Here is a 72,089-nt window from a genome sequence, read left to right as displayed (position 1 = left end):
AGAGCTTTGGAGTTGAAGATGACTTATGCATGTGAAAGACCTATGTCCATGGTTGTGGTTGAGCCATTAGCTCCCCCTAACCAAGATGTACAGGAGTTGGAAGAGGCGCTCGCCAAGATGAAGCAAGAAAAGGATATGTGGGAAGAGCATTTCCATGCTTTGAGTAGAAAGCATAAGGAGTTGCAGCTTGCGTCTAAGGACAAAGATGCACTTATTTGTAAGTTAGGGATGAGCCTAAGAGGTGGGGGGGATGAATTAGGACTTTAGAAAATTTATTCTGATCTGGTGGATAAAGGTTCTTTTCTTTTATGGATGGATAAGATAATGAAAGCGGTCAAGAGTGGAAAGTAAAGAACACCGGGAATAATACGGGTTCCCCTCACAACATGAGAGTACTCCAGTCCCCTTACAATGTGTAAGAGATTTTATTATTGTTAGATCTCATAAAGCAATCCTCTAACTAAGTGATCAAGAACAATCCTCTTGAAAACTTAACTCACAAGAAAAGAAAACAAGCATTCCTTTTCTTGACACTTATATCCAACAATCCTGGATAATAAGCAACACACCTAAAACCAAACAATCCTTGGTACTTAGGATTTTAAAAAGTAATTTTGAATGAATATGAATAATTGTATTGGACAAGATTATAATCAATTGATTAGAATCTTCTTCTCTTTCAATATGAAGGTTCAAAATGAAATTCTAGTTAACAGACTTTCGATGTCACATGGGATGTTATGATATCCAATTCTGCTCAGACAAGAATTATGCAGAACTTAAAAGTAAGTGCAGTAAATAACACAAGGAATTGTTTACCCAGTTCGGTGTCACACACACCTACCTCTGGGGGCCACCAAGCCAGGGAGGAAATCCACTATTAGTAGTATTAATTCAGACCTTAAACCAACTGTTTAATCCTATCACTTAATACCTACCCAATGCAATTTCAATCTTACACTAAGATTAGAGTTCCTACTCATTCCCCCTCAATCACCTCAGTGATTACAACCTTTAATTAAGTTTAAAGATAATAGTGAAGTCACACTTCAAACAACTCTTGATTGTGCTTAACAGCTTTAATCAAGATACACAGCACTCACGCTTAAAAGCTTAGAGTGAGACAACACTTACAACTCAATGAACACCCTAGTCCAATGCAATCATCTAGGTGATAATTGCTTGGCTCACAAGATACACCTAATACAAGACACACAAAAAAATACAGCAGTGAAGTATGATGGAACAATAAAATCTTCACGCCTAAAATCCCCGAGTTCTGAATGAAGGACTGCCATCCTTTTATATTGCAGCACTTGGGCCTTGTACTTGTATTTCCTGAAATTAAGGTCAAGTAAGTTAACCTAATTTCCACATATTAGGGTACTAACAAATAGGCTATTTGTTAGGTTCATTAATTGTAGCTTAGTTGTCAGTTTCCTGGATTTTAGCTCAGCTGTTGAATTCCTGAAGAATAGCCTGAGAAAAATGCTGAAGCAGAAAAACTAACCAACCTACAATTTAGCATATGCTGTCAGGAATGAATGTCACAACATTCAGTTTGACGTCCAAATCCTAGACCATATGCTAAGTCTGTTATTTTTCTGAAAACAGACAGTACAAAATTGTTGTACTGTAGAGGACCAACCCGTTCATACTTCAGTATCAGCTTACATTAATAAATGTCAAAACATCCAATTTGACATTTACACATAGAGACTTATGCCATGGTCTGTTGTTCTCCTGAAGAACAGACTGAGATACATACTGAAATGTAGCAGAAAACCAACCTGCCTATTATTCAGTATATGCTGTCAATGATGAATGTCATAACATCCAGTTTGACATTCAGACAGTAGGCCTTGTGCCAGGTCTGTTATTCCCTTGATAAACAGACTGAAAATAAATACTGAGTTATAACAGAACACCAACTATTCTATTCCTCAGTATCTGCTGTCAAGGATAAATGTCATAATATCTAGTTTGACATTCAGTAGATCCTGTATTAGCTAAACTTGTAGCATACTACTCAAGTATGTCATGACATGAGTCAAGACTTCAAAGTACAGTTAGATGATCTAACACAAAAAGCAGCTAATCAAACATCTCCAAAGCAGGTCATGACATCAGTCAAGACATTAGAATCCAGCTAGTGTTTTAACATAAAATGCAGCCAATCAAACATCTACAAACTCCCCCTTTGGCAAATTTTTAGCTAAATCACTTTGGCATCACAATAGAGTACACAGCAGCGGAAAACACACATCTAGCAGGAAAAAAACTAGCTAATACACTCAGAGCAGCATCACACTCAACACACTCACACTCATAGAAGTGGAACATCAGCTGCAGCATAACCTCTGGATTAGAGGATCTTCAATTAAACAGCCTTTGGATTAGAGGATCTTCAATATCTGTTTAATTAATCTGTTGTCCTGGGGCATCACAGGTGTTACTCCCCCTTTTTGTCAAAAATGTTGCCAAAGCAACACTATAAATTATAGACCAAAATAAACAGAATTACACACAACCTTGTCAGAAGCACAATCTTGATTTTACTTCACAGTTTCAATCAAGAATACCCCCTCTTGATCTTGCTTTACAACTTTGATCAAGACACCACCCACTTGATCTTGCTTCACAGCTTTGATCAAGTAGTCACACACTCTTGCTTTACAGAAGGTACACCCATATCAGATGCAATGACTTTGAGTCTGACATCTTGAACCACTCCTGCATGAACACTTTCTTGAAGTCCAGCAGGCACATAGGCTATCTTATGTTAGGATATCCCCTTAACATCTTGTTACCACACTTGCAGCAAGTAACATAGCTGTGATCTGTTGTACAGTCATAGCACACTTTCAATTGTTTAATAGGTTGAGATATTAAACAATACATCCCAAACATTATTGGTTGCTATAAATCCTCAGAGAGGCATATTCCTAATTTGCCCCTTAAATTTTCAAACTGAGTAGCATCCAGAGCCTTTATGAATATGTCAGCAAGTTGTAGTTCAGTGGCTACATGTTCTAAGGTAATCACTTTGTCTTCCACCAGATCTCTGATGAAGTGATGTCTAATGTCAATATGTTTGGTCCTGCTGTGTTGGATGGGATTCTTGGAAATATTGATGGCACTGAGATTGTCACAGAATAATGTCATGGCCTTCTGAGGGACATTGTACTCAGTAAGCATCTGTTTCATCCACACCAGTTGGGAACAACTGCTTCCAGCTGCTACGTACTCAGCCTCTACAGTGGACAGTGATACACAGTTCTGTTTCTTGTTGAACCATGATATGAGATTGTTTCCCAAGAAGAAACATCCTCCTGAGGTGCTTTTTCCTTTAGCACCAATCAGCATCACAATACCCAGATAAGACACGCTCAGAGCCATGAGAGTATAGCATACCATAGTCACAAGTCCCATTGACATACTTGAGAATCCTCTTGACTTGATTTAAGTGGCTCACTTTGGGTTCTGCTTGGTATCTAGCACACACACTAACTGCATAGGAAATATCAGGTCTACTAGCAGTTAGGTATAGTAGACTACCTATCATGCTTCTATACAAGCATTGATCAACACTGGGACCTCCATCATCTTTGGTTAACTTTAAATGAGTAGGTGCAGGAGTTCTTTTGTGCCTAGCATTATCCATACCAAACTTCTTAACTATGTTTTTGGCATATTTCCTTTGGGAGAGAAACATAGAATCCTCCATTTGGTTAACTTGCATTCCAAGAAAATAAGTCAATTCCCCAACCAGACTCATTTCAAACTCAGATTGCATCTGGTGAACAAAATGTTTCACCATTTGCTCTGACATTCCACCAAAGACAATATCATCCACATAAATCTGGGCAATCATGATTTTGCCATCTTCATCCTTCACAAACAAGGTCTTATCTATCCCTCCTTTTCTGTACCCATGAGAGGTCAGAAATTCAGTCAACCGTTCATACCACGCTTTAGGTGCTTGCTTCAGCCCATACAAGGCTTTCCTCAACTTGTACACATGTTTAGGCAATTTAGGATCACAGAACCCTTTAGGTTGTTCCACATAGACTTCTTCATTCAAGTAGCCATTTAAAAAAGCACTCTTTACATCCATTTGGAACAATTTGAACTTCAGAATGCAGGCCACACCTAACAGCAATCTGATTGACTCAAGTCTAGCAACAGGTGCAAACGTCTCATCAAAATCAACCCCTTCAACTTGAGTATATCCTTGTGCCACTAGTCTTGCTTTATTCCTAGTGATTACTCCTTTCTCATCAGACTTGTTCTTGTAAATCCACTTGGTACCAATGATGTTAGTCCCTTTAGGTCGTGGAACTAACTCCCATACTTCATTTCATTTAAACTGCTCCAGTTCATCTTGCATGGCATTGATCCAATATTCATCAGTCAGGGCTTCTTTCACATTTTTTGGTTCAACCTTGGATACAAAACAGGAATTTGAGATATTCTCCCTTGATCTGGTAGTCACACCACTATTGGGATCCCCTATGATAAGATCCTTGGGGTGGTCCTTCTGAATTCTGATAGAAGGCACTTTTTTGAATGCATCTACCTCACCTTTAGGAGGAGTCTCCTGTACCTCTTCGGACTTGACTGGAATGTCTGTTGACGTATCAAGGAATGTTCTGACATCCTCTATGACATTGATTCCTTCCTCTTTATCATCCACAATAACATTTATGGATTCCATCAGGACATTGGTCCTGTAGTTGAACACTCTGTAAGCTCTGCTGTTAGTTGAGTATCCTAGGAATATACCCTCATCACTTTTGGGATCCATTTTCCTTCTCTGTTCACGATCTGCAAGAATGTAACACTTGCTTCCAAAGATATGAAAGTACTTCACAGTGGGTTTTCTGCCTTTCCATATTTCATACAGAGTGGAAGAGGTTGCTTTTCTCAAGGTAACTCTATTGTAAACATAGCAAGATGTATTCATAGCTTCGACCCAAAAGTGCATAGGAAGCTTCTTTGCATAAATCATTGCCCTGGCAGATTCTTGAATAGTTCTGTTTTTCCTTTCAACTATCCCATTTTGCTGAGGAGTTATAGGAGAGGAAAACTCATGACTTATCCCTTCAGACGAGCAAAATTCATCAAACTTGGAATTCTTAAACTCCGTCCCATGGTCACTCCTAATTCGGACAACACAACTGTCCTTTTCCCTTTGAAGTCTGATGCACAGTTCTTTGAAGACATCAAATGCATCTGACTCTTCTCTGATGAAGTTTATCCAAGTGTATCTGGAATGGTCATCAACAACTACATAGGCATACCTCTTTCCACCCAGACTTTCAACCTGCATAGGTCCCATTAAGTCCATGTGCAAAAGTTCTAGAGATTTGGATGTTGTAGGATGTCCCAGCTTAGGATGTGACATCTTGGTTTGCTTGCCAACCTGGCATTCTCCACAGACTCTTCCTTCATCAATAAGCAGCTTCGGGATTCCTCTAACTGCTTCCTTGGATATGATCTTTTTCATTCCCCTTAGATGGAGATGACCAAGACGTCTATGCCACAACTTCACTTCCTGGTCTTCCTTGGCTGAGGAGCAAATTGTGGAGTAGTTTGAGACTTTAGGTTCCCACAGATAACAATTATCTTTGGATCTGGATCCTCTCATAACTTCCTGATTATCTCCAGTCGTCACAACACATAGCTCCTTAGTGAACTGAACATAGAACCCTTGATCACACAGCTGGCTTATGCTGATGAGATTAGCAGTTAGTCCTTTTACTAACAGCACATTATTCAGTTCTGGAACTCCAAAGGTGTCCAGCTTACCCACACCTTTGATTTTTCCTTTAGCACCATCACCAAAGGTCACATAACTGGTAGTGTGAGGTTGTATATCCACCAATAAATTCTCCATACCAGTCATATGTCTTGAGCAACCACTATCAAAGTACCAATCTTCTCTGGTAGATGCCCTTAGAGCTGTGTGAGCTAACCTAGCAAACCATTGTCGTTTCTTGCTGGGGGCATTATGCTTATATGCCTTATGCTTAGGTCTGACATGAGGGGTTTGGTTAGGATAACCATGCAGCCTGTAGCAGAAGGCTTTTATATGACCAAACCTACCACAGTAGTGACATATCCATCTCTGAAATTTCTTCTTCTGATGGTTACTCATCCGGGTTCCCTGATGTTGCGACATTGGGTGTGACTTCTGCTTAAATTTCTGAACTTCATCCTTTGAGCGTTTGAGTTCAGCTGAGGATTTCTTCAAAAAGCCTAAACCAGACATGGTTCCTGACTTCTGTCCCACCTTTAGGATCTCTTCCAAAGTGTCCGTTCCTTTATTTAGCATTCTGATGGATTTTTTCATTTGACCTAGCTTGGAGGTCAGCAAGGTTATCTCACCATTTAGACCATCTATGACTGTCAGATGCTTCTGTTTCTCATCCTCCAGCTCCTTGATGAGTTTCTTCTGCTTTTCTCCTTGTACACGCACTTCTGCACTTTTGACACATAGCTCTTTATATGATGCAGCAAGTTCATCAAAGGTCAGTTCATCTCCACTTGAGTCATCATCAGTGGCACAAACACTAGTTAGTGCAGTGACATGTTTAGCAGATTCTCCTTCAGATTCACTCTCAGAATCTCCTTCAGACCATGTGATAGATAGCCCCTTCTTCTGCATCTTGAGGTAAGTAGGACATTCAACTCTAACGTGTCCAAAACCTTCACATCCATGACACTGGAATCCCTTGCATTGGTTGAACTTTTCTTCAGAAGTTGATCTTTTCTTGATGTCAGACGAGATGTTCTTGACATTTGGTCTACCTTTTTGATCAATCTTCTTTACGAAATTGTTGAACTGTCTCCCAAGCATGGCTATGGCTTCTGATATACTTTCATAACCTCTAGTACTTCCTGCTTCTGAATCCTCTTCAGTATTTGATACAAAAGCTACGCTTTTGTTCTTCTTTTCAACATTCTCACACAAGCCCATTTCAAAATTTGGAGAGAACCAATAAGCTCATCCACCTTCATATTGCAGATATCCTGAGCCTCTTCTATAGCAGTGACCTTCATGGCAAATCTCTTAGGTAATGACCTGAGAATCTTTCTTACGAGTTTCTCTTCAGCCATTTTCTCACCTAAGCCACCAGAAGTGTTGGCAATTTCAAGAATATTCATGTGGAAGTCATGAATAGTCTCATCCTCTTTCATCCTCAGATTTTCAAACTTGGTGGTCAGCATCTGAAGTTTAGACATCCTCACCTTGGAGGTACCTTCATGAGTTATCTTGAGGGTATCCCAAACTTCTTTAGCCAGCTCACAGTGATGCACCAGTCTGAAGATGTTCTTACTTATTCCATTGAACAGTGCATTCAAGGCCTTAGAGTTTCCAAGGGCTAAAGCCTCTTGCTCCTTGTCCCATTCTTCTTCTGGAATTTACATAGTGATTCCATCTTTCCCTGTCTTCGTTGGATATTCCCATCCTTTATTGACAGCTCTCCAGACTTTGCTATCTAGAGACTCAAGAAGGCTATCATACGAGGCTTCCAGTCATCATAGTTAGAACCATCCAGCATGGGTGGTCTATTTGAGTATCCTACATCCTTGTCCATGGTACTAGAAAGTAACTCCCCTAGATCTCACCCAGAAATAAACAGGCAGGGTGCCTGCTCTGATGCCAATTGAAATTCTAGTTAACAGACTTTCGATGTCACACGGGATGTTATGACATCCAATTCTGCGCAAACAAGAATTATGCAGAACTTAAAAGTAAGTGCAGTAAATAACACAAGGAATTGTTTACCCAGTTCGGTGTCACACACACCTACGTCTGGGGGCTACAAAGCCAGGGAGGAAATCCACTATTAGTAGTATTAATTCAGACCTTAAACCAACTGTTTAATCCTATCACTTAATACCTACCCAATGCAATTTCAATCTTACACTAAGATCAGAGTTCCTACTCACTCCCCCTCAATCACCTCAGTGATTACAATCTTTAATTAAGTTTAAAGATAATAGTGAAGTCACACTTCAAACAACTCTTGATTGTGCTTAACAGCTTTAATCAAGATACACAGTACTCACGCTTAAAAGCTTAGAGTGACACAACACTTACAACTCAATGAACACCCTAGTCCAATGCAATCATCTAGGTGATAATTGCTTGGCTCACAAGATACACCTAATACAAGACACACAAAAAATACAGCAGTGAAGTATGATGGAACAATAAAATCTTCACGCCTAAAATCCCTGAGTTCTGAATGAAGAACTGCCATCCTTTTATATTGCAGCACTTGGGCCTTGTACTTGTATTTCCTGAAATTAAGGTCAAGTAAGTTAACCTAATTTCCACATATTAGGGTACTAACAAATAGGCTATTTTTTAGGTTCATTAATTGTAGCTTAGTTGTTAGTTTCCTGGATTTTAGCTCAGCTGTTGAATTCCTGAAGAATAGCCTGAGAAAAATGCTGAAACAGAAAAACTAACCAACCTACAATTTAGCATATGCTGTCAGGAATGAATGTCACAACATTCAGTTTGACGTCCAAATCATAGACCATATGCTAAGTCTGTTATTTTTCTGAAAACAGACTGTACAAAATTGTTGTACTGTAGAGGACCAACCCGTTCATACTTCAGTATCAGCTTACATTAATAAATGTCAAAACATCCAATTTGACATTTACACATAGAGCCTTATGCCATGGTCTGTTGTTCTCCTGAAGAATAGACTGAGATACATACTGAAATGTAGCAGAAAGCCAACCTGCCTATTATTCAGTATATGCTGTCAATGATGAATGTCATAACATCCAGTTTGACATTCAGACAGTAGGCCTTGTGCCAGGTCTGTTATTCCCTTGATAAATAGACTGAACATAAATACTGAGTTATAACAGAACACCAACTGTTCTATTCCTCAGTATCTGCTGTCAGGGATAAATGTCATAATATCTAGTTTGACATTCAGTAGATCCTATATTAGCTAAACCTGCAGCATACTACTCAAGTATGTCATGACATGAGTCAAGACATCAGAGTACAGTTAGATGATCTAACACAAAAAGCAGCTAATCAAACATCTCCAAAGCAGGTCATGACATCAGTCAAGACATTATAATCCATCTAGTGTTTTAACATAAAATGCAGCCAATCAAACATCTACACAAAACAAAATAATCTCTAAGTGCTCAAGAATACTTTTGAAGAAAATGATATGAAAATTTTATTTCAAAAGTATCTGAATATGAAAACATAGATGAAAATGAATGTATAGAGATTTTGTAAATTGATTTGAAAGAGGTGAATTTTAAATGAAAATATAAAGAGTATTTATACTATGAATGCATCCCTTCAATCATAACATGGCAATGGTTAAAAGAGAAATCTGAGAATTATTGATGAAAAGATGTAAGGTTTTGCCATGAAGAGTTATGATGAGTTGGTGCAAGGAATGGTGAAACAAAAATTCAGATTTTTCAAAAATTTCCCAGCATCAATTGATTGACTCTCATGACCAATCGATTGACATAAACCAAAAACTTAAAAATACACTAAGATCAATCGATTGACATACAACACCAATCGATTGGTCCAACTTTGAAAACGAAAAATGCTAAAACAGAAAGTTTGATCAATCGATTGCAATATAGGATCAATCGATTGATACAGGCAAAACTTTGAAAAATTTCTAAGTTAAAGAACTTTTGAATATGCAATGTTTTAAACATCATTTTAAAACCAAAAATTATGATAGAAAAAGTTTTATAATGATCATATAATGTATTATAAAAACTTTTGAGCACTAGGAGTATATTCTCAAGAATTTCATATACCTTTACTAGATCCATGAAAACTTGAGCAAAGTTGATGTAATCTTCTTTTTCCATTCTTTTGATATGGAGGGCTTGATATGTTGTCTTCATCAAAATCTTGTAGGAAGCTTCTCTTCACATTCTCCCCCTTTTTGATGACGACAACCAATATTGAAGCTTGAACTCATACTCCTCCTATCTCTTGAAAGTAATCAAATGAAAAACTCCCCCTGCATAAAATAACACAAGCAAAACACACATGCATACACCTTCTCCCCTTTGTCATGATCAAAAAGAAGGGAAAAGAACACAAGAAAATATAAGAGAAAAATAAACATTCAACCATACAAAGATGTCCAAATATTACAACACAGAGAAACAAATAAGTTATGCAGAACATAAAACAAGTACGACAAAAGACAGAATTAAAGAAGAACAAGTCATAAAAGCACCACAGGAGATCCAATCATTGATTATTCCCATCATTTGACCCACCACCTTGATAACCACCTTGTGAAAACTCTTAACGATCCTTCTTAGAAGATAAATGACCAATCTCGGTCATAACATCCGTTTAGAATCCCTTGAAGATATTCCATAATCATTTGGTTGGAGGGTTGATCTGGTTGAGCTTCCAAAGGAGGGTTAAATTCTTCATCACTGTGAACTTCAGGTTGAGGTTCTTCATCATCATTGTCTAGGTATTTTACCTTATGGGTCTGGTGATTGTAGATAACTCCCATCTTCCAATTGACCTGCTTGATACTAATCATGAAGGAGGGCTTTTCCATTGAGAAGCAAAGTTCATTCTCCATGTTGATGTTGAAATGACGGAAAATCTTTGTCAAGAAATGTGCATGTGGCAAACCCTCAGCATATTCATCATGGGACATCATATGAGAAAGAATTGTATGACCCCAATCAACACGAAAATTATTTTTGATGGCATATAGGAGCATCATTTCTGGATCTGTTATAGTGTAATGATTTGAGAATCTAGGCACAATAACACAAAATAGAAAATAGTGCAACATTCTATCATCAATAGAGAACTTAGCTAGGGACCAGTAAACACGTTCTGGGTGATCTCCTCCAAAAATCTTCTTCCTCTTATTGTAAAACTGATGCTCAGACAAACGATTCAAACTATAGTAGAAAGAATGTTTGTTATATTATTCCCACGGAGCCTTTGTGCCAACAAAATTGTGACCACCAGTAGGAATTTCAAAGAATAGCACTTCAATCAGCAGCCGTCATGGAGATTGGAACGCCCTTCACCACAGATGTTAGTTTCCCCTTCTTCTTCACCATCTTCGGGGTAAATATTTGTATTATAACCGATGAGGTCACTCAATCCCAATTCCTCAAAATCAGTAGGAAAACTAAAAACATCGTCAGGAAAAGAAACAAAAGAGCCATACTTTGGCTTCATGATTTTCTTTTGGAAGAAGTATGTCTCGTACCTTTCCTATTGACTCTTGGTGGTGAAAAGCCTTGACAAATCTAGAGGGCCTCTAGAACTAGAAGCCTTGCCCCTTCCTTTAGATTAAAGTTGAAAGTCCATGAAGGTTTCTTGGAGAAAACAAGTAATTGAAGGAGAAAGCAAAAGCCTTTGAGTGAAAGAGACAAATCATGTAGCAATGCTAAATATTTCTTGTAGAAAGATGTAGTTTTTATGGTGGTAAAGTGTAGTAATGTGAAGAATCAAGTGGTTGGACCAATAAAATAAAAAGAAATAAATAGAAATAAAGTCACATAAAGAGCTATTAACAAGAGTTTCTAAAAAACATTTACTAGGAAATAGGGAAAGGAGAAGGAATAGGAGAAAAAGTGGTAAAAGACAAAAACAAATAAATGATATATGGAAGAGTGTATCAGTAGATATAGCAGGAAGCACATGTGAAGAAATAAAATGAGAAAAAATAGGAAAGAAATCATGTGCATGCTGAACAAATAAAATTAAAAAATTTAAAGACCAATCAATTGACACTCATGGACCAATCGATTGGCATAGTGAAAAAGTTGAAAAAATAAGAGGACCAATCAATTGAAGGAAGGAATCCAATCGACTGGTTGATGAAATGAATTTTTTTAAAAAATAAAAAAATAAGGAACCAATCGATTGAAAGAATAATGTAATCGATTGAATGAACTTACTGTAAACCAAAAATTGAGAAATTAAGAGGGACCAATTGATTGACACAAGACCAACAATCGATTGACACCAAACAATTTTTTATAAAAGCTTAAAATTAACACATCAGCAAACATACTTATTAAAATAAAAACATTTTCAATAATATTAAACAATTAATTACTAAATATTATGAGAAAAAGTGCATGTACCTTTTGTGAACCATTTGAGGGTCTTGATTCGATTAAATGTCATTTTCGCTTAAAATACCAAGATCCCTTATGATTTTATAGAATGCATATATTGCCAATGGTTTAGTGAAGATATCTGCGAGTTGGTTTTGTGTATCAATGAAGGATATCTTGATGTCGCCTTTGAGAACGTGATCCCTTAGGAAGTGGTGACGAATGTCTATATGCTTGGTTCTTGAATGGATTATCGGATTCTTTGAAATATTGATGGCACTAGTTTTGTCACATTTGAGAGCAATGTTTACAAGGTTTATACCATAGTCACGAAGTTGTTGCTTTAACCAAAGAATTTGAGAACAACAGCTACCAGCAGCAAGGTATTCTTCTTCAGCGTTGTTGAGAGCCACACTCACTTGCTTTTTACATGACCACGAGACTAGAGCATTTCAAAAAATGTGACATGTTCCACTCGTGCTTTTTATGTCTATTTTACATCCTTCATAATCTGCATCAGAAAAACCAACAAGACTACATATACTACCTTAGGGGTACCATAAACCGACATTGGATGTTCCTTTGAGATACTTCATTACTCTCTTTACAACGGAGAGATAAGATTCCTTTGGAGATGCTTGAAATCGAGCACATAAACAAACACTAAACATAATATCAGGTTGACTAGCCGTTAGATATAACAAGGAACCAATCATACCTCGATACTTAGTTATGTCAGTTGGTTTTCCGGATTCATCTTGATCAAGATATGTCCCTGATCCCATCGGAGTGGCTATATCTTTGCAAGCATCCATGTCGAATATTTTGAGAAGTTATTTGCAGTATTTAGATTGATTGATGAATATCCCATCCTTTGTTTGTTTGATGTGCAATCCAAGGAAGTAGTTCAACTTACCCATCATGGACATTTCAAATTCTCCTTGCATGATTGTTGAGAATTCTTCACATAAGGATTCATTTGTGGATCCAAATATGATGTCATCTACATAAATTTGAACTAAGATAGTATGATGGTTAATTCTTTTGATAAATATAGTAGTATCAACTTTACCTTTTTCGAACCCATGTTCGCAAAGAAAATTGCTTAACCTATCACACCACGCCCTTGGTGCTTGCTTCAATCCGTACAAGGCCTTTTTGAGTTTGTACACATGATTGGGATGTTTGAAATCTTCAAATCCTGGAGGTTGACATACGTACACTTCTTAAGGTATGTATCCATTTAGGAATGCGCTTTTAACGTCCATTTGGTGCAACTGAAAATTCAAAGAACAAGCATATGCCAACAATAATCTAATTTCCTATAGTCTAGCAATCAGGGCAAAAGTTTCTTCAAAATCAATACCTTCTTCTTGATTATAGCCTTGGGCTACCAATCTTGCCTTGTTCCTTACAATGATACCATTTTCATCTAGCTTGTTTTTGAAGATCCATTTAGTACCGATAACATGCTTGCCTTTTGGTCTAGGAACTAGATCCCATACTTGATTTCTTTCAAACTGATTAAGTTCTTCTTGCATGGCTAGAATCCATTTATCATCATCTAAGGACTCTGTGATTTTGGAAGGTTCAATTTGAGAAACAAACTCCATGTTGAGACATGCATCTTTAAGATTCAATCTTGTTGCAACGCCTTGACTTATATCTCCAATGACTTTATCAATTGGATGATCCCAATGAGTTATCCATTCTTTAGGTAGATCATTATCATTTGATTTTGTTGATCTTTCTCATCTTGATGTTTTGGCTGATCATCATTGTTTCCACTTGAAGTATCATTTTTAGGAACTTCTACAAAATCATCATCATCATCGCATAAAACAATATCCTCCTTGGAGGGGTTAGATTCATCGAAAGTAACATGCATAGACTATTCAATTTTTAAAGTTCTTTTATTATATATTCTATAGGCTTTACTAGTAAGAGAATATCCAAGAAATATACCTTCGTCGGACTTCTCGTCGAACTTACCTAGATTGTCTTTGTCATTGTTGAGGACAAATCATTTGCATCCAAAAATGTGAAAGTAAGATATGTTTGGTTTCCTTCCTTTGAAGAGTTTATAAGGGGTCTTTTTCAAAATAGGTCTAATAATAATTCTATTACTTATATAGCATGTCGTGCTTACCGCATCTGCCCAAAAATACTTTGGAAGATTTGAGTCGCTCATCATCATTTGTGCAAGTTCCACAAGTGACCTATTCTTCCTCTCTACCACTCCATTCTTATGGAGGCAATAGTTAGCGATTTTTCATTTTGGATTTGCTTTGCATATTTCTTGAACGCCTTGAATGCATCATTTTTCTGCACTAAGAAGAAAGTCCAAGTGCATCTAGAGAAATCATCAACAATAACTAAAGTATATACATTACCTCCGAAGCTTCTTGTTCTTGATGGACCAAATAAGTCCATATGCAACAATTGTAGTGGCCTTGTAGTGGACACCAGATTCTTTGACATGAAGAGTTATGATGAATTGGTGCAAGGAATGGTGAAATAAAAATTCAGATTTTTCAAAAATTTCCCAGCATCAATCGATTGACTCTCATTACCAATCGATTGACATAAACCAAAAACTGAAAAAGTACACTAAGATCAATCGATTGACATATAACACCAGTCGATTGGTCCAACTTTGAAAACGAAAAATGCTAAAACAGAAAGTTTGATCAATATATTGCAATATAGCATCAATCGATTGATACAGGCAAAACTTTGAAAATTTTCTAAGTTAAAAAACTTTTGAATATGCAATGTTTTAAACATCACTTTAAAACAAAAAATCATGATAGAAAAAGTTTTATAATGATCATATAATGTATGATAAAAACTTTTGAGCATTAGGAGTATATTGTCAAGAATTCCATATACCTTTATTAGATCCATGAAAACTTGAGCAAAGTTGATGTAATCTTCTTTTTCCATTCTTTTGATATGGAGGGCTTAATATTTTGTCTTCATCAAAATCTTGTAGGAAGATTGTCTTTACATTATTGAGGTTCTTGAAGACCGAGTAACAAGAGACAAAGAGAGACAGAGGTTTCATCTTCCTCTAGTATGCCTCAGCCTTCCGTTTCTTGGAAGAAGATTGTTGATCAGCTTGTCCTCGAGAAGACTCAAATGAAGACTTCTTTTGAGTCTGAGATCCGACGCATCAGGAGGAAGTACGCGCCTGCAGCCAGATCTTCTGACATTGTTATTAGGGATCCTTAGGATGACTAGTCTCCTTTTCTCTTGTATTTTTGTATTTTTGGTTTCTGAAATTGTACTTAGTGTAATCCTTCCAATTATATAAATAAAAGAGATTTTATGATCAATCAAATTGTTACAATCATTTTTATCATATATATTTGCAAATAATATAGTATATTCCTTGGAAAATAAAAACAACCAAGCATTTCATTTCATGCATCATTTGCATAGCAGGTTTCTCTTTCGCCAGATGTCTTATTGGTATTTCTTTTGTGCTTCAGCCAATCTGACTCATCGATATAATATTCACGCCAATGACTCAAGAATCATGGAACATCTAGAGCAAGAGAACGGAGATTTGAAGGACGAGATCGCTCGTCTGACTGCCATGATGGAGTCAGTGCTAGTTGCTCAGAACCAGTCATCTTCAACGCCTGCAACTCCTCCTGCTCAGAGGACTGTTATTTCCGAGGTTGCTACCTCTACCATTCCTGCTACTGCTGCTCACTTTGTGCCTTCCATGCCTGCCGAATTCCCGTGGGGAATGCCGCCCGATTTTATACCTGAAAGTTTTGTGCCTATGTTTGCTTCCATGCCGGCATCTAGCCCAGTCATGTTTGTGCCGCCACCAGTTGTGCATACTTTACCCCGTGTTGAAGACACCATCTATCATTTTGAGTCGTCCGAGGGCCCTGATGTGTATGAGAAGATGGATGAAATGAAAGACCAATTCCTTGAGCTGTGAAAGGAGTTGAAAACTTTGAGGGGTAAAGATTTGTTTGGTAAGAAGGCTGCGGAACTTTGCTTGGTTCCAAATGTCAAAATCTAGGTGAAGTTCAAAGTTCCTGACTTTGAAAAGTACAAGGGAAATACTTGTCCGCTCAATCATCTCATCATGTATGCTAGAAAGATGTCGACGTAAACTGATAATGATCAGTTATTGATTCATTATTTTCAAGACAGTCTGACTGGTGCTGCATTGAAGTGGTACATGGGCTTGGATAGTGCGAGCATCTGCACGTTCAATGATTTAGGTGAAGCATTCGTGAAGCAGTACAAGTATAATATGGATATGGCACCGGATAGAGATTAGTTAAGGTCATTATCTCAGAAGGATAAGGAGACGTTTAAGGAGTATGCTCAGAGATTGATAGAGCTTGCTGCTCAAATTACCCCTTCTTTGGAAGAGAAGGTGATGACCAAGATCTTCCTCAAGACCCTGAGCTCATTCAACTATGAGCGGATAATTGCCAGTGCCCCCAGTGATTTTACCGAGATGGTAAATATTGGGATGAGGCTAGAAGAAGGTATCTGATAGGGATGGTTATCTAAGGAGGAAGCTTCGTCTAGCAAGAGGTATGGTAACAGTTTTTCTTAGAAGAAGGAGAACGAAGCTAATGCAGTATCTGTTGGGAGGCAAAGGAGGTCTCATGTCAGAAGAAGTCTGCAATCCTGTAAACATCATCATCAAGTATCATCTATTATTCTGATATTTTCTAATAATCAATCAACACCAATTCAACAACAACATCAACTACAACCACGGGAACAGACAAACACCTACAACAACAACAACAAAAGTACCAACAATTATCAATAACAAAACTTCGAGAGGAAGAAGGTCTCTTTTAACCCTATTCCTATGCAATATGATGAATTGTGCCCATCATTGGTTCTCAAGAACCTTTTGCAACCAAGGAGTCCTCCTCAAATTCCTGAACCACTTCCATAGTGGTACAAGCCGGAACTCCATTGTGCCTTTCACCAAGGAGCTTCCGGTCATGATATTGAGAATTGCTACCCCCTAAAGTATGAAGTCCAAAAGCTGGTTAAAATTCGAATGGTGTCCTTTGAGGATCGTGCGCCAAATGTCAAAGCTAACCCACTACCTACCCATGGAAATTCATCTGTTAATATGGTGGACGGCTGTCCCGGGGAGTTAAAAGTATTTGATGTCCGCTTCATTAGAAGGTCCTTGGTGACGATGCACAAGGATATCTATTTGGTAAGCGATTGTGAGCATGATCCTGATGGTTGTGCTACTTGTAGTGTCAATCCTAGAGGTTGTATGGTTGTGAAGAGAGACATCCAAAGGTTAATGGATGAGGGGATGATTCAGATTCTCCAGTCCCGTCACGTGGATGACGATGTGAATGTTATTGTTCTCGTTTTCAAAACTCCTGAAAGAGTAATGATCTAATACAAAAGCAACAGGAGTAACAGTGTCAGCAACAGATCGGTATCGCTGTTGGTTATACGGTTAGCGGGTCTCATCCCGTATACATCCGATAAGGCTGTCCCATATCAGTATAATGCTACCATGTTAGAGAATGGTCAAGAGGTTCCTTTGCCTACAACCAGTTCTGTTGTGAGTATAGCTGATGTTACTAAGGTGACCCGTAGTGGTTATTTCTTTGGGCCAGTGTTCCCAAAGAATGTGGAAGACTTATCTGTTAGTAAGAAGTTTGAAGTGATTGTGGTAGATTCTATTAGTGCTCCAAAGTGTTAGTCTGGTGAACCCAGTGATTTGAAGCCTAACGATGATGATGAGGTACTCAAATTAATCAAGAAGAGCGAGTTCAATATGGTGGAGCAGTTACTCCAAACTCCCTCCAAGATTTCAGTGTTGTCTCTGCTAATGAATTCAGAAGCGCACAGGGAAGCACTGCAAAAGGTTTTAGAGCAAGCGTATGTGGAACATGATGTTACGGTGGATCAGTTTGATCATATTATGGCTAACATCACTTCTTGCAACAATCTTAGCTTATGTGATGAAGAACTCCCCGAGGAGGGTAGAAATCATAACTTGGCTCTACATATTTCGATGAATTTCAAGGAGGACGCTCTGTCAAATGTATTGGTTGACACCGGTTCTTCATTGAACGTGATTCCAAAGTCAACTTTGTCAAGGCTGTCATTCCAAGGTGCTCCTATGGGATATAGTGGCGTGATCGTCAAAGCATTTGATGGTTCTCGCAAGACTGTGATCGGCGAAGTGGACCTTCCTATGAAGATAGGTCTAAGTGATTTCCAAATTACTTTCCAAGTAATGGACATCCACCTGGCCTGTAGCTGCTTGTTAGGAAGGCCATGGATACATGAGGCATGAGAAGTTACTTCAACATTGCATCAGAAGTTGAAGTTTGTCAAGAATGTTAAGTTGGTCATTGTTGGTGGGGAGAAGGCTTTGTTGGTAAGCCACATGTAATCTTTATCTTATGTAGAAGTTGAGGATGAGACTAGAACTCCATTCCAAGCCTTGTCTATTACTGAGGAAAAGAGAGTCGGGGCACCCATGTCCTTATTTAAAGATGCGTCGAGAATTGTTGAAGATGGTAAGTTTGGTCAGTGGGGACAGATGGTAGAGGTCTCCGACAACAAGAGCAGAGCCGGTTTGGGTTTCCAACGAGGGTAATATGTGACTAGAGCTGAAGATGTGCAACCCAGTTTCCGTAGCGGAGGGTTCATTCATGGTAATGAACAACACTTAGCTGCTGTGATTGAGGGTGATGAAGATGAAGACTGCACCAACTTTGTGACGTATGGAAAAGCTTGCAACAATTGGATTGTTGTTGATATTCCTATTATTGTGCATCGATCTAAGTAATTATTTTTATTTGTTTTTGAAGATCCTTCTCCTATTCCTAAGGGAGAAGTGAACATTGTTTAGGCATTTTAAAATTTGATCATCATTAAAATATAATTCTATTCATCCACATCTATGATATTTTATTTTTACTTTTTGCTTTATTCTGAAAATGGTAATCACAAAAAACATAAATAAATAAATATAATTTGTCCATCTACATAATATTTGGCCATAATTCACTTCCCTAAAATCAAAATATCAAATCATTATGCAGGTTGGTTTCTAAACCCATTGAATACAATGATCCTTCTCCTTCTCCAAATTTTGAATTCCCTGTGTTTGAGGCTGAGGAGGAAAGTGATGAAGATGTGTCTAATGAATTGTCTTGTCTTCTTGAGCATGAAAGAAAAGTCATTCAGCCATTTGAAAAGCAGATTGAGTTGGTCAACTTGGGTTCCGAAGATGATGTGAAGGAAGTCAAGATTGGGTCTTGACTGTGTCCTTAAGAGAAGAAGGATTTAATTGATCTTTTCTGAGAGTATTCAGATGTGTTTGCTTGGTCTTATCAAGACATGCCTGGGTTGGATTCTGAGATTGAGGAGCATAGATTGTCGTTGAAGCCAGAATGCCCGCCAATCAAGCAGAAATTGAGGAAGACTCGTCTTGATATGGCAATGAAGATCAAAGAAGGAGTGCAAAAACAGATTGATGTTGGTTTCCTTGTTATTGCTGAGTATCCGCAGTCGGTGGACAATATTATGCTTGTTCCTAAGAAAGATGGAAAAGTCCGTATGTGCGTTGATTATAGAGATTTGAATAAATTCAGTCTAAAAGATGATTTCCCTATGCCACACATTGATATGTTGGTAGACAATACATCTAAGTTCAAAGTCTTTTCGTTTATGGACGGATTTTCCGGATATAATCAGATCAAGATGGAACCCGAGGATATGGAGAAGACCACGTTCATTAGACCCTGGTGAATATTCTGTTATAGAGTGATGCCTTTCGGTTTAAAGAATGCTGGTGCAACTTACCAAAGAGCAATGACTACTCTTTTTCATGATATGATGCATAAAGAGATCGAGGTTTATGTTGATGATATGATTGCTAAATCCAGTGATGAAGAGGAACATGTCGAGCATTTGTTGAAGCTATTCCAGCATTTGAGGAAATATAAACTCTGCTTGAATCCTAATAAATGTACTTTTGGTTTTAGTTCCGGTAAGTTGTTGGGCTTTATTGTCAGTGAGAAAGGTATTGAAGTTGATCCTGCCAAGGTCAAAGAAATACAAGAGATGCATGCGCCCAAAACTGAGAAGCAAGTCAGAGGTTTTCTCGGCCGCTTGAATTATATCTCCAGATTCATTTCACACATGACTGCCACATGTGCGCCTATATTCAAGCTTCTTCGGAAAGACCAGTCTTGTGATTGGACCGAAGACTGCCAGAAAGCTTTTGACAATATCAAGGAATATCTGCTTCAGCCTCCGATTCTGTCTCCGCCTGTTGAAGAAAAACCATTGATCATGTATTTGACTTTGCTTGAAGAGAGTATGGGTTGTGTTCCAGGTCAGCAAGACGAGATTGGAAAGAAAGAGTATGTAATTTACTACCTCAGTAAGAAGTTCACCGATTGTGAGACTCGATATTCTACGCTTGAGAAGACTTGTTGTGCATTGGCTTGGGCTGCTAAACATCTGCTTCAATATATGTTGAATCATACCACTTGGTTGATATCCAAAATGGATCCAATAAAGTAAATTTTTGAGAAGCCTGCTTTAACTGGGAGGTTGTCCATCTTAGAAAGTGATCAAAGGTAGTGTCTTGGCTGACCATTTGGCTCACCAACCGATTGAAGATTATCAGTCAGTGCAATATGATTTTCCTAATGAAGAGATCTTGTACTTGAAAATGAAAGATTGTGATGAACCATTGCTTGAAGAAGGGCCAGAACCTGGTTCCCGTTGGGGCATGGTATTTGATGGAGCTGTTAATCAATATGGTAATGGCATTGGGGCAGTGATTATTACTCCTCAAGGAACGCATTTTCCATTTACAGCTAGATTGACTTTCAAATGTACAAATAATATGGCAGAGTATGAAGCTTGCATTATGGGGCTTGAAGAGGCCATTGATCTCAGAATCAAGTATTTGGACGTCTATGGTGATTCAAATTTGGTTGTGAATCAGATCAAAGGTGAATGGGAGACGAATCAACCCGGTTTAATACCATATAGAGATTATGCAAGGAGGATTTCAACTTTCTTTACAAAGGTTGAATTTTATCATATTCCTCGAGATGAAAACCGGATGGTAGATGCTCTCGCAACGTTGGCTTCTATGATCATGGTGAAGTATTGGAATGAGGTTCCCGGTTTGACTATGATGCATCTTGATAGGCCAGCTCATGTGTTTGATGTTGAAGAGATCAAAGATGAAAAGCCGTGGTATTTTGATATCTAATGTTTCCTCCAAAGTCAGATTTACCCGCCTGGGGCATCTTTGAAAGATAAGAAGACTTTGAGAAGATTAGCCAGCAATTTCTACCTGAATGAAGATGTTTTGTAGAAGAGAAACTTCGATATGGTTATGCTTAGATGCGTGGATAGACACGAAGCAGACTTATTTATGAGTGAAGTCCATGAAGGTTCCTTTGGTACTCATTCCAATGGACATGCGATGGCAAAGAAGATGTTGCGAGCAGGTTACTATTGGCTGACAATGGAATCTGACTGTTGCAAGTTTGGGAAGAAATGCTAAGTGTCAAATCTATGCAGATAAGATTCATGTTCCTCCGACACTGTTGAACGTTATTTCCTCTCCATGGCCATTATCCATGTGGGGAATTGATATGATTGGCATGATTGAGCCTAAAGCTTCGAATGGACATCGATTCATTTTAGTGGCAATCGACTACTTCACAAAGTGGGTTGAAGTGGCATCATATGCAAATGTGCCCAAGCAAGTTGTTGTAAGGTTTATCAACAATCATATTATATGCCGTTATGGTGTGCCAAGTAAGATCATCATCGATAATGGATCGAACTTGAATAATAACATTGTGAAGCTCTTTGCAAAGCCTTCAAGATTGCACATCATAATTCTTCTCCTTACAGACCTAAGATGAATGGGGTTGTTGAAGCTGCAAACAAGAACATCAAGAAGATCATTCAGAAGATGGTTGTAACGTACAAGGATTGGCATGAGATGCTCCCATTTGCTTTGCATGGGTACCATACATCCATCCGCACTTCAACTGGGGCAACCCCTTTCTCACTTTCTTATGGCATGGAAGTTACGCTCTCCGTAGAGGTTGAGATCCCATGATTGCGTGTCTTGATGGAAGCCAAGTCGACTGAGGCTGAATGGTGTCAGACTAGGTTTGACCAGCTAAATTTGATAGAAGAGAAGAGGTTAACTGCCATGTGTCATGGTCAGTTGTATCAACAGAGAATGAAAAAGGCATCTGATAAGAAGGTTAGACCTCGTGTGTTTAGAGAAGGTGACCTTGTGCTCAAAAAGATTTTATCTTTCAAACCAAAATCTAGGGGAAAATGGACTCCTAATTATGAAGGCCCGTATGTTGTTAAGAGAGCCTTTTCAGGCAGTGCTTTGATTCTTACAACTATGGATGGCGAAGAGTTCACTCGTCCTGTAAACGCAGATGCAGTCAAGAAATACTTCGCCTAAAAAGAAAAGAACAACTCACTAATTTGAAGACCCGAAAGGGCGACTTAGGTAAAAATGAGCGTCTCGGTGGATTGAAAACCTGAAAGGGCGATCCAGGAAAAAATTAGAGACATAAAACAGAAAGAATTATCGCGATAAATTGAATACCACCTTGGGGCAATTTATGCAGAAATTAGGGATTATGGCAAGTAACTACATCCTGTTGATCTTCAGTTTTAAAGACTTTCTTGAGCATATTGTAGGATTCTGATCCCCAGTAGCAGTTAAGAGCACAATGGATATCAATAGGCGGTAGAAGCATTAGTGATCATTGTATTCAATGTAGCCCTTTTCCATGAAAATTACCATTTTCAACTTTTGTAAAGATATATGGAGTCTTGTCATTTATAGACTACCATTCTATTAAATAAAGTTGAGTTTTTATCCAATTGTTTCTACTCTTGTTTAATTCATCCAAATAGATTTACATTTAATTATGATCATTTTTTAAATTAAAATTTTAATCAAAATCATATCTTTCTTAAACATATAAAAGCATTAATTTTAAGCAATCGATTTCATTAAAAGGATATCAACTGTGGTTTGAAAACGGTAAGCCCTAAACACAGAGCATTATTCGTTCTCCCCAAGCAGTTGGTGTGACTCCTCTTTCATCCCCGGCAGTATGTTAGCACCCGATGTTTGTTGATTTCCCCAACCAAGTTGTTCATCTTCTCCAGCTGAGTTTGTGATTGTCCTCCCTCGGGTTGTAGGCATTTCCTTGCAGCAGTTTGCATAGTTTCGGAAGAACTTTGGTTCCCCACCAAATCACCATCAAATTCATTCCCAGTCAGAATTTCCTCCTGGTTTCTGAACAGCTATTTGTGTTCATCCCCCGCAGGGTTGTCTCCCATTTAATATGGTGTTGACCTAAAATTCCCCGCAGAGTTGATATCAATTTCCTCAGCAGATCTCCTCCCTTCTTTCCCAGATAGGGTGGAACCTTCGAGATGTTTGATCTCTCTCCAGCAGTTGCTTCCCTCTTTCGTGGATTGGCTAGGAATTGTATCGATGATTCAAACTCGCGACATTTTTGTATCCTTTGTGATCGTTTTGTCAACATAATCATCATATATATACATATACACTCATATAACTTTCATTATTGCATTATTAAATTTTGTGATTTTATCCTCTACTATGGTGGTACTTTATCCCCATACAGGTTCGGTGTGTCTTTCCTCCTTCAATTGTAGAGTGTCGGCCCCTTAAGTAGAAAGACTTCAACCTTTATCCTTTTCCCCACTGAGTTATTTCCCCGTGGATGATTATTTCAGTTTCCTCCCAAGTTGATTATCTGGATGAAACCACTCCCCTTGAGTTATATCCTCATTGGGTCAAGTCTTGATTGACCGTTTCTTTCTAGATCTTACCTAGATAGATGCTTTTGGTTTCCTAAGAGTCTATTACCTAGTAACTAGTAGTATTCTTCTTAGTCTGCAGTTTGTTACTTCTTGCCCAAAACCCGACAAAGGTAACCCCCTTTATTTCCCAACGGATTCATTTTCACGTTTCCCAAGAAGTATATCCTTGATATGTTCATCCTAACCGGTGACGAATATTCTCTTCTTGGTATTCTACCTAGTAAAAAGGTAGTTGTAATCTCTATTTTGTCTCCTAGAGACTTAATCCTTGATATGTTCATCCTAATCGATGACGTGTTTCCTTATCTAAGCAGTCTTTTGCCCAGTAACTGGTAGTTGTAAATCCTTCTTTTCTCCCCTTTGTAGAGTTTATCCTTGATATGTTCATCCTAAGCGATGACAGATATTCTCTTTCTCGTATTCTATCCGGCATTTGATAGATGTAATTCCTACTTTTTGTTCAGGCAATTTATCCTTAATATGTTCATCTTAATCGGTGATGGATATCCTCCTTAACATCCCCAAGAGAGTTAATCCTTGATATGTTCATCCTAACCGATGATGGATTTTGTTTCCTTTAAGTCTATCCTTGATATGTTCACTTTAACCAGTGACAGATATTCTCTCTCTTTGATCTTCTACCCAGTAACTTGAAGTTGTAAATCCTATTTGGCTTTTCTCCAGCAGTTTATTCTTACCCAGTAAGTGGTAACGAATACACCTCCTAGTTGCCCTCAGCGAGTCATCCTTGATATGTTTACCCTAACCGGTAACGGATGTTCTCCTTGTCAGATTTTGTTATCCCCTTACCTAGTAACCGATAATTGATAATATATTTCTTCTCCTCCTGTGTTGAAGATCTTTTCTTCCCCAGTTGAGTTTGAGTGTGCATTTCCTTAGTGAAATCATTGTTTCCTGCTTAGATCGAATATTTCAGCTTTGTTCTCATCTACTCGTTTCCCCTACAAATGTCCTTTTGTTCCCCAACTGAGTTTTTCCATTGATCTATTTTCATGGAATACCTCGTGTCCCCCCAACAATTTTTAAAGTCGTAGCCTGGCCTACTCGCAACCATTTTTATCCCCTTAGAGTCTTTATCTCCCGAGTGAGTTTTCCTTGTGGAACGCATTATGCTTCTGCGAACCTTCGATCTCTCTGAATTCTTTTCCTTTGTGGCAACATTTTCCCCACAAAGATTATTTTAACATTCATATCTAATGCATCATGAGGTCTCTTATGGACCAAAATTTGTTTCTATATGTTGTTATTTAAGCCCATTCTATTGAGTCGATACGATGATTTTAACCTTCATCTCCTCAGCTAGAACGTCCTTAAATAGGGGCAGCTGTAAGACTCTAATTTTGACCCTAAGATCCCTCATGCTATTATCATCATATGCATTGGCATTGGGATCCCACCTTGGCATACTCCTTACCCCTCATCCATTGGGTTTGAATTGGGAGAGATCACCAAGCACCATTTGATTGTATCATACTTTGTATTTTTATCATCTTTACTAACCAAAATACCAAAAATATGTCTTTGCATTTTGTCCAACTCTTTTGTAGGTAGTGCACATGATCACCTTTGATCTATCAAGCTCATATATAGGGTTTAAGACCCTCATTGCTAAGAGCTCAACCAAGATTGGCTTATAATGGCTTTAGACATCATATATGGATCCCCATGGGCTTCACCTTTTATTTTGATCAAGAAATCATCAAGAGTTTGGAGTTGGTTTTCCTTGGAAACCCTAGTCCATCTGGGTGTCTTGTGTAACTTCTTCACCAAGCTTCTTCAACAATTGATAAGGATTTCAAGGGATACTTTCATCATTGTATGCATATATGATCCTCCATGAGTCCCAAAATTCAAGAGAATTGCAAGTCAGCAAGTTGGTTGATGGTAGTTGACCAGAGGAATTCATCTAATCAAAATAGGGGTTCCCTAGACCATATCTCCTAAAAAATTTATCATATGAAAATGGTTCTAAGAGAAACGTTACTCTAAATGACATTACAAACAACTTGCATGTTGAGGTCTAGAGCTAGTTTTGCTTGGAAAATCATTTTTTATGGTGAAAGATTATAGGTCATTTTGTCTAAACCCTAATTTGGAGGTCAATTTCCCAAGGCCATAACTTGCTCAATATTTATGAGATGAAAGATTTCCAAGTTGCACAATCCAATTCAAGGTGTCTACTTCAACTTTTATGTTTGTAGGAAGAGCTAATTCAACTTTTATGAGCATGTGATATGAGGATACATTATAGGTCATTTTGGACCTATACCATTAAACAAGTGATTTTCCTCAACTTCAAAAATGAATAACTCCTTCATAACAAATCCAAATGAGGTCAATTTTATGACCATTTTCAATTACTTTTAAAGATATACAACTTTGATAAAGTAACTTTTCTCATTTGAAGCTCACACAAAAAGTTAGGCAAGGTGGAATAAGTGAACATATGGCTTGACACTTAGAAAAAAATTTGATATGTTAAAATTCCCAAACTTCCACCTCAAAATTCATCATGATACAAGCTTCAAATAGAAACGTGTTCAACATGAAAGTTGTTCCTCTTGATCTAACCTTTCCAAAAAGACCAATTTCGTCCATTTTGGACAAGATTTAAATATGTTGCGCATGGCTTGAACATCGCATCATCATTTGGCAAAGATCAAACTTCAAAATTCCATATACAATTGCCTTGCATTCCAAGTTGATTTCAGACTTGCTCACACTCAATTGTGGACCTAAAAGAATGATCTCATGGGCATGTACATGCCCATGCACACATGTATCACTGATTGCCAATTTTGGAAACTCATTTGCCAGGTGCAAATAACACTTGATGCAACTATAAATAGAGGCCTCTAGGTTCAGAATTGAGGACTCCTTCGCGCCAGCTTTGATCCCAACCCCCAAACCCCTCCATTTGAGAGGATAATCCTGAGAATTTCCTTGTGAAATTGAGTTTGAATCTCACTGTTTTGAGATTCAAAACTCCAGGGATCCAAGATCTTTTGTGCATCCTAATATACTTCTGCAAGCTTCCTGAGTGAGATCAAGCACGAGCCAAGGCAAGAACAAGTGAATCCAGACCTGCATTAAAGGTATTTTCTAGAAAATTTCATCTCTTTGATTCTCACTCAATTCTCTATAGTTCTCTTGGATATTTGATTGTCTGAAGTCCTACCAATGTAGACAACAAGATTGAGTTGCTTTGAGGTCAAATCGAAGCAACTCAGATCATGCACCTCATATTTCAACTTCTTGTATCTCTTAATATACTTGGAGTTAGGATGAATTGTGGCCAGATTCGTGCTCAATGCCTTTTTTACTTTAAAATCATGTCCTCCTTTTTTATTTTAGTGATGGTTATGATTTGACCAGTCCAGCGAGGCTCGCCTGAGAAGGTGACCGGATATTTGCTTCGGCGGTGAGTTGGCAAGGTCCATAGCCACATGATCTTTTTAAAGTGTTTTAATCACGAGCGTTGGTTTTGATTACCTGGTTTGTGGCGCGCTGACTCAAGTCCACCATGGAATGCGCGCTTGTAGCCACTTGATATGCCACCTCAATTAATGAGGGAGATCAAGTGGTCCACGTTTTTTCTGATTATTTTATTTTTATTTTATTTTTGTTATTTTCATTAATTCATATTAATTTTAATATTGATCCAAAAAATATGAGAGTTTTACCAAAAAAAAATTAAATAAATTCCTCTTTCATTTTCTGAATTAAAATTATTTTTTGGATCATTATTAATACTTTTTATGATTTAATTAATTTTATGAATATTTTTATTTGTTTAAAAATAGTTTTAGGTTTCTAAAAATGATTAAATTCTCAAAGGTCCTTTGACCTTGTTTGACCTATGATAAATCTCATGGCCATTTCTTTGGTGTTTTGATGAGGTTTTAGGAATTTGACAAACCATAATTTAATTTAATGCATAATTGAATTATTTTTAATTGATTAATTGCTAAATAAATTGTGTTGAGCCATTTTAATTTACTTGTTGAGTTTGACTTGTGTTGTTGGGCCTTGGTCAAGGTTGATTTGACTTTGTTAAGTTAAGATCATTGGATTTAGGGGATTGATGAAATGTACATTTCATCTCCCAAAATGAATTAATGATCTTAATTTGGTAAAAGTCCTCATTTGACCAATTTGTGTTGATTCCATTTCCCCTCCCTCTTCATCTCATTCCCTTTCTTTATTCATTCATGTCATGGACCTATGATATCTATATATCCTAAGGTTAGTTGATTGTAAAATCAACATGAGTATGGATGAGATTAGGTCTACTACTTTGTATATTCTTTTTGTGTGTGGTATGTTTCATGAGCATAATCCATTATACTATGTCTCTAACATGCATTAACACAAAATTCTATTGCTCGGCCTCAAATAGTTGTGACTTCTACATAAGTCCAATTACGATTGCTTAACATAGCGCTAAATTTTGACACAAAAGGCATAACATTCTAATAAGTGAGATTGTGAGTCTCCCCTCTTTCATGGTATTACGTGGAAACTTGGCCTTTTTTCCTTCCTTTGGAAGATGTCTTGGTTCAAGGATCCATGCTTGTGATAAGTGGGTTGAGTGTTCTCTAAAGAATGACTTAAACAATACAAAAGCAAAAACAATACTAACTTCTAATCAACTAACAACTAACATTTAATTTCAAGTCATTTACTTTTATGCACTTTAAATTCAAGCTTTATTCATTTTCCATTATTCATACCATTAAATTTGTTTACTATTTTCACTTTGCCCACTTGGGCCATAATTTGTGATATATTGTGTTTGTATATACTTGTTTGTTTGTGTGGTCTTTTGACCTTAACGTACATAATAAGAACAAAAACCTAAAAAAATATTTTGTGTGGACTGTTTGATTTTATCTGAGACATTGGACTTAGAATTAGGCAACACTCCCTATGCAAAGGACTTGGCCAATTCCAACTTTCATGAAACCAATTGCTTGTGAAGTGAACATTCATCTGATACAACATTGAAGATCCCGCTTGAGCTCATTTGCTACATGATCATATTGAAGCTGTTATTTTGAACTTGTGTCTAATGCCATCTTTGAAGTCATCTGATACATGGGGAATTTATTTGATGCCTTGCTTTTCATCTTGCTATTTGTGTATTGATATTGCTTGATTCTAAGGTCTAAGGGAAATTTGGGTTTCTATATGACATTCTTGTCTATTGGGTTGCAGCCCATTGGTCAGATCTTTTCAACTCTTAACTTTTAAATTTGTGCTTAGGATTAGTCTCTTCAACTCCTCCCCACTTCTTTAATTTCAAGTCTCTCCCTCCTTTTAAAATATTTTTTGCTTGTGATTTCTAAACTTAGACTCTTTGCAAATTAGAAACTTTGGCCTCTTGCCATTGCATTTTCAGATTCATTTTTCTTAAACAAACTTGTAAATGAACTTAACTATACTTGACTTAAAATTTCAAAATCCAAAAAAGAACTAACACCCATCCAAACCATTTTTAGGCCCTTTGTGCCTTTGTTAAACTTAAAATTTTGTTAAAAGCAATCAACTCATTTTGAAATTGATACCACGAACTACGAGGTTTTGATCCCTCATTTTTATGTTGGTACGCAGGCACAAGTCTGAAGGTCTTGTCAAACACAAAAATATAATTAATGAATTCGTTCCTCATCCCCCCAGTCTATTTATTGCAGACATAATTTTGTATAAAAAAGCATATGCATACAAGAAAATGGCTCCCTAGGAGTACCTAGGACACTTTGAGTGCTAACACCTTCCCTCTGTGTAACCAACTCCCTTACCTGTAATCTCTGGCATTTTATTAGTTTTGATTTGAAAACTTCTTATCTTTTGGGCTTTGTTCGTACTTTTCCCCTTTCCCTTGGAAACAATAACAGTGCGGTGGCGACTCTAGTTTTATTGATGTCTTGCTTATCCATTGCTTGATGATCATGAATTTACCGCTACAAATATCTAGCAAGATCTCTAGTAGAGTGTCGACCTCAAGCTGAAAATGTTTATCCTTTCTATAGCGGTAAATTTTTGGAGATTAAGCTATTGATTAACTTAACTCGCAAAGCAAGAGTCACCACTGTGCTTTTATTATTTCCAAAGGAAAAGGGAAAAAGTACGAACAAAGCCCAAGGATGTTTTAAAACAAAACTAATAAAAAGAGAACAAGGGTCTAGGGGTTAGTTATGCAAAGGGAAGGTATTAACATCCTAAACATCCATAGTACTCCATTGGAACCTCCTTGAAAATATGCACATTTTAGCTTGAAAAAGGTGTTGTTTGTTAAAAGATTGGAGGGATGGGAAAAGAAGTATTTTTATTATGATTTGGTGTTTGCCAAAACTTTTAAAGTCTCATGCCTATGAACCAACAAAGTGCAATGGAGGATCAAAACCTCGTAGTTCATGGTAAAAATAACAAAAGGGGTTTGTTTTGATTCATTTTTATGGAAAAAGACATTTTATCATTTTAAGGAGAATACTTAACTAGTCACCCACAACTATGAGAACTTTGCATCATCATGAGAAAGGCTCCAACTTGGATAAGGATCAACAAGTATGCCACTAGCTCCCACAGATGGAAAAGAATTATCATCAATACTTTGGAGATAGGAGAATTATAACTCAACTATGGAAATTACTCATGTCTAATGCCTTGAGAAAAAGTTAAAAAAAGGTAAAGTGAACAAAGGGAACAAAATGGTTTGAATGAGTTAGGCATTTTTCATTCTTTTAAAATTGGTCTAAGTAGGCTTAAGATGGATTGGCATTTATTGGGAAAAAGGTTTTGAAAATCACTTAATAAAAGTCAAGGTTTATCGAGAAAGTGGTTCAAGTTAAGAAAAACAAGAAGGTTTTGAAAAAGAGAGAAGACTTTGAAAATTAAAAAAGGGGAATGAGAGGAAGAGATTATCCTAAAGTAGTAAAGTAAAAACTAAAGAAGAAACATCTAACCAAGAGATGGAAAGCTTTATGACATAAGTCAAGTAAGAATTTTCCTCCTTTGGATTAAGCCTCAAGCAAGCAAAATAAGCAAATAGTAATCCATGTGTCAGATGAAACCAAAGTAACCAATCCAAGTCCTCAAAAGGAAATCTCAAGTCAAAGGTATTAGATGGATTCCAGGTCTTAAGTCCTAAATCCCAAAGAAAAGGTCAAGATCCTAATTCTAAGTTCATAACTACATAATGATACCAAGGATAGTAACCAGAGGTCCATGAGTCAAGATAACCAAGTTCTTTTTAGGGGTCTATCCTTTATTAATGTATTTTAAAAGAAAATGAAAGTCCAAGTGGACAAAGGAAAAAAAGCATAAACATAAACAAAGGTCCAAATGGACAAAAAGAAAATATGATATGAGATGTTAAAATAAAAGTATAAAGTAAATAACAAGAAATAAAAGCATGAAGTAAATGACACTAAAATAAAGTTAATATAATAAGATGTTAGTAAATATTAGTAAATGTAAGTGAAAGATGAAAAGATGTTTCAGTCATTTTTTGGAGAACACTCAACTATCCACTCACAAACATAAAAATATGAACCTATACATCATTCGTGAGAAGGGCTCCAACTTGGATAAAATCAACAAGTATGCCACTAGCTCTCACAAATGGAAAAGGAGCAACATTTTCACACAATATCATGAGGAATAGGAGACTTACAATCTCACTTATAAAAATGTCGTTGCGTTTGGGACAAATTTAGTGCTATATTAAGCAATCGTAATTGGACTTATGTAGAAGTCACAACTATCTGTGGCTGGTCAATAATAATGTTTGTATTACTACATGCAAGAGAAATGATATGTAAATCCTCCTTCTAAATTTATGTTACACAAGAAAAGAAAAAGAAAGGGGATGATCAAGCACAATGGCTAGGAGGATGGTACATTACTTTAATCCACATTTCATGACACTTAGGACAAACTTATGCATCAATCCAAAGTACCTTAAATGATTCATGATCACTTAGGAGGTAGATTTGAAATGATGAAATTTCATCAAGCACCAACCCACATATCATGAACAAAATGGACACAAATTCATCCAATTGATCAAAGGGAAAAGAAAGGGATGAAGAAGAAAGGGGACAAGAGAGGTCACACCCAAATTGAATCACAAATTTGATCAAGTCATCATCAAAATCAATCATCCATTTTGGTGGATTAAGGCTTTCACCCCATCAACACCCAAGATCCATTGAGTTTGATGAGACTTGAAGTCAAAATAATCATGATCCAAGGCCAACAGAAGTCCACAAGGTCAAACAAATTTAAAATATAATTAAATAAAATAAAAATTCATTAAAGATATTTTTAAATGATTTTTAAAATGGAAATAAAATGGAAAATCCACAAAGTCCTTCAAAACATCAAACAAATGGCCAAGAAAATTATGGAAGGTTGGAAATAAAATGAGAAACATATAATAAAATTTTAAAATGCAAAAAGTATTTTTAAACCAATTAAAACAAAGGGAAAAAGAGAAAATTCATGAAAAATAGAATATCAGTGAAATAAAATATGGAAAAATAAAAATCAGATGAAGAAAAATAAAAGAGAATTTTAGAAATGATTTTGGGATTTTTTGGATAAAAAATGAAATTACTACGGATTTTTAAAGAAAAGGAAATTTATAATAATAAAAGAAAAATAATTAAAATAAAAAAAAACCATGAGCATTGGATCACACCTCACTAATTGACGTGACAGATCCAACACTCCGAATGATGAGAAACACGATGGGACATGTTGCAATTAGAACACATGATCTAGATTGAATTTAACCAATCAAAAAATATTAAAATTCCAATGTGTCTGGTCCAAACTCAGACCACCTGAGAAATACTCCGGTCATCTTCTCCAGTGAGCTCCCATCGGAGTTTCATCATTTGGTAACTTCAAGACATGAGACCACCACCATTGTGATCCTTTTCTCATCCTGAATTTAACCTTATGCCTCAAATTTATTTATGTGAACTGAGAAAAGGGAATTTCAAAGAAGTTTTAGAAACAAGCAAGCCACGAAAAATAAAATTAAATGATGAACACGGTCAATCAACACCAGATAAGTTAGGGGAAAGCATCAGAGAGTTAAGGACTACATTGTGGTAACTTGTTTAAGTTCAAATGATGCTCAGAACTACCTTGTCCAGATGGTGATCAAAAGTTGATGAAGCTTGATCTGGTTGGAGTAATTCAGTAGGTCTCAGAGCTTGGGAATTGTTGCAAAAGTTTCAGAGGATGCCGATGGAGCTAATAGAATAAAAGAAAATGTATTGAAACAGGCTGAAACTCAAAACACGATAGTTGAATTTTCTAGAAAAACTTCAAGTTGTAGCAGGGGTTTCTTGGATCTCCAAATATTGCAAATGAAGGCAATAACTTCCTCTATTTATAGAGAATGTGATTGGATCCAAATACATGTGGAATGATGATGAATTCGTGCAAAACGAATTTGATCCAAGTGTGTGAAAAATGTGACTTGAAACTTCTCAAAACTCATGAAAATAATGCATTTTAAGTGTCAATTAACTTCTGGAGGTTTGTTAAAACATGTTTAGGACCAAAAAACTTGCTAACTTGGCTTGGAATTGAGTTTAGTCATGATCAAATTTCGGGCAATGGTGATTTCTTCAGTTTTAAGTCACCATGTTCAACTCAATGGGGCATCCTACTTAAGAGGCTTTTTGATCTCATTCTTTTTGCAATGTGTTAACATCATGGCCAAGATTACAATGAGCCAGGAAAGGTTGCATTTGGATATTTGAGCACAAAGGTATGGTGTGTTGAAGTTGGCATAAAATACTGGTTCCATAACTTAGAAAAATTTGAGTGTTTCATGGCTGAAAATGACCTATAATGTCTCAATGAATTCTATGGCCTTCCAAGCATATTTTGACATTGGTCCTTGAAGAAAACTTGTAGAGAGAATCACCAATGGCATTGTACAAAACGAATCAGCTCCATATCTTGAAAATTGAAGAAGTTATGATATTTGAAAGTTGACAAAAAGTCACTTGAAAATAGGTCAAATTTCACTAAGTCCACAAATGACCTATAATGTCTCCAAACTTTTAATGATCCTCCAAGCATAATTGGATATTTTCATGTGAATAGAAGTTGTATAGTATGTTTAAAAGAGTAATATGAAAAATAAGCATTCAAAAATGTTGAGAATTGAAGGAGTTGCGATCCTTGTAACTTTGACCTTAAAATGTTGACTTTTAGGTCAAACCACTTGGAACAATCTTGTGCACTTGGACTTTTCTTGCATTTCAAAGCATATGGGTGATCATATGAACTCAAGATAAGGTATCCTCGATGTCCTATTGATTAAATTGCTCAAAACTTGAAGTTACTTGATGAAGAAGGCATAAAAATAAACACATGAACCTTTGACTTTTCTTGAGAAGTAAGCCACCAAACTTTGAGATGCTTTTGACTTGAGTGGCCCTTCCTAGCACAATAAACTTAACAGAAACAAGACACATTTTTGGTATTTTGATTAGTGGTTAGATAAGAAATGAATCAAACAAACACAAAGGTAAAACAAGGAGGTGCTTGGTGATTCCTACAAGAAGCAAATCCAAAGATGGATAAGGGGAAGGACCAAGATGTCACCTTGCTTGTATGAAAAAAATGCAAATGAGATGTGGGATATTATGGTTTATAATTAGGGTATGACAGATGCCCCGATTTAAGATTCTTCAATTTGGAGATATGAAGGTTGAAATCTTCATCTCGACAAGATTGAAGAGACTTAAATATCAAAGACCCAATTTTTGGCGGTAAGATACCAAAAGATGTTTATGATTTGATATGAGTGCAATCAAGAATCTCTGTGGGGAATATAGTATCACAAGAGACAAATAACTGTTAGAGACGAGAGAAGACTGAAATTCCGCAGGGGAAAGACAGATTCCAAAGGGGTACCCATATGGAAAGAAACAAAATTTTGCAACGAGAAAAGGAAAAGCTCGAAAATAACTGATGCATGGTTAGACAACGAACCAAAGACCTAACCGAGAAGAATTTAATAAAGTAAGACTTCGTCGTGGAAAAGCAATCATCAAAAGTGAAAAAACCAAACTCCAATAGGAGAAGAATTTTACCTATTATCAGTCGAGTGATAGCTTAACAAAGGTAATAAACTCAAACAAAATGATTACCAACTACCAGCCAAGTGATAGCTTAATAAAGGTAACCAATCAGATATAAAAGGAATATTACCTACTATCAGCCGAGTGATAGCTTAACAAAGGTGATAAGCTCAAACATAATGATTACCAACTACCAGCCAAGTGATAGCTTACCAAAGGTAACCAATCAGAGGTAAAAGGAATTATTACCTACTATCAGTCGACTGATAGCTTAACAAAGGTAACTAATCAGAGATAAACGGAATATTACATACTATCAACTGAGTGATGGCTTAATAAAGGTAATAAGCTCAAACATAATGATTACCAACTACCAGCCAAGTGATAACTTAACAAAGGCACCCAATCAGAGATAAAATGAATATTACCTACTATCAGCCGAGTGATAGCTTAACAAAGGTAATAAGCTCAAACAGAATGATTACCAACTACCATCCAAGTGTTAGCCTAACAAATGTAACCAATTAGAGGTAAAAGGAACTATTACCTACTATCAGTCGAGTGATAGCTTAACAAAGATAATAAGCTCAAATAGAATGATTACAAACTACCAGCCAAGTGATAGCTTAACAAAGGTAACCAGTCAGAAAGGGACCAAAGTTCAGACCAGGAATGAATTGGAGAGAAGCGGTCAGAGAGGACTCAACCCAATGAGGGCATGAACTCAATGAGGGATTGATCCCACCCAGATAATAAACTAAAGGGGAAAACTGAAGCACAATTTTCCATAAGGATCAGACTCAATGGGGAATTAGAAAGGATAAACTCTTTGTAAGACCCCAATTTTGACCCTAAGATCCCTCATGCCATCTTATCATATGCATTAGCTTTGGGATCACACCTTGGCATCCTCCTTACCCTTTATTCATTGGGTTTACATTTAGGGAGATCACCAAGTACATTTAATTATATCATGTTTTGTTTTTCATTATTTACTAACCAAAATTCCAAAAATATGTCTATGTGTAGCTTTGTTTCTGTTGTAGGTAGTGTGTGCATCCACCAATGCCTCATCAAGCTCATATATAGGGTTTAAGCCCCTTAGTGCAAGGAGGATAATCAAGAGATAGTTCACATTGGATCTAGCCATCATATATGGATACCCACAACCTTCACATATCATTTTGATCAAGAATTCATCAAGAGTTTGAAGTTTGTTTGCCTTGGAAGCCCTAATTCATCAGGGTATCTTGTGTGACTTCCTCAACAAGTTTATTCATACTTTGATAAAATATTTCAAGGGATACTTCATATTAAATCATATTACACATATATGATCCTCCATTAGTCCCAAATATCAAGAGAATGTCAAGTTTGCAAGATGGTTCATGGTGGTTGACCAGAGAAAGTCAACTGATCAAAATTGTGGTTCGCTAGACCCTACCTCCTACACTTTTTAAAATTTGAAAATGATTACAATAGAAATGTTACTCCTTATGATATTGTAAACAACTTTCATTTTGAAGTTAAGAGCTTGTTTTCCTTGGAAAGTCATTTTTTATGGTGAAAGATTATAGGTCATTTTGTCTGAACCCTAGTTAGGAGGTCAACTTCCAAAGACCATAAATTGCTCAATATTCATGAGATAAAATTAATTCAAGTTACATGATCAAATTCAAGATGTCCTCTCCAACTTTTATGTTTGTAAGAAGTTCAAATTCAACTTGCAAATGCATGTTCCAAGAGGAAACATTATAGGTCATTTTGGGTCATTACCATTGAACAAGTAATTTTCTTCAACTTCTAAAATGCATAACTCCTTCATGCCAAATCCAAATGAGGTCAAACTTGTGACAAAATTAAAGAGGTTTGAAATATCTACAACCTTGATGAAGGAACTTTTTCAATTTGAAGCCCATAGCAAAAGTTATTCAAGGTGGAAGAAGTGAACATTTGACTTGGTACTTAGAAAATTTTAAAATATGTTTGATTTTCCAAACTTCCACCTCAAAATTCGTCATGATTCAAGCTTCAAATGGAAACATGTTCAATATGAAAGTTGTTCCCCTTGATCTCACCTTCCCAAAAAGTCTAAGATTATCTCATTTGTCCAAGAAACGAAGGACTTGCGTATAGGTTCTTTTCCAAGGTTCATTTGGATGAATTTCACATACACTTTCCAATCTCCATTGCATGACCACATGGCAGGATTTTAGCATTGCACATTGGTAATTTTGGACCTGAATACATCACTTGATGGGCCTATCACACGCCCATGCAACCATACAAGAAAATTTCTAAATTTGGCAAATTTTAGAAGTGTGTGGAAATGAACCACAATGCCTATAAATACAACCCTATTGGCTCAGAATTGAGGACCTCATGCCCAAGCTTTGAACCTGGAATCCAAACCCTCTCCATTAAAGGATAATCTTGAAGGTTTTCATTTGAAAATCGAGCTTCAAATCTTATTATGTTTTGAGATTAAAACTCCAAGAGTCCAAGCTTTTCTTTGACCCAATTCATCTCCTACAAGCTTCTGAAGTCAAGCCAATGACAATTGGAAGCAAGATCAAGCAAGGTTGAAGCTCATTCGAAGGTGATTTTCCAGAATTTTCATCTCTTTGATTCTCCAACAATTCTTTACTATTCTTTGTGATTTTTGTTTTGCTGAAGTTCTACCAATGTAAGCAACAAGATTGAGTTGCTTTTAGGTCAAATTGAAGCAACTCAATTCATGATCCTCAAAATTCAAATCCCTGTATCTTTTTATATACTTTGAATTGGAGAAAATTGAGGCCATATTCGTGATCCTGGGCATTTTCTCTTTGAAATATTCTCCTTGTTTCCATTTTTCTTTGAAATTAAGTTGGACCAGTCCGGTGGAGGTCACCGGAGAAGAAGATCGGAGTCTTAGCTCCGGTGATGTGTTGGCGTGCATCCTGGCCATCTGATCTATTTGAAATATTTTAATCTTGGCCTTTGGTTCTGATTACCACGGGTGTGATGCATTGACTAAGGTTCACCACGGAACGTTCGCACTTGGCCATCAGATTTGCCACCTCAATTAATGAGGGAGATCTGATGGCCCTGGTTTTTTTGTATTTTCTGAATTTTCATTTAATCCTTTTATTTTGTTTAATTCACAATAATTTCATTTTTAATCCAAAAAATATGGGACTTTCACCAAAAATCTTTATATATTTTTTTCTTTCATTTTCTGAATTAAAATTATTTTTGGATTAATTTTGATATTTTTATGAATTAAATGTTTTAGTGCATATTTTTAATAGTTTAAAAATACTTCTCACTTTTGAAAAATAGTGTTTTTTTTTGTCTAAGGTCCTTTGACCTTTTTTGACCTAGGATAAATCCCTTGGCTATTTATTTGGTGTTTCGAAGGGATTTTAGGTTTTGACCAAATTAAAATGTATTTTAATTCACTTTTAATTGGATTTTTAATTGATTAAATGCTTATAAATTATGTTGAGCCATTTTTATGGTCTTGTGATGTTTGACTATTTGTTTGGGCCTTGGTCAAGGTTGATTTGACTTTTGTTGGATTAAAACCATTAGATTTAGGGGATTGATGAAATGTATATTTCATCTCCCAAAATGAATGAATGGTTTTAATTTTATAAAAGTCCTCCCATGACCAATTTGTGTTTCTCTCATTCCAATCCCTCTTCATATTCATCCCTATTCTTTCACATTCCCTTATTTGACCAATGAAATCTCTAATGTCTTAAGGCTAATTGGTTCTTCAATGACCTTGTGTCAGATGAACCAATACAAGTATGATTGAGATAGGTTCATCCCTCTTGATCTTTTCTTTTAGTGTGTGGTATGTTTTAGGAGTTTGGTTCATTATATCAAATCTCTAACATGCATTAACACCTAAATTTTTATTGCCCGACCTCAGATAGTTGTGACTTCTACATAAGTCCAATTCTGATTGCTTAACATAGAGCTAAATTTGACCCTAAATGCATATCATTCTAGTAAGTGAGATTGTAAGTCTCCCATGGAAGATGTCTATGTTTAAGGATCCATGTTTGTGAATGGATGGTTGAGTGTTCTCCAAAGAATGACTTAATCAATTAAAAAAACATCACTAACACTTGACTAACATTTGAATAACTCTTATTAATATTGCTTTACTGTCAAGTCATTTACTTTATGCAATTTAAATTTCAGTCATTTATCATTCATTGTCATTTACATTTCATTTAACTTGTTTATGTTTATGCCATTTTTACTTTGCTCATTTAAGCCATACCCTGTGATTTTATATATTGTTTGTGCATTTTGATTTTGTTTGTGGTCTTAGGACCTTAAAACACTTAATAAACAACAAAAACCCTAAAAAACATTTGGTGGACTGTTGATCTTGATCTGAACTTTTGGACTTAGGATTAGGCAACATTTCATGTGCAAAAAGGACTTGGCCAATGCCAACATTTTGAGACCAAGTTATTGTGATCTGAGCCTTCATCTGATGCAAGTCTTGGGATTTATTTGAATTCATCTGCTACTTTGTCTTGGTGCTAATTGTTATTTTGATCTTGTGTCGGATGCTTTGTTCTAAGTTGATCAAGGAATATTTCATATGGTATATGAGAAGATAAAGAAGATTACTAGATATGGGTTTTGCTTGCTTGGATGTGGCTATATTTATTTTATGTATTAATCTTCTTGATGTTTGGATATTGCTAATTGCTTGTTGAAGTACTGCTTGACTCAAAGTCCAAAGGGAGAGTGGGTTTTCTATATGACATTCTTGTCTGTTGAATTGCATCCCATTGGTCAGATCTTTTCAACTATTAACTTTTAATTTTATGCTTAGGGTAGCCTCTTCATCTTCTCCCACTTATTAAATTTCAAAATATCTCCCCCTTTTCAAAAACTTTCTTTGCTTGTGATTTCAAATAGAAACCTTGGCTTTATGTCAATGGATTTTCAAACTTTTTCTTAAACCAAATTTATAAATAAACTTAATCATATTGACTTAAAGTTTCAAAAGAAAAAAAGAACTAACAACTTCATTCAAATTTTTGGCCTTTTGTGCCCTTCTCAATTAAGTTTTTTTGTTAAAAGCAATTCACCAACTTTGAAATTGTTACTACGAACTACAAAATTTTGATCCCTCATTTTTATGTTGGTACGTAGGCACACTCCGAAGGTTTTGTCAAACACAAAAATATAATAAATGAATTCTTTCCTCATCCCCACACCCTATTTTTCTCAAACATCTTTTATACCAAAAACACCTACACACATAAAAAAATGGCTCCCTAGGAGTACCTAGGACACTTTGGGTGCTAACACCTTCCCTCTGTGTAACCAACCCCCTTACCTGTAATCTCTAGCATTTTATTAGTTTTGATTTGAAAGCTTCTTATCTTTGGGTTTTTTTCGTACTTTTCCCTTTTCCTTTGGAAACAATAAAAGCGTTGGGGCGACTCTGGTTTTATTGACGTTAAGCTTATCCATAGCTTGATGGTCATGAATTTACCGCTACCGAAAATTAAGTGGCGACTCTGCTGGGGAGTAGTCCTCAGTGGGTTTAGCCTACTTTTTTTTATGTGTATATATTTTAGTATTTGATGTTTGTATATTTGTTTGTGTGATATAATTTGCCTGCTATGATTGGTGACCTCTGAGTGGTGAGATAAGATCTAACCCGAGCTTGAGTGCAATTAAGATAGGATGATGGTATAATCATGTTCAACTTGTGTGGAGTAGTCCTTAACAAGTTGGCTTGAGACCCATCTACTTAGTGGAGACCCTTTTGGAGTTACTAATGTCACACAAATTATTTGTGGTTAGGCATTACTTTCTCTGATTTGGGGTCCGAGAAGCTGAAGACCGTAGAACATTTAACCCAACTTGGCCTATTTAGGACGTAGTGCAGAGACTGTTCATGTGTAGACTTGATAACAGTTGTTACACGATACTACACTCAGGTGATAGATGGGATTAAGACTCTAGGAACTTTGATAGAACATGATGTACATGTTTTTATCTTTAGTACACTCCTTTGGGATGGTTCTTAACCTGACTCCATGCTCGTGACTCACAACAAACCCTTTGATTCTCGGTTGATCCGATCAAGTCTCATCAATATCAATGGAGCTTAGGTGTTGATAAGGTGAAAACTATAATCCACCAAAATGGATGATTGATCTTGATGATGACTTGATCCATCCCTTGACCTTTGTTTGTGTTTGCCTTATGTGTGATCCCTTGTTTGTGATTGTTGCATTCATGCATACATGCGCATCATAACATTCATCACAAAAAATAAATTTCTAGGAACTAATGTCTTATTTGCAAACATTTTCAGACCGCGGATTATGGACGAAGGAACACTAAGAAGTACGGTTTCATATGTCATGATTTGAAAGAGCTAAGGAAGTTATCATCTTTTGTATTAGATCCCTTGGACTTCAAGCAACGTCATAGGAAGCTTTTGTCTGTATTATCTACTGGTGTGGTTGAAGGACTTCTGAGTGTTTTGGTGCAGTTCTATGACCCTCTCTACCGATGCTTCACTTTTCCTAATTATCAACTCGTGCCTACGTTAGAGGAGTATGCCCATCTCTTGGGGATACCAGTATCTGACAAAGTACCATTTAATGGATTGGAAGAGATTCCCATATCTCATATCATATTTGAAGCTCTTCATTTGAAGAAACCTGAGATTGATGCTCATTTGGGTGTCGCAACCTGAAAAATACAGTGTGCGAAAAAACCAACCGGCGAAAGGAAAAGACAGAAGAGTCGCCACCGTGCGTTATTCATCCCAAAGGAGGGAAAGGAAACGCTCGAAGTAAACCTGAAAAAGGAAAGGACAAGACGGGGTCTCGCAACCAAATCTTGGGTTCGGGAGTCGGTTATGCGAAGGGAAGGTATTAGCACCCCTACGCATCCGTAGTACTCTACGGGATCCACTTTTGTAGTTTTCGTCTAAAGGGTGTGGGTTTACCTAATGTGCTTATTTACTAAAAAGGTTAAGAGAAATGACTCGCGCGGATGTCGCATCCACTGCATACGTATCTCATCTGAATATGAGAATCAGAGTCTTCGTAGCTCGGCTGACCTATGGGTTGGGGGATGTGTGCTCGCTAAGACATTGCGTCTTATGCCTACGTATCTCATCTGGAATGAGAATCAGAGCAAGCCGTAGTTCGGCTAACTACGGGGTTGTGGATTGGGTTTTGGACGAACGACGTTACTACGCAATCTACCGGATGCTCGACCTTTGGAGACTTACTCGCCTGTAGTAGAAGGAGTAAACGTGTGTTATGGAGAAGAAAAATCAATGAAGGGTTTGTTTGCATTGTAGGAACGCGCATGCAAAAGGGTAATGAGGATAAGACCTCATAGCTCTTAACCCTGGACAAAGGAACCTGCATAAAGTAAGCACAAAACATTGCCACCTATCGAGGTCTTCCAGCTAGGAAAGCAGTAAAATGCGGGAAAAATGTAAAAGTACCACACGGATAAAGATCCGAAGTAACAGCAGTTAGAGGAATGGGAAACCCAGGGATCCTTCCAAGCTAAACACCATCAAAGAAAGTGAGTCAGTACAGGTAATCGGAATGAAACCTCCAGGGGGTATCCCACAAATAAAGTGGGAAAACCACGCAAATTATCTCTGCAAAAAGTCATGTGAGCCCTCACAAAAACTCAACAAACAGGTTAGAGACAAAAAAAATAGGGTAATCAAGGGTTGCCCCCAAATCAAAATGTAACCACATGAATAATTCCATCAAAATTCACAAAAGGCTCACAAAAAAGGTATCAAATTCACCCATAATACCTCATACATTTAGAGCATTCAAATTAAAGGCATAAAGATGATGGATATAGGGCAAACCTGATTGGAGAGCTTGATTGAAATTGAGTTGCACCCGTGAGGTTTACAAGTTGAGTTCCCTTCAGGGTTTGGAGGCTGCTCTGAACTCTGTTAGTTCTTCTCTCACTATCTTTTTCCTCAGGGTTTTGTTCCAAGGAAACCTCAGAGTATTTTGCTTCCCTCCCTTTTTCTCAAGTGAATCTCCCAGTGTAACTCCAAGTGTCCCTCCTCTACTGAAACTTCAGTATTTATATACTGATTTTCGTGGGTAGTGGGCTCAAATGAGGGAGACCCAAGTCCAAAATAATTTGTTATATTTTATTTATTTATTTTATTTATTTATTTAATTAATTAATTAATTAATTTTTTTTTGTTTTTTTTTTGTTTTTTTTTTTCAGGAAAGATGAAGGGTAAATTTTGGGGTATTACAGCTGCCCCTATTCAATCAACTGGAGACCCGGAAAGAAGATGGCAGCTGCTTTCGTGCTTTCGAGGTATCAAGGGATTGAATACAATAAAAGCCCAAAAATTTGCACTGAAGTGAAGTGAAGTAACAATGTCTGTCAGAATCGGCAAAGAGGTGGTCTTGAAAGAAGAATCCGTCTGGTATGGTGAAAGTCAGTCTGAATACCGAAAAAGAATGTTAACTTGGATACCAAAATAAATGGTAACACAGAAATAACCATGGCCTGAATGCCGCTCATCAGTCTGAATACTGGAAATGACTTCGATCTGAACATCGGAAAATTGGCCTGAATGCCACAAGTTGCATCGACCTGAACATCGGAAACTTCTTCGATCTGAACATCGGAAAGACTTGGCCTGAATGCCACTTCGATCTGAATATCGGGAAAACTGGCTTGAATTCCACTTCGATCTGAATATCGGAAAACTGGCCTGAACGTCACAAGTCGCATCGACCTGACCGTCGGAAACTTCTTCGATCTGAACATCGGAACACTGGCCTGAATGCCACTTCGGTCTGGATACCGGAAAACTGGCCTGAATGCCACTTCGATATGAATATCGGAAAACTGGCCTGAACGCCACAAGTCGCATCGACCTGATCGTCGGAAACTTCTTCGATCTGAACATCGGAACACTGGCCTGAATGCCACTTCAGTCTGGATACCGGAAAACTGGCCTGAATGCCACTTCGGTTTGGATACCAGAAAACTGGCCTGAATGCCACTTCGGTCTGGATACCGGAAAACTTCATGCCTGTCAGCATTGGCAGAAATAGGGAATGATAATAGAGGCGGCGCATGGGCCAATGACACTTGCTGGGGATAACAAAGGTAAGTCATGAACAATCTTCAGTCTGAGTACTGGAAACAACTTCTAGCTTATCACTTGGGATACCGAGAATGTTTTATGCTTACATGCGTATGTTTGAATTTTTCAATGGCGTAATGCTCCATGAAAATGGAAATGCTACGCGATTTGGAAGGATGCAATGCAATATGATTCTACATGCAGGGATGCGAAATGCTGGGTAGAATGCCAAGTTGAGGCAAGGGGATCTACTGGGGAAATGATCACCATCTTCTGGACCTTGGCAAGGCTGTTGGAGATGCACAGCGCAAAGAACTCTGTGGGGAGATGACTAGCCATGCGGTGTTATGGCCATACCGAGACTCTGATCGGGGAAAGAATGGCATTGGAAGCCTGCTGCTGAGGAAAGCTACAATGGTTCTGGCAACCACGATTTGCGAGAGATGACTCAGCAGGGGAAGCAAACACTGATACGGTACCGAGGTTCTGCTTCAAGGAAAGAAACCATGGATCTGGCATTGGGATTATCGATCTGGCATCGAACTCTAAGGAGCAGCCACTTCTACTGGGAAGATAAAGTCTGGCACTGTCAACCCCGTTGGGGATATGTAGTCTGGTACTGTCAACTCTACTGGGGAGTGTATGTCCTGAAACAACCGCTTGGGGAAGTACGGTGGTGAGAAACTGCTGGGGATTGAAGAATCCAACGCTCTGATCAGCTCTGTAGGGATAAGACACCGAATTCGTCTGTTGGTGACTTCACTGGGGAAGATATTCACGATCATCTACAGGGGATTTTAAGGAAATGCCCCGAGGGCACCTGTTCTGAATAGACGATCCAAAGCACTTAAAATTTACAGCAATTTTAAATGTTTATTAAGCATGTACCTGTAAAGCCCTTATGTGTCATGATGCAATGTTTATCAAAAATTCGGACGTCATTTTTGCAAACAAAACAGTAAAATGAAAATGAAAACAGAGATATACTGAATAACATGATTTTATTGATTGAATGGCCTCTGAATAGGCATTTACATTAAGAAGCAATCCCTGGAAAGAGGTAATCGCACAATAGATAAAAACAGAAATTAATCTAATGGCAATGTGAAAGGGATTTCTATTGGGTTCCAATTCTGCTATGACTTGCCCGTCTTCAAGATCCTCCAGATGATCAACTTTCTGAAAGAGTGATTGGACTGTTTCCTATCCTTCAAAAATTTCCATTCATTGGCACGAGATGAGATTCAGAACTACTCAGAACGCAGTCATTCGCTTAATCCCTAACTTTTGCCTGGATCGCCCTTTTCGGGTTTTCAATCCACCGGGATACCCATTTTTGCCTAAGTTGCCTTTTCAGGTTTTCAACTTATCGGGTGTACAATCTTTTTTTATTTTTGTCCCTAATTTTTGCCCGAACCTTTTCATTTTCTTGGTTCGCCGGGATGCCCATTTTTTGCCTGGACTATTCTTTTTACTGTCCAGCGGGTCTATTTTATGCGAAGTATTTTTTAACTGCGTCTGAGTTCACAGGGGAAGTGAAGTTTTCACCATCCATAGTTGCAAACATTAAAGCCCCACTGTCGCGGCAGGATTTTTCACGAGATTAAGTATTGATTGAACTTAACCCGTTTGAAAAATATTTTAAATGCAAGAGTCGCCACCGTCTTTTATTTTATCCAAAAAGAGGAAGGGAAAAATAACGATAAATCCCTTTAGAGTTACGGGTTCGGGGGTTGGTTATGCAAAGGGAAGGTATTAGCACCCTCTACATCTGTGGTACTCCACAGGAACCTTTTTGCTTATGTTATGTGAATGCTTTGCTTTTTTCGCTTTGATCGTTTGATTGGGGAGATGAGAAAAGAACTTGATTTTATTGTTTTTGGACTCGATAAAGTCGTAGACTTCATGCCTACGTATCTCCAAGGCGCAATGGAGAAATCAGAATCCACGTAGTTCTCCCAAAAGAAAAGGGGAAAGTCTGTTTTGTTGATTTTAGATTTGAACGAGCCTAGACCCTAAAGAAATAAATAAATGGGCTCATTACAGGAAAGCCCAAGAGTAAGCTTATGAGTGTGTGAAAAGGGTTTCTTAAACGGCGACCGTTGGAATCGCATCAGGTTTCTCTTTTTGGATTTTTCGATTTTTTAACATAAAACGTGAACAATACGATTAAACACACAATACAGAAAATAAAAAATGCGAGAAAGTAAATTATTACAACACAGTTAGCTATGAATAGTTAGTATTACGAATAGTTAGTGGAGTTAATCGAGCTGAAACTGAAACGAAACGGTTAGTAACAACATAAACAAATATAAAAAAATAATATAAACATTTACTTTAGACAAAATAAACATTTGATATAAATAAACATTTAATTAAAATAAACATTTAAATAAATAATTAATTTAACTAACATTTAAATAAAACATATATGCAAAATAATAATAAAAGATAAACAATATTTAGTAAACAAAAGTAATATATATATATATATATATATATATATATATATATATATATATATATATATATATATATATATATATATATATATATATATATATATATATATATATATATATATATATATATATATATATATATATATATATATATATATTTATTTATTTTTAGACAATAAATATATAGTAGACAAAAATAATATATATGTACATTTAGACAAATAATATATAATAGACAAAAATAATATATATATATATATATTATTTTTGTCTATTATATATATATATATATATATATATATATATATAATAGACAAAAATAATATATATATATATATATATATATATATATATATATATATTTAGATAAATAATATATTAAAACACATGTCGGCAAGCCGGAATTTTGCCGATTTCAGAGATAAGTGAAGAATATTATCTTGTGTGAAGAGGATGAACTTCTGATCGTCCAAATGATCGACAGAAAGCTGGAAACCGTCACCGACGCAATGCTGGCTGCCTTCGTGAGTACCTGACTTCAACGTCGCTTTTGATCGGTGAAACGACGCCGGAATGAAATGAACCTTGGATATTTGTGACCTGGACTCAACGAACTTCAAAGATATGAAATCGGTTTTGTGTTTCGGTGAATAATCGGGACGATTTTGGGTTACCGAAAATGAAGAACAAGTGAAATGCGGTAATGCTTTTGGAAAAATATTTCTTTTCAATTCTCTGTTTCTCTCACCACACGTTTTTTTCCTTACTGATCCACCTCCTCTTTCTTACTAACAACATCTATATATATATATTTAGATTACTTTAAACAATAGGAAACCTAAAAAATATCTAACATAAATTAATAATATTTATTTAGATTACTTAAACAATAGGAAACCTAAAAAATATCTAACATAAATTAATAATATATATTTAGATTACTTAAACAATAGGAAACCTAAAAAAATATCTAACATAAATTAATAATATAATTTATATATTATATAATAATAATAATAATAAACTAATATAATATTAATCCTAATTAAATAAACTAATTAACAACTAAACACAATTAATATTAAGCACAAATAATATTAAACGGCACACGATTAAAATACGATAAAATCGAGCGACACGAACGCGATAAAAATGATGACAATTTGCACAGCAAAACAGACAAATTGATAAAACCAATAAACCAGTAAACCGGTAAACCAGTAAATCAACAACACGACTCAAACAGACTCGATTAAATCACACGGCACAACACGTAATTAAATAAATAACCCTAGGCAATAATAAAATCAACACGACATCACGAAAACACTGACAAACACAATCACAAATAATCGGACAATACGAAAACTCTAATATATTCGAAATACAGTCAAAATACCGACAAACAAACAATTAAATAGATAAAAACGCACAAAACCTAATCGAAGCGATGCCACGCACAAAAGAGATAAGCGAGATAAATACGAGGCAACGATATCGGCCAGGTTTTGCTAAAACAACGAAATACAACACGGTAAGCAACGAAAACACACAAAACCTAATCAAACCAGTTGTCACGCGAAGTTTAAGAAATTGAGATGAATACGAGACAACGAGATTAATCAAGATGTGGTCAACAAAGCCAAAGTCAAATTTTGGGGTGCGACAGATGCCCCTATTTAATTAACTTAGGCCAGATAGCCGGAGGCTATCGAATGGCGTAAGGTAATTAAATATGACAAACGCCACAAAATTTGACCGCAAATGCATGTATGCATGATGCAAAAGACAGACAGACACAGAGACACAGGAGTGCAAACTCTACTGGGGAAGGACATACACCAACTCAATGCATGAAGGTAAACACTGAGAACACTCAGCTGGGGAAGATTCACTACCTATTCATAGATGGAAAATAGGAGGAAAAGAGATATCGACTCAATGTTGACGATACATCACTATCTCATAGATGAAAGTGGGAAAAGATCAATATAACAAGAGTACTGATGTGACAGTACATTACCAACTCAAAGATGGAGGTAACAGAAAAGATCAATACCAACTCAAGGATGAAGGTATAACAAGGGCATAATAAGAATCGAACTGCGTTAACTCATGGTTGACAGCTCACTACCCACTCATTGATGAGGTAAACAAGACATGCCAACTCAAAGTTGAAGGCAAGCTTCAAAAGATTGATAATAACACTGCTAGGGAAATCAAATTCCAACTCATTGATGATGGTGTAGATGAAGAATCAGATCTAAGGATCATTGTGCAGACTTACAGTTGAATGCGCACTACCAACTCATTGATGAGGTAGACAGAGAAATGCCGACTCAAAGTTGAAGGCAACCACCGATTCATTGACAAAGGTGTTTAAAAGAATTTAGAACATATTCTCCTGGAGATGTTTATCATTACCGACTCAAAGATGACGGTGGAAGGACAAAATGTACCTAACTCATAGATGAAGGTACTCCATCCACTCAAAGACGAAGATGGAATCAGAAGTTATCTGTGCAGACTCAAAGATGAAAGCACACTATCAGTTCAACAAGGATCAAACATACCCTACTCATAGATGAAGGTACTCCATCAACCCAAAGACGAAGATGGAATCACAGGAAAATGTGCGAACTCAAAGATGAATGCATATTACCAGCTCAAAGTTGCAGGTACTTCACCAACTCAAAGACGAAGGTGGAATCAAAAGGAATATGTGCTAAACTCAAAGACGAAAGCACACTACCAGCTCAAAGTTGCAGGTAGAACCATGGAACTTTCTGTGAGGATGTTATCAACTCATAGATGGAGATAGTAAATAATTTATCCGAGGGATAACAAAGGTTACCACTCATGGATGTAGGTAACTCAAGTTTGTAACGGGTACCAACTCAAAGATGAAGGTATAAAGGACTTGGACACAATATCTGTCATGTCTGTTTTACTGAATGAGAGTCACAAAGACTATATTGTTGCCTTCTTTTACTGGCAATTTTTGAGCTTTATCTGGAGACACGAGGTTCAAACTAGGATAGAACTTAGAATGAAACGGTCAAACAAGACTTCAACTGAAGAGGAATGAACTCATCAGGATTTACAACTGAAACAACCATCTTCCACGAGGCATAGATCTCTGTGGGGAACATGACCAATAAAAGGTATTTTGCTGCTTATGAGGATACTCTATATGGAGAGATTGACTCAACCCACAATATAAACAAGGAAACAAGGTGCATATGAATGCAAGCATGATATGTCATAGATATGCATGAATATTTAGTAATGAATGCATGATGGACAGACAAAACTAGGAATAACTAAAAATGTTAACAGCTGCATAAGGACTTGCTGGAGATTTGCACTGAGACTCGCTAGGGAGTAGTACAAAGACTTGCTGGGGAATTGGTACAAGAGCACCATATCCAGGTTTCTTTAAAAGTCTGTCTCTGCTGAGGATTCCGTAGAAGAATGGAGACGCCTTCTACTTCAAAAATGCAGGAGATTCCCTGTGGTTCTTGAATTTGTGAGGTATATGAGGATTAGACCTTTCTGAGGACTCCGCTGGGGATACAAGGTGTTATCCTCTGGAAATAAGATGATATTGTAAGAGAAGTCCTGCAATTCTTGAATTTGCTGATAATGCAGAAGGGATTATTCTTCTGGAAGACTCCGCTGGGGATAAAGTCCGCTGGGGATAGGTGGTATCTTTCCAGGGAATAAGAATATAGGGGAAATCTATCCTTGATTTTTTTGCTTTAATTATCATGGAGACTTTCTGTATCTGAAGACTCTGCAGGGGATTATGGTGTCTGATATCTGGTTACGAGATCTTTCCTCTGGGAGACTCTGTCGGGGAACAGTGATGTCTGACCTTTGAATATAAATGAGAATTCAGGAGAAATCCTGCAATTCTTGAATTTGCTTAAAATGCATAACACACTCTTCTTTTACTACAAAACATTACTGAGGCGGAGACATATCCTTCTATTGAATGGACAGAGAACAACAGGAGATTCCCTGTAGTTTCTGAATATCAACTTTCTTCACTCGCTGAGGGATGGAGACCTCTGTATTACTCCTGCTCAGGGAAATCAAATCTTCCTTCCCATCCTTTGCTGGGGACATTGCTGATCCCGCTTTAATAAATTACTGGGGAAATACCTGTAGTAATCCCATAGGCCAAATCTGTAACTTAAAACCTGGATCAAAGTCTTCATGATCAATTAAACTGGGGAGTCTTCATGCCCCAAGTGAAGGGAATAAACTTCTTGAAATATTTCTTGCATGATCTCTTGAGGAAAACTAGGAAGCATAGTTGGGGATATCCAGAATCACAACCTCTGCTGGAGAAATATTACTGCCAAGACACCTGTGGAGATTTTTTCATCATATACATATAAGGATAGTAATATGAACATGTCTAGTTGGAATCACATGATTTCAGAATTACTGGGACCACGTGTCTCAATCCTTTTATTGATGTCCACAAATCAAAATAAATAATCTTTATATTTTTCAAAAACTGTTTTTAATTCAAAACTTTTGTTTCAAAACATATCTGTCAAAGTAAAAGAACTTTCGTAAATTGAAATGAAAATTAAGAGTGCCAAGAAATATAGAAAGGTTCAAATTGATTTGATAGGATGGTAATCAGCCAACAGCGTGATTCCATAGATCTTTACAAATTGGAAAATGGTAATTTCGTGGAAAAAGGGTACGTTGAACTACAATGACATCATTCTCTCTTCCACTTTTGACCTGTATTGCAGCCTTGAGAAAGTTGGAGAACTGTTGAAAATATTCTGATACTTCAATGATCTTATCTCTGTTATGCAGTTACTTGCCTGAAATCCCTAACTTTTGCCTAGATTGCCCTTTCGGGTTTTCAATCTACCGGGATAATATTCTCTTTGTTTTTTTATGTTTCTAATTTCTGCTTGGACCGCCCTTTCAGGTTTTCAGTCCACCGAGACGCTCATTTTTGCCTAAGCCGCCCTTTCGGGTTTTCAACTTAGCGAGCTGTTCTTTTCATTTTTTAGGCGAAGTATTTCTTGACTGCATCTGTATTCACGGGACGTGGAAACTCTTCACCATCCATGTTTGTAAGAATTAAAGCACCGCCTGAGAAGGCTTTCTTGACAACATAGGGTCCTTCATAGTTAGGAGTCCACTTGCCCCTAGAATCATTGTGAAATAGTATCATCTTCTTGAGCACAAGGTCACCCTCTTTGAATTCTCTCGGCTTAACCTTCCTATCAAATGCCTGCTTCATTCTCTTTTGATATAACTGTCCATGGCACAAGGCAGTCATTCTTTTTTCTTCAATCAAATTTAACTGATCGTATCTGCTTTGACACCATTCAGCCTCTAACAACTGAGTTTCCATTAGTATCCTCATTGATGGAATTTCAACCTCTATCGGTAACACAGCTTCCATACCGTATACAAGTGAAAATGGGGTTGCCCCAGTTGAAGTACGGACTGATGTTCTATATCCGTGTAGTGCAAAAGGCAGCATTTCATGCCAATCTTTGTAGGTAACGACCATCTTTTGAATGATCTTCTTGATATTCTTATTTGCAGCTTCAACTGCCCCATTCATCTTGGGACGGTAAGGAGAAGAGTTGTGATGCTCGGTCCTGAAACTTTCACATAATTCATCCATCATTTTGTTGTTCAGATTGGAGCCATTGTCAGTGATGATCTTGTTTGGAATGCCATATCGGCAAATGAGATTATTTTTGATGAATCTGACCACCACTTGCTTTGTCACCTTTCCATACGAAGCTGCTTCCACCCATTTGGTGAAGTAATCAATTGCCACAAGAATGAAACGGTGTCCGTTGGAAGCTTTGGGTTCAATCATACCGATCATGTCAATGCCCCACATTGAGAATGGCCAAGGAGCAGAAATCACATTCAAAAAGGTTGGTGGTACATGAACCTTATCAGCGTAGATCTGACATTTGTGACACTTCTTTACAAATTTGCAGCAATCTGATTCCATGGTCAACCAGTAGTAACCAGCTCTCAACATCTTTCTTGACATAGAGTGGCCGTTTGCATGAGTACCAAAGGACCCTTCGTGAACTTCTTTCATCAACATTTCTGCTTCCTTTTTATCAACACATCTGAGTAAGACCATGCCATAATTCCTCTTATAGAGCACATTCTGATTAAGGAAGAAACTGCCTGACAATCTTCTCAAAGTCTTTTTATCTTTTTCTGTTGCTCCAAGAGGATACTCCTGAGTCTGAAGGAAATGCTTGATATCGTGGTACCATGGTTTATCATCAAAACTGGCCTCAGCTGTAAACACATGTGCTGGTCTATCAAGTCGCTTGATCACAATTCTGGGTACTTCGTTTGGAAAACCCACTTGATACATTGAAGACAACGTAGCTAGAGCATCCGCCATATGATTCTCATCCCGAGGAATGTGATGCAATTCAACCTTGGTGAAGAAAGTCAACAATCTTCTTGCATAGTCTTTGTATGGGATCAAGCCAGGGTGGCGTGTTTCCCATTCTCCTTTGATCTGATTGATAACTAACGTTGAGTCACCATAAACAGTAAGATTTTTGATGCGGAGGTCAATGGCTTCTTCAAGACCCATGATACAGGCTTCATATTCAGCAATGTTGTTTGTACATTCAAAGCAAATTCTTGCCGTGAAAGGAATATGAGAACCTTCTGGAGTGATAATGACTGCACCTACTCCATGTCCATAAACGTTGGAAGCTCCATCAAATACTAAACCCCATTGAGAATCTGGTTCAGGCCCTTCTTCAGGAAGTGGCTCTTTACAATCTCTGGATTTTAGGAACATGACATCTTCATCAGGAAACTCATCCTCATTATCATCGTGATCTTCAACGGGTTGGTGAGCAAGGTACTCAGCCAACACACTGCTCTTGATAGCTTTCTGGGTATGATACTCAATGTCGTATTCTGATAACAGCATCTGCCATCTTGCAATCTTACCAGTGAGTGCAGGCTTCTCAAAAATGTACTTGATTGGATCCATTTTGGATATCAACCAAGTGGTGTGACTTAACATATACTGCCTCAATCTCTTAGCAGCCCAAGCCAATGCACAACATGTCATCTCGAGTAAGGAGTATCGTGATTCACAGTCAGTAAATTTCTTGCTTAAGTAGTAAATGGCATGCTCTTTCTTTCCAGTTTCGTCTTGTTGACCCAGAATACAGCCCATAGAATTCTCAAGCACTGTCAAATACATAACCAACGGTCTTCCAGCAACAGGTGGTAACAAGATAGGAGGCTCCATGAGGTACTCTTTGATACTGTCAAATGCTTTCTGACAATCCTCTGTCCAAACACAATTCTGACTCTTTCTCAGCAATTTGAAGATAGGTTCACAAGTGGCAGTCATGTGAGAAATAAACCGGGATATGTAATTCAATCGTCCTAGAAAACCTCTCACTTGCCTTTCGGTTTTTGGTGCGGGCATCTCTTGGATAGCTTTTACTTTATCTGGATCAACTTCAATGCCTTTTTGGCTGACAATGAAGCCCAAGAGTTTACCTGACCTGACGCCAAATGTGCATTTGTTCGGATTGAGGCGAAGACGGAACTTCCTCAATCGTTGAAACAGCTTAAATAGATCTACTAAGTGACCTTCTTCTGAACGAGACTTCGCGATCATGTCATCCACAAAAACCTCAATCTCTTTGTGCATCATGTCGTGAAAGAGCGTTGTCATGGCTCGCTGGTAAGTAGCACCTGCGTTCTTCAACCCAAACGGCATCACTTGATAATAGAATGTTCCCCATGGTGTTATGAATGTAGTTTTTTCCATGTCTTCGGGAGCCATTTTGATCTGGTTATACCCGGAGAATCCGTCCATGAAGGAGAATATGTCAAACTTTGCTGTATTGTCTACCAACATGTCAATGTGAGGCAGGGGGAAATCATCCTTTGGGCTTGCTCTATTTAAGTCACGATAGTCGACACACATTCGTACCTTCCCGTCCTTCTTAGGAACTGGCACAATATTTGCTATCCACTCTGGATACACTGAAGTGGCAAGAAAACCAGCATCTATTTGCTTCAGAACTTCTTCTTTAATTTTGACGGCCATATCTGGATGTGTTCTTCTTAATTTCTGTTTGACCGGTGGACATTCTGGCTTCAAAGGTAACTTGTGCTCTACGATGTCAGTGTCGAGACCAGGCATATCTTGATAAAACCAAGCAAACACATCTACATACTCTTTCAACAGGCTGATCAATTGCTCCTTGACCTGTGGGGATAACAATGCTCCAATTTTGACTTCTTTCACAATATCTTCCGAACCCAAGTTGACTGTTCCAAAGGCTCCTTGTATGGCTGAATAGTGTCTTCTTCATTTTCAAGCTGGCGGGCGACCTCTTCTGGAATCTCATCCCGCTCTTCCTCTTCAGCTTCGAATACAGAATGTTCAAAGTTGGGAGAGGGCATGATGTCATTGTGTTCAACGGGTTTAAGTAACCTGTACAAACAATTGTTTTTAGAGGACTGACCATGACATGCAAAAATGTGTTCTTTTTAAGGTTTTTTTTGTGTTACCATTTTCCGAAAAAGCTGAAAAGATAAAAGGACACAAGTGTATAGGAACACAAAAGATCTTTTTCATGGATAGTATGTTTTTGACAAAAGTGCCCATTTTACAAAATTAATGCTTCGCGCTTCGGGCTAAAGCGAAAGATTTTTGAAAACTGAAAAGCTTAATTACTTTGATATGTGGACACAATGTGGGATGTCAACTGCGGTCCAGTTCTTCATAACTACTCCTGGTGTCACAAATCTGGGGCCTTCGTCTTCTGTCTTTCCCTCAAAAGTATCCTCCTCAACTGCTACCATGTTGATAACCCCACCGCTGTGAAAGATATCTTTGAAAGGTCGCACCACTGAAGTCTGCACTTGTTTTCCATCAACAAAGCCTAATCCTGCATGGTTAACGTTTTCTGGCAACTCTATCACCTTGCCCCACATTTCTGTAGGACCTGTCTTGACAATCTGCTGGGCGTCTTTGAATGACGCGATTGAACCTTCACTTTTCTTGTAATCATCGATGGTCAGGGCCTGAAATGGAGTTTGAACAGTCGTTTCGTCTGCTTCTATCACACTAAACGATGAAAGGTGGTTGATCAGCATAGCCTGCTCCCCATTAACCGTCACTATTTGCCCATTCTTGAAAAAATTTAACTTCTGGTGTAACGTGGATGTAATGGCACCCACCTCATTAATCCATGGGCGTCCGAGCAGACAGCTATAAGCTGGCACTATATCCATAACCTGGAAAGTGATCTGGAATACATGAGGTCGAATACCAATAGGCAAATCAACCTCTCCAATGACTGATTTTCTTGATCCATCGAACGCTTTCACAATAATTCCACTGTGTCGCATTTGCCCCCCTTTATACTTTAGCTTCAACAAGGTAGACTTGGGCATGACATTCAGAGATGAACCGGTGTCAATTAGGATATTAGACAAAGAATCCCCTTGACAATTGGCTGAGATATGGAGAGCGAAGTTGTGATTCTTTCCTTCTTCTGGCAGTTCTTCATCACAAAAGCCTAAGCCATTGCACGAAGTGATGCTGCCTACAACATTGTTGAATTGCTCTGCTGTTATATCCTGTTCTACAAAGGCTTGATCAAGCACCTTCAGTAGTGCTTCTCTGTGGACAGCTGAGTTCAATAATAAGGACAGGATCGAGATTTTTGATGGTGTCTGTAGCAACTGATCTACCACTTTGTAGTCACTGAGCTTGATAATTCTGAGTAGTTCATCTATTTCTTTGTCAAGGGTTGAATTACTTGTTTGCCCTTCTGCTTCTCTTGTCACTGGTACCACGACTACTGGATCTTTCTCAACATTTCTACTTGGGGTAACCGGCGGAGCGAACACATGGCCACTGCGCGTCATTCGGCTATTTGCTGTGATATTGGTAACTGAGGCTAAGGTTTTAATCTCGACCTCTTTACCGTTCTCAATAATAGTTGCTGCATAGCGGTAGGGGACCGCTTTATCTGAAGTGTAAGGCATTGGGCCCGGAGGGCAAATCACCACTGGCTCCCTCGGATGATAAGATATCTCTACTTTCTCTGGAATGTTGAAGCAAGGAATGATGACATTCACCTCTTGTTCTTATGATTCTGGAGAACTCACTTGTCTAGAAATCTGAATCAAACCCTGATCAAGGACGCCTTGCAAATCATCTTGAATCTTTCTACAACCTCTTGAATTGACTGAACATGTACCACAGATCTGGTGGTCATGTTGGAATAGACCATGAGCACATAAAACAGCATGAATTTCAACCAAAGACTGTTGAATCTCCTCTATCTTCGTAACACGTTGTTCATTGAGAGAAACTTCTATATTGTTCACTGATGAAGGACCATGACTTGGCATTGGATTGTCCTTCACATTGGGACCCATGTTCTTGAAGGTTAGGATACCTGCTCTTGTCAACTTCTGTACTTCCAACTTTAAAGCAAAACAGTTGTCTAAGTCATGACCTGGAGCATTCTGATGAAAGGGACAAGATACCTCTGGCTTGTACCACCAAGGTAGCACTTCTGGTACAGGAGGTCGTGGTCGTGGTTGCACAAGGTTTTTAGCGATCAAAGCTGGATACAATTCTGCATATGACATCGGAATTGGATCAAAATTGGTTCTTCTTTGTTGCTGTGGTGGACGTTGTTGTAACTGATGTTGATGTTGTTGAGGTTGATGTTGTTGCTGATACTGAGTATTCTGTTGGAAGCGGTTGGTACGCTGCTGAGGGTATTGGACTTGAACTGGAGCGGAAGTGATTACTGGAGTCACGGCTGCTATATGTTGGTGTTGGGAATGGTAAGGATAATTGATCCTTCTTGGATGATTATAGGACACAACATTAGTTTCTTGTTCCTTCTTTTTCATAAAACCGCCGTACCTCTTTGCCCCGCTTGAAGATGAACTTCCTTCTCTAACTAGACGCCCTTCTCGAACTGCTTCCTCTAAACGGACTCCCATGTTTACCATGTCAGTAAAGTCTGTAGGAGCGCTTGAAATCATCCTCTCGTAATAAAAAGTATCAAGAGTCTTTAAGAACACTTTCGTCATCTCCTTTTCTTCCATAGGTGGAACAACCTGTGCTGCAATTTCGCGCCACCTTTGCGCGTATTCACGGAATGTCTCCTTTTCTCTTTGTTACATGGACCTCAACTGATCTCGGTCTGGCACATTATCAAGGTTGTATTTGTAATGTTTGATAAAGGCCTCGCCTAAATCGTTGAAAGTCTTGATCTGAGAACTATCTAATCCCATATACCAGCGTAAAGCTGCACCGGTAAGGCTGTCTTGAAAACAATGAATGAGCATCCTTTGGTCGTTGGTGTACATTGACATCTTTCGCACGTACATAACCAAATGGGTCTGTGGACAAGAACTTCCTTTGTACTTTTCAAATTCTGGTAGTTTAAATTTTGCTGGCATCCTTACGTCTGGAACCAAACACATATCATTTACATCTCTGCCAAACAGTTCTTTCCCACGAAGAGCTTTTATCTCTTTTTGTAATTCCGCAAACTGATCCTGGAATTCATCCATTCTATCATTGAGACCAGGATCCTCACTTGGGGTAGGGTCGTGATAGACAGGTTCTCCTAGGTGAGGAGTATAGTGAACAACGGGAGGCACATTAGTGAAGACAGGAGCATTTGGTGGAACGAACTCTTGTTGATATCTATCTTGATTAAGATCCCTGGGTATTTCCCAAGGACGGGATGCTGTGATGGTAACAGAAGTGACTGGGACAGCGTTGATTTCTGAAGTGATGCCTGTAGTGACGGGTGCTGCTGTTGTCTGATTCTGAATTTGAGGTTGATTCTGTGCCGAAGTCTGTCCTGAACTATGAACTTGAGCCCTAGCCTAGGCTTCCTCTGCTTATAGACGGGCGGTTAACATTTGGTTGCGCATCTCTGTTGCCTGTGCTTGCGCCTGGATCTGTGCATCTTGTGCTTCGGCAACCTGAGCTTTCAATTCTCGGTTCTCGTTATCTGTTATCTCCATTCTTCTTTTGTAGTTGGCTCTTGTGTTGTAATTATGCGTCAGCTTGAAATGGATCTGCTGGCGGGAAGCAACTGTTAGAAGACTGGACCAAGACAGACAACCTGTATGCACGTGATGCATGGATATGCAAAATGAATGATTTTCCAAGGAACTCTAAGTGAAGGAAAAGATAGAATTGCAAACATTTTTGATAACAAAACAAAAATTTTCATTTTAAGCATTTTTATCAAAATATACAAAGTTATCAACCCAAAATACAACCAAGAAAACCATTTAAGGACATGTGTCATCAGGACGAGCATAAACAAGTAGGAGTTGTCCTTCAAGTCTCTCAATTCTTTCTTCATAGGCCTTCTGCATAAAAGCTTTCTCCTTCACCAAACTGTCTACAAGACCTTTCCATGCACCTGAGGACTGTGGAATCTGGGAGTAATCTGTTGTGCCTGAGGAAAATAAATCCTCTTGCACCCTTGGACGTTTACCTGCACGATCTTCTCCACTCTGCTCCTTTAACTGTCTCTGAAGTTCTTCATTTTCCATTTCGAGCACCTGGGCCTTATCCTTCCAAGCGTCTCTCTCTTTCTTGACCCTCTCCAAGGTGGCTTGGAGTTCTTCTTTGTCATCTAGCGGAAGGTAGGGGGTCTTCAACGGAGCGGGTTTGATAGGATCATGATGTGGGTATGGAATTTTCAACTGTATAGCTCTGGCTCTGATCCACTGGAGGTACGGCTCATAGGAGGTACAATCTTTCTTACCCAATTCAAGTCGCCCTTTGCAACAAACACGATGCCAAGCTCTTACTACTCTCTCTTTCATGGTAGGGTCCTCCTCGTTATCCCTCAAGAAAATACCTTCTAAAAGAATGTTAGGAGGCTTGTCCTTCATAGGGTAACCGAGTTGTCTCCTAGCAAGTACTGGATTATAAGAAATGATTCCCTTTGTGCCCATGAGGGGCACATTGGGGAACTCCCCGCAACTATCAATGATCTTCACATCGTCTAAAACTCTACTATACCATGCAATATCTGACTGGGTAAGAGACATAATCCTCTGTGACCACTGAAGTCCTGACTTGCGATCCCAAAAAGTAGCTGACTTAGGAAGATGAGAGACAAACCATTTGTAGAGTAACGGTATACAACAGACTATGGTTCCTCCTCCTTTCAAAGTACGGTAATGGATGGAATGATAGGTGTCTCCGAGCAAAGTTGGAACAGGATTACCACTTAGGAAGATGCGTATAGCATATGAATCCACAAAACCTTCAATATTAGGAAATAGTAACAAACCGTAGATCAACAAGGCGAACAGATGCTCCACAATAATATCACAACCTTGACTGGAAAAATAAGAAACCTTCCCCATTAAGAACTTGGCAGTGAAACCTGGAAGTCCTCCTTTGGTGGTGAAGTTATTCTTGAATTCTGACTTCTTCATGTACAACACTTTTGCAAGAGAACTGTGCTCGGGTAACTTTTCTGAACCAGAGAAAGGTATTGTATCAGCAACTGGGATGTGAAGCAACTGGGCATACTCTTCCAATGTAGGCATGAGTTGATAGTCTGGGAATGTGAAACAGTGATAGACTGGATCATAGAACTGTACTAATGTCTGCAATAACCCTTCTTCCATCCTAAGTGTCAATAAAGATATAAGTGCCCCATATCTGTCTCTGAAACCAATAGGATCTGCGATCGAAGAAACCAGTTTCTTTAGTTCATCTATCTTTGGATTGATGAGATTGTACTTTTTCACACTTCTCTGTCCAAAATCCATGTTTCCTGCAATATTTGCAATCCTCACTTTAAGTTCCTTGGAAAAAGGTTGAAATGATGGGAATGAATGCATGTCATGCATGAATGCAACAAACACAAACATGGTCAAACAATACAAGGTTCAAAGTTCATCACCAGCATGGAGTTTAGGACAAAGCCCCCAGATAAGTTCTAAGGTTCACCTTCCAAACGGGTTCTAAAAATTCCCAAGGTTATGGATCCTTCTTCGGATAATACCGGGTTTAAGCAACTGCTCGCTTTCCAATATTATTCTCAAAAGAATCTCGCTTGAGTGTGATATCGCGTATCAACCAAACCAGACTTTTGGTCCGAAGTGGTCACCGCATCACATCCTAAGTAAGGCCAAGATGGGGTAAAGGTAAACTAAGGTCCTTGGCTTCACGGGCCCGTCGAAAGCAACAATGCCTCACAAATGACTTGTTTAACACTATCACCCTCAAAGAGGCCTCCACCAAGCGGACAAAGGCTCAAGTCAACTCGGTAAGGATTGTCTCCTATCAAGTCAACCTGAATTATCATCCATCCTATCTCAAATGTGCCCCAAATCCGGGTATAGGATTTATCACAAGTATCCCCCAAAACCCAAAATAACAAACATTACAAACAATACAATTTAGCAAATATCCACAAAGCAAACATATAAACAAGCAAAGATAGGCTAAACCCTCAAATAAGTTTAATCATTGTGTCCCCAGCAGAGCCGCCATTCTGTCGCGGCGGGATTTTTCACGAGATTAAGTATTGATTGAACTTAACCCGTTTGAAAAATATTTTAAATGCAAGAGTCGCCACCGTCTTTTATTTTATCCAAAAAGAGGAAGGGAAAAATAACGATAAATCCCTTTAGAGTTACGGGTTCGGGGGTTGGTTATGCAAAGGGAAGGTATTAGCACCCTCTACATCTGTGGTACTCCACAGGAACCTTTTTGCTTATGTTTATGTGAATACTTTGCTTTTTTCGCTTTGATCGTTTGATTGGGGAGATGAGAAAAGAACTTGATTTTATTGTTTTTGGACTCGATAAAGTCGTAGACTTCATGCCTACGTATCTCCAAGGCGCAATGGAGAAATCAGAATCCACGTAGTTCTCCCAAAAGAAAAGGGGAAAGTCTGTTTTGTTGATTTTAGATTTGAACGAGCCTAGACCCTAAAGAAATAAATAAATGGGCTCATTACAGGAAAGCCCAAGAGTAAGCTTATGAGTGTGTGAAAAGGGTTTCTTATACGGCGACCGTTGGAATCGCATCGGGTTTCTCTTTTTGGATTTTTCGATTTTTTAACATAAAACGTGAACAATACGATTAAACACACAATACAGAAAATAAAAAATGCGAGAAAGTAAATTATTACAACACAGTTAGCTATGAATAGTTAGTATTACGAATAGTTAGTGGAGTTAATCGAGCTGAAACTGAAACGAAACGGTTAGTAACAACATAAACAAATATAAAAAAACAATATAAACATTTACTTTAGACAAAATAAACATTTGATATAAATAAACATTTAATTAAAATAAACATTTAAACAAATAATTAATTTAACTAACATTTAAATAAAACATATATGCAAAATAATAATAAAAGATAAACAATATTTAGTAAACAAAAGTAATATATATATATATATATATATATATATATATATATATATATTTATTTTTAGACAATAAATATATAGTAGACAAAAATAATATATATGTACATTTAGACAAATAATATATAATAGACAAAAATAATATATATATATATATATATATATATATATATATATATATATATATATATATATATATATAGATAAATAATATATAATAGACAAAGATAATATATATATATATATATATATATATATATATATATATATATATATTATATATATATATATATTTAGATATATAATAGACAAAAATAATATATATATATATATATATATATATATATATATATATATATATATATATATATATATATATATATATTTAGATAAATAATATATTAAAACACATGTCGGCAAGCCGGAACTTTGCCGATTTCAGAGATAAGTGAAGAATATTACCTTGTGTGAAGAGGATGAACTTCTGATCGTCCAAATGATCGACCGAAAGCTGGAAACCGTCACCGACGCAGTGTTGGCTGCCTTCGTGAGTACCTGACTTCAACGTCGCTTTTGATCGGTGAAACGACGCCGGAATGAAATGAACCTTGGATATTTGTGACCTGGACTCAACGAACTTCAAAGATATGAAATCGGTTTTGTGTTTCGGTGAATAATCGGGACGATTTTGGGTTACCGAAAATGAAGAACAAGTGAAATACGGTAATACTTTTGGAAAAATATTTCTTTTCAATTCTCTGTTTCTCTCACCACACGTTTTTTTCCTTACTGATCCACCTCCTCTTTCTTACTAACAACATCTATATATATATATATATTTAGATTACTTTAAACAATAGAAAACCTAAAAAATATCTAACATAAATTAATAATATATATTTAGATTACTTAAACAATAGGAAACCTAAAAAATATCTAACATAAATTAATAATATATATATTTAGATTACTTAAACAATAGGAAACCTAAAAAAATATCTAACATAAATTAATAATATAATTTATATATTATATAATAATAATAATAATAAACTAATATAATATTAATCCTAATTAAATAAACTAATTAACAACTAAACACAATTAATATTAAGCACAAATAATATTAAACGGCACACGATTAAAATACGATAAAATCGAGCGACACGAACGCGATAAAAATGATGACAATTTGCACAGCAAAACAGACAAATTGATAAAACCAATAAACCAGTAAACCGGTAAACCAGTAAAATCAACAACACGACTCAAACAGACTCGATTAAATCACACGGCACAACACGTAATTAAATAAATAACCCTAGGCAATAATAAAATCAACACGACATCACGAAAACGCTGACAAACACAATCACAAATAATCGGACAATACGAAAACTCTAATATATTCGAAATACAGTCAAAATACCGACAAACAAACAATTAAATAGATAAAAACGCACAAAACCTAATCGAAGCGATGCCACGCACAAAAGAGATAAGCGAGATAAATACGAGGCAACAATATCGGCCAGGTTTTGCTAAAACAACGAAATACAACACGGTAAGCAACGAAAACACACAAAACCTAATCAAACCAGTTGTCACGCGAAGTTTAAGAAATTGAGATGAATACGAGATAACGAGATTAATCAAGATGTGGTCAACAAAGCCAAAGTCAAATTTTGGGGTGCGACACCCAGCATCAAAAACCTTGGTGACAATATACGGTCCATCATAGTTAGGAGTCCACTTGCCCCTGTGATTTGTCTGAGGAGGAAGGATCCTTTTCAACACTAAATCTCCGACTTGGAAACAACGAGGACGCACCTTCTGATCAAAAGCTCTCTTCATCCGACTCTGATACAACTGCCCATGACAAATGGCTGCCATTCGCTTCTCTTCGATAAGACTCAACTCATTGAACCTTGTCCGAATCCATTCAGCTTCATCTAACTTGACATCCAACATGACTCTTAGAGAAGGAATCTCCACTTCAATAGGTAGGACTGCTTCTATACCATACACCAGGGAGTAAGGGGTTGCCCCGGTCGATGTACGTACTGAAGTACGGTACCCATGCAAGGCGAAGGGTAGCATCTCATGCCAATCTCTGTACGTGACGACCATCTTCTACACAATCTTCTTTATGTTCTTATTTGCCGCCTCAACAACGCCGTTCATCTTAGGGCGGTAAGGGGAAGAATTGTGATGCTGAATGTTGAAGTTCTGACACAACTCCTTCATCATTTTGTTGTTGAGATTAGAACCATTATCAGTAATGATTCTTTCGGGAATCCCATAGCGACAAATGATTTCTTTCTTGATGAAACGGGCAACCATATGTCTGGTAACATTCGCGAACGACGCTGCCTCGACCCACTTGGTGAAATAGTCGATGGCAACAAGGATGAAGCGATGCCCATTGGAAGCAGTCGGCTCAATCTTTCCAATCATGTCAATGCCCCACATGGCAAACGGCCACGGCGAAGACATCACATTCAGAGGATTCGGCGGTACATGCACCTTATCAGCATAAATCTGGCATTTATGACACTTCCGAGCATACTTGAAACAATCTGATTCCATGGTCATCCAATAATAACCCGCTCTCAACAATTTCTTAGCCATTGCATGTCCGCCGGCATGAGTACCGAAGGAACCTTCATGAACTTCCTGCATTAACATGTCCGCCTCGTGTCTGTCCACACATCTGAGCAAAACCATGTCGAAGTTCCTCTTATACAGCACATCGTCTTTGTTCAGGAAGAAACTGCCTACCAATCTTCTCAAAGTCTTTCTGTCATTGTTGGATGCCCCTTCAGGGTACTCTTGATTCTTCAGAAAGCACTTGATATCGTGATACCAAGGCTTGTCATCGACTACCAGTTCAGCAGCAAACACATACGCGGCCCTGTCAAGGCGCATCACATCGATCCTGGGAGCATGGTTCCAACGAATTACCTTGATCATGGAGGATAGAGTAGCAAGTGCGTCTGCCATCTGGTTCTCATCACGAGGTATATGATACAATTTTACCGTTGTGAAGAAAGTCAAAAGTCTTCTCGTGTAATCTCTGTAGGGGACCAGAGTGGGCTGGAGAGTATTCCAATCACCATTCACTTGATTGATCACCAGAGCTGAATCTCCGAAGATGTCCAGAGTCTTGATTCTCAGATCAATGGCTTGCTCAATACCCAAGATACAGGCCTCGTACTCAGCTTCATTATTTGTGCACTCAAAAGTCAAACGAGCGGTGAAAGGCATGTGGGCACCCTTCGGAGTAGTAATGACAGCGCCAATTCCACTACCTCTAGCATTGACAGCCCCATCAAACAACAAAGTCCACTTTTCGTTTGGATCAGGTCCCTCCTCAACAACTGGCTCTTCACAGTCTTTCATCTTGAGGAACATGATGTCTTCATCAGGGAATTCAAACTTCATTGGCTCATAATCATCAATCGGTTGCTCGGCAAGGTAGTCTGACAGAATACTCCCTTTGATGGCCTTCTATGACGTATACTGGATATCATACTCTGTTAAAATCATCTGCCAACGGGCAACACGTCCGGTGAGAGCCGGCTTCTCGAATATGTATTTCACTGGATCCATCTTAGAAATCAACAAGGTAGTATGGTTCAACATATACTGCCTCAGTCGGCGAGCAGCCCAGGCCAAAGCACAACAAGTTTTCTCAAGCTGCGAATATTTGATTTCACAGTCGGTAAACTTTTTGCTAAGGTAGTATATGGCATGCTCTTTTCGACCAGACTCGTCATGCTGTCCCAATACACACCCCATCGAGTTCTCGGTCACTGACAGGTACATTATCAGAGGTCTCCCAGGAACTGGAGGTATAAGGATTGGAGGTTTCTGTAGATACTCTTTTATCTTCTCAAAAGCCCTTTGACAATCTTCATTCCACCTGATAGCCTGATCTTTCCTCAGCAATTTGAAAATTGGCTCACACGTGGTTGTTAGGTGAGAGATGAACCTTGCAATGTAGTTCAACCTCCCTAAGAAACTACGGACTTGCTTCTCTGTTCTTGGCTCTGGCATTTCCTGTATCGCTTTTACTTTGTCGGGATCCACCTCAATCCCTTTTCCGCTAACGATAAAACCCAACAATTTTCCCGATCTCACCCCGAAAGTGCACTTGTTCGGGTTAAGTCTCAGTTTGAATTTCCTCAAACGCTCAAACAGTTTCTGCAAATTCAACAAATGTTCTTCTTCTGTCTGAGATTTGGCAATCATATCGTCCACATAAACCTCGATTTCATGATGAATCATATCATGGAACAGAGTCACCATTGCTCGCTGATATGTTGCTCCGACATTTTTCAGACCAAACGGCATCACCTTGTAGTAGAAGGTGCCCCATGGGGTTATGAAAGTTGTCTTTTCCATGTCTTCTGGTGCCATCTTGATTTGGTTATAGCCAGAAAAGCCATCCATGAAGGAGAATACCGAGAACTGAGTTGTATTATCCACCAAAACGTCGATGTGAGGTAATGGGAAATCATCTTTAGGGCTAGCTCTGTTCAGATCCCGGTAGTCGACACACATCCGTACCTTTCCATCCTTCTTAGGTACTGGGACGATGTTTGCAACCCATGGCGGATAATTGGTGACTGCTAGAAACCCTGCATCCAACTGCTTTTGCACTTCTTCCTTTATCTTGACAGCCATCTCTGGTCTTGTTCTTCTGAGCTTCTGCTTGACCGGAGCACAACCTTCTTTGAGAGGCAAGCGGTGCACCACGATGTCTGTGTCCAGCCCAGGCATGTCCTGATAAGACCAGGCGAAGATGTCAACGTATTCTTGCAGCAATTCAATCAGCCCTTTCTTCACATCATCTCCCAAAGCAGCCCCTATCTTGATTTCTCTCTTGGCGTCCTCGGTGCCGAGATTAATCACTTCAACAGACTCTTGATGCGGTTGAATGACCCTTTCTTCCTGTTTTAATAACCTGGTAAGTTCTTCAGGGAGTTCACAGTCTTCATCACCCTCTTCTTCAGCTTGAAAGATTGGATTTTCAAAGTCGAAGCGAGCCATAGCAGAACCGTTATCAATAGGATCCGGTGTTGTGCATCTGCATGAGTGATGGTATGTGCTTATGAGTGTGAACAAGAAGTGAAAACTAAACAAAACATTGCCATTTTTTTATTTTGAAAAACTGCAAAAATAGAAAGACAGGGAACGAAATATTTGAATGCAAAAATACGTCCTTTATTTATGATAAAAATGCAAGTGTCACATAGATGGGCCCTACAATGAGTCATTACGCCCTGGGCGGAACGTAAGACTTGGATATGCATGAATAAACAAAGAAAATTACTCTTCAAGAAGAGTGACTTGGATAATCTCCTCAGAAGACCAATTGTTGATGACTTCACCCGGGATCCTCGGACGCACCCAGTTGTCAATGTCACAATCACTATCCCCATCTTCTTCGTTGATTGCAGAGACTTGACCATACTGAATGATGCCAGCACTGGAGAAAGTGATCGGCCCCTGAAGTGTTGTAGAAGTCAAAACTGGCTGATACCCAATACCGAACTTATCTCCTTTCACTGGTAATTCCAACAGACGCCCCCAACCGGGAGCAACACCCGAATCCACCACGGCCCGTGCCTGCTTAAAGGATGAGATAGAGGCACCCGCTTTAACCTCTTCCACCGGAGTTGCATCCTTGATTTGAACTGACTCAAAAGCCTGACACAGAGTCTCATGAATTTCACCTTCTACTTCTACATACTTGAACGTAGACAGGTTACTGACCAGGATGTCCTCCTCACCATAGACGGTGATAATTCGTCCGTTGACCGGAAACTTAATCTTCTGATGTAGAGTTGAAGAGACTGCCCCAGCATTATGGATCCAAGGACGACCCAGCAGGCAACTGTAGGAAGGACTGATATCCATCACGTAGAAGACAGTGTTGAAGGTTTGTGATCCAATCAGAATTGGCAATTCTACCTCTCCACACATCGATCTCTTAGAACCATCGAAGGCTCTCACAATAAGATCTGAAGGTTTCAAGACCAAACCCTCTACTTCTAACTTCGACAGGGCTCTCTTGGGTAACACATTGAGAGAGGAGCCTGTATCCACCAGAACATGCGATAGCACGGTGTCTCTGCATTCCATCGAGATGTGCAGAGCCTTGTTATGATTGCGTCCGGCTGGTGTTAAGTCAGAATCAGTAAAACCTAACCCGTTGCTTGTATGCACATTGGCGACGATCCCTTCTAGTTGGTTTACCGAGATCTCTTGAGGTACATAAGCAACATTAAGAACCTTCAGAAGTGCCTCCCTGTGCGCCTCCGAACACAACAGGAGTGAGAGAATGGATATCTTGGACGGAGTCTGAATCAACTGATCGACTACCTTGTAATCGCTTTTCTTTATGATTCTCAGAAGCTCGTCCACATCCTTTGCAAAAGTGGGCTCAGAACTTCCCTGGGGTGCAGAGGTATCCCCATTCACGGCTTGCTTGCCCTTGGCTTTCGCCACATCATCAGCATTATCAGCTTGGGTAATCGGTGGTGAGAACAGTCTACCACTCCTGGTGAATCGCCCAATTCCATCGACATTATCCACTGCGGGACCTTCAAGTTCAGGCTTCTGACCCTCTTCTACTTTCAGTGGCCGTTCCACCTTATGATCGTGCGTATACACGCTCCCCCCATAATGCCACGGAATGGCCCTTTCACTGGTGAAGGGTAAAGGACCAGGGGTTGTGATGGTCATAGTAGATCGTCGCACTGGTGGCACGGGTTGCGCTTCTGGCACACGGATCTGATTAGTTGGGTACAAAATAGTGATAGTAGCAATATCACAGTCGTACTCAGAAGTTTCATTCATTGAAATGCAAACATCCGAAACATCGGAATCAAGTTCAATTACATCATTATGGATTACAGAAACCGTAGGAACAACATCTGCGAATTCATCAGTAGCATCTTCAAACCCCTCTTCCTCAACCCCTTCCACAGACTCTTGGACAGACAAACCCTCAACCTGGAGGATAGCTTTGTCGAGCAAGGCCTGGATACCCTGCTGTAACTTCAAACAACCTCCGCCCTGAGTAGCACAATCCAAACAACCCTTCCCACAACCGGGGAAAACGTCGGCCTTCAGCAAGCATCCTTTGACATCCGACAATGGAGTCTTCAGCTTCAACACATCCTTAATGGACTTGGCTTCTCCCTCTACCAAATTAACGTTCGCACCACCATGCTGGGGCATGGGATTGTTGACGACATTAGGAGCCGGTGCAAGTTCGATGGCCTTTGAATCTATGAGGTCCTGAACTACGTGCTTAAAAGCTTTGCAGTTCTCAATGTCATGGCCAGGTGCCCCAGAGTGGAAGCTACACCTAGCGTTGGTGTCGTAACCCACCGGAAGTCTACCAACAGGAGGAGCCAGAGTGTGCAATTGCACAAGTTGTAGTTGTTGAAGACTAGAAAGCAACTGGGCGTACGACATTGGAAGGGTGTCGAAACGCCGGTCCATCATCCTTTGCCTCTATTGATAAGCGGGTCTGTTACCCGGTTGTTGCTGCTGTTGATACTGAGCTGGTTGACGTTGTGATTGTTGTTGTTGTAGTGGTGCTGCAGCTGGAATGGTCACAGCCGCAACATACGGTTGCTGATGATAATTCTGAAAATTATTCCTCCGGTTATCCCTGTTCTGATAAGAAGATATGGCATTTGCATCCCCTTCTCTTCTCTTCTGTCCCTGAATGAACGGCTTCTTCACCCCTGATGAGGATCCACCTCCACTCTGGATCTTGTATGTCTTTAGGTAATTCTCCACCCTTTCTCCAGTAGAGACCACATCAGCAAAGTTGGAAGTATTGCAACCTACCAGACGCTCCAAGTAAGGTTCAGGCAGCGTATTCATGAACATGTTGGCCATTTCCTTTTCCAACATAGGAGGCTGAACACGGTAAGCTGTATCCCTCCAGCGTTGAGCGTATTCCCTGAAGCACTCATTGCTTTTAAGAGACAGATTCTGAAGTTGAGTTCTGTCCGGAGCCATGTCTGCATTATACTGATACTGCTTCACGAAAGCCTCTGCCAAATCCCTCCAGCAATGGATGTGGGCTCTGTCCAGCCTCATATACCATTCCAAGGATGCCCCAGCTAGGCTATCATGGAAGAAGTACATAAGTAGCTTCTCGTCATCAGAGTATGCAACCATTTTACGGAAATAGGCTTGCACGTGAGTTTTGGGGCAAGAGCTGCCATTGTATTTGTCAAATATCGGGACCTTGAATTTCGGTGGCACTCTCACACCTGGGACCAGCCCCAAGTCAGCAACATCTACTCCCAGAGGATTCTGTCCTTCCACTGCCTTCAACCTTTCTTCCAATCTTCTAAACATGGGGTCCATGCCAAAGTCTTCCTGAAGCAAGGGGAACTGATCATCCTGACCATCCTGAATGGGTTGTTGACCGGAGGTGACATGTAGGATTGGGATAGGCCCCGGTCCATTGGGACCATTAGCCTCTCCAGCTGGAGGATCACCCAACGTCTCCGGTTGAGTAATAGGGGGATCCCTCTGCACCAATAATCTAAGCTCCTATTGTCCTTGAGCCACCCCTTGAACCAAATCCATGAATTGATTCATGCAAATCTTCATCTCGGCGAGCTCTGCCTGTAGGCTTTCCATTACTCTCTGTTGATTCCTGCGGGTACCGTATCGGTGAATGCCTGAGTCAGCTATCCTGCTGATGGAACACCAAACAAACTGAGAACACTGTGGCGGTACCTGTTATGCAAGACATGTGGATGACTATGCAAATGCAATGACATGTTTATCAATTCCAAAAGTATTCTACCCCCTTGATTCCAATCTCACATTTGATAAACAGTGTAAAAAAAAGACTAAGTCGTTGATGAGAACCAAGAAAATTCCGACTAGAATCAAGTAGAAGATATAAACCCCACAGAAATGGATAAACATGTGTTAAATGATATGAATGCAAATGATGTGATGCAACGATGTGAATGCAATGCAGTGGCATGTCAATCAGGATTGCTGTATCTGCTTGAACATCTGTCAGGTTGCACTGTCTGGAGAGAAATTAAGAGCACATCAAACAAAGGTCATGGGATGGATCATGTTATCCTTAATATCAACCACCCATTTTGGCGGATTATGGTTTACACCTTATCAATACCCGAGTTTCATTGATATTAAGGATACCTGATCAGATCAACCATGAATCAAGGGTTTGTCGTAAGTCACGAGCATGGAGTTTAGGTTAAGAACCACCCAAAAGGAGTGTACTAAGGTTTAAACCTGCCAAACATGTTCTACAAAAGGTTCCCATAGTCATAATCCCATCTTTCGGATATTATCAGAGGAACGACTACTCGTATTCCAACAATATTCTCAAGAGAGACTCTTATGAGTGTAGTATCGCGTAACAATCGTATCAAATCTTACATTTGAACGACTTTCGCACTACGTCCTACGAATAGGCTAAGATGGGTTAGGTAAACTAAGGTCCTTAGCTTCTTAGGTCTATATTGGAACAAGTAATGTCTAACCACAACTTACTTATGTGACATTATTGATCTCAACATGACCTCCACCAAGTGAATGGGCTTGCAAGTCAACTCGCTAAGGAATACTCCACACAAATTGACAGGACTATGCCATTCTCCTATCTTAAGTGCACTCGAGTTCGGGTATAGAACTCATCTCACAAAGATCACCAAGCAGCCATAGCCAGCCAACAGATACAACAATGATATGTACACAATGTAATAAGGTAAACCAGGTAAATAAATAACTGTACAAAAGCATGAACACCCAATAAACAAACAAACTACAAAAGCTA

The 72,089-nt window shown here is 38.3% G+C and overlaps 1 protein-coding gene across 1 annotated transcript; it reads right to left on the bottom strand.

The window, feature by feature from the left end:
- Window positions 1–13,834: 13,834 nt before the first annotated feature.
- LOC127105834 (uncharacterized) lies at window positions 13,835–56,828 on the bottom strand. The gene is made up of 2 exons (XM_051043050.1): window positions 55,566–56,828; window positions 13,835–14,023 (listed from the first exon to the last, which is right to left on the bottom strand). Exons 1-2 carry the CDS (start codon window positions 56,826–56,828, stop codon window positions 13,835–13,837), a joined length of 1,452 nt encoding a protein of 483 aa, XP_050899007.1.
- Window positions 56,829–72,089: the final 15,261 nt, after the last annotated feature.

Source organism: Lathyrus oleraceus, chromosome 1 (assembly GCF_024323335.1).
Source record: "Lathyrus oleraceus cultivar Zhongwan6 chromosome 1, CAAS_Psat_ZW6_1.0, whole genome shotgun sequence".
Lineage (NCBI taxonomy): Eukaryota > Viridiplantae > Streptophyta > Magnoliopsida > Fabales > Fabaceae > Lathyrus > Lathyrus oleraceus.
This window is presented reverse-complemented; position numbering and strand designations above follow the sequence as displayed.

Bases quoted from the DNA above. Each gene is read 5' to 3' on its own strand.
- LOC127105834 (XM_051043050.1), bottom strand. From the start codon at position 56,828: ATGCCTTACACTTCAGATAAAGCGGTCCCCTACCGCTATGCAGCAACT. The intron at 14,024-55,565 runs GTAGTTATGAAG...AAAATTGAATAG, and splicing joins CCAGATTTGTGACACCAGGA to TCTATGCATGTTACTTTCGA.